Genomic DNA, 71554 nt, shown 5'->3' with positions numbered 1-71554 from the left:
ATGAGCCCTAGGGGTGTGACATCTGCTGCTGTCTGGCTAAATGTATATACTATGCTTATCAAACTTTCCAGTAAGCACTTCTGTTCATCTTCATGCCTTTATATTAATGCTACTCTTACTGTTGGTAGAGAATCTTCTCTTTTCATATGGCAGTGATCTTGGGATGACTCAGAAAGTATCATGGTGCTGGAAAGAAGTGACTGGAGTGGTCAGTACTGCAATATCTCTATCACACCTTCCAAGGCTCAGGTTCTATTGTGGAAGAGGTGGCAGAAAGAACGTAAGAGCCAAAGGAAGAGTAGGACTCCTTCAACAGCCCATCCCACAGACACAAAATGGCCTGGATATCCATGACTTCACATTACCTCCCACTACCTACACAAGACCATCATAATATGAGGAAAAGATCAAGGTAGGAGGATTGCCTTGAGTTTGAAGCCACCCTGAGACAACATAGTGAATTCCAGGTCAGCCTGGGGCTAGGGTGAGACCCTACCTCAAAAAACCAAAAAAAAAAAAAAAAAAAAAAAAAAGAGGGAGAGAGACTGATTGAGATGGAAAGAATGGAGTTTCAAAGGGGAAAGTGGGGGAAGGAAGGGTATTACCATGTGATTTTTTGATTTTTTTTTATATAATCATTGAAGTTGTTAATTAAAAAAAAAAAGAAATTTTGAAAGAAAAGAAAACAAAAGTACCTAAGAAAGTAGCAGGGTTGTTGAAATGTACTATACAATAGCTTAACATGTATGGAAAAAAAAATCACTTGAATTTCGTGAACTACTTAATAGCCTGAATTCTGTCTGGCTTCTGTACTCTTGTCATTCACTTATGAAAAAGAATATTTAATTAGCATAGTTCATGATCATGTATGTTACATACACAATTGTGAGCAGTATTTTCTTCCTGATAATAAACTCTGTCTGGGCTGGAGAGATGGCTTAGCGGTTAAGCGCTTGCCTGTGAAGCCTAAGGACCCCGGTTCGAGGCTCGCTTCCCCAGGTCCCACGTTAGCCAGATGCACAAGGGGGCGCACGCGTCTGGAGTTCGTTTGCAGAGGCTGGAAGCCCTGGTGCGCCCATTCTCTCTCTCTCTCCCTTCCTCTGTCTTTCTCTCTGTGTCTGTTGCTCTCAAGTAAATAAATAAATAATTAAAAAAATAAACTCTGTCTAACTCACTTTACACTTTCTAGAAATCTTCCTTGGCTGGGCTATCCCAAAGTCTGCTTTGGTTAGTTTGGCATCTTCAGATTTTCCATTCTGAAGGTATATATTTATGTTTCTCCCACACATTGTGTGTTAGCTTAACCAAGAAAGTGAGCAAACACACCTGTGTATAAAAGCCACCTGTGTTGCTGCTCGTTTTGTTTTTCCTTTTGTTGATATTTTTAGTTCAAAACTTTTAAAGAGGTATGCTGTCCTATTACTGAATGCTTTCTTTCGTTTTTCTTTTTAAATTATAATGGTGTATATTTATTGTAAATTGCACTGTTATATAAGGACATTTTCATACAATACATATATTGTACATATATTTTCATACAATACATATATTGAGTGCATGCCACTCTCTATACACTTCCCCACCAAAACTGTATACAGTTTTGTTATATGTCTACATAAAATCTAGGAACCACAAATGAAAGGAAAAATGGTATTTGTCTTTCTGAGATTGGTTAAATTCTCTCCAGTTGCAAACATTGTAATGCTAAAAACTATTCCATTGAATTTTCTTTATCCTTTTCTCTGTTATGGGTGATTCCATAATGTAACTATTGTGAATAAACATCTATGTCCAAGTTAAAAAAAAAAAAAAGAAAGAAAATCAGCTCCAATAGGCCAAAGCCATATAGTCAGGTGTCTAGCAGAAACCCTGCTCTTGGCACCACTTTACTGTTGCAGTCGGGTTTGCCTTGCTGGTAGAAATCACCCAACCAAGAGCAGCTTCTGGGAAAAAGAGATTTCTTTTGGGTTACAGGCTTGAGGGGAAGCACCACGATGCCATGAGAAAACGACAGCATGAGCAGAGGGTAGACATCACCCCCTGGCCAACACAAAGTGGACCATAGCAACAGGAGAGTGTGCCAAACACTGGCAAGGGGAAATTGGCTATAACACCCTTAAGCCTGCCCCCAACAATACACTGCCTCCTGGAGGTGTTAATTCCCAAATCTCCGTCCCTTGAGAACCTAGCGTTCAGAACACCTATGTTTATGGGGGACACCTGAATCAAACCACCACAGAAGGGTGTGACTCCTTAGAAGGCACACATCCAGACCCAAAATGGCCTGGATATCCATGACCTCACAGTGCCTGGCACTACCTACACAAGACCAGTACAGTAGGAGGAAAAAAATCAATGAGAAACTGCCTGGGGCAGGAGGGATGTTATGATGGACAGTGGATTGTGAAAGGGAAAGTGGGGGGAGGGAATTATCATGGTTTATTGCATAATTATGGAAGCTGTCAATAATTTAAAAAAATAATAAAAATAATTTTTAAAATCATGCTGTTACTGAGGAACCAGGACTCTCTTCTGTGGGTTCAAGGTCTAGTTGTTAAAAGAATTTAGAAATGGACTCAGAAGACAGGTGTGGTAGCTAACATCTTTAAACCCAGCACTTGGGAGGCTGAGTTCAGAGAATCTCCATAAATTTGAGGCTGGCCCAGGCTAGACCGAGATCCTTCCTCTAATGAAGAGAGAAAGACAAAGGAAGAGACACAGAAACTCAAGCACAGTTCTATTAGAGTTTGAGAGAAAACCAACAGGTTAAGTAAGCTATAAGGTAAATGGATATAAGAGCGAAGAGGTGGGTGTGGTGGCGCACACCTTTAATCCCAGTACTGGGAAGGCAGAGGTAGGAGATCACTGTGTGTTAGATGCCAACCTGAGCTATACAGTGAATTCTATGTCAGCCTGGACTAGAGTGAGACCCTGCCTTCAAAATAAATAAAGGAAAGGAGAAAGGGTGGGGAGGGGAGGGCAAGAAAGCAGACAAGCTCAGGGATGGAGGACTATACAGTTTCCTGGAGGGGTGCTGAGTGTGTCCAGAGAAAGAACAAACACACAGAGTCCAGGAAAGCAAGTTTAGGATTTTAGCAAGCCAAAGAAGACAGTAAACAGCAAAATAAAAATTAAGCTGGGGCTGAAGAAATCGTTCAGCGGTTAAGGCACTTACCTGTGAAGCCTAATGACGCAGGTTTGATTCTTCAAGTCCCATGTAAACCAAATGCACAAAGTGGCACATGCATCTTGAATTCGTTTACAATGGCCTCTAGGCTCTGGTGCAACCATTCTCTCTCTCTCTCTTTCCCTCCCTCCCTCTCTCTCTCTCTGTCTCAAAAATAAAAATAAATTTTAAGAAGAAAAGCTGTTTGAGGCTTAGCAGTGAAGATGTGTAAGGCACATCAAAGGAGAGGCTCCTGTGGGTATACATATATTATCTCATTAAGGAGATAATTATTTCTTCCATCTTGGCATGTCTTCAAGCGTTATCACCCTTACTGAGGGGATGATCTCCTGGCTAGGTGACTAGCAGATTCAGTTTGATTAATTCATTCTTTTTTAAAAAAATTATTCTATATTGGCATACAAAGAACTAGGTTCTTTATGGTGTTTTTCAAATAAATTTTAGTTTTAGTTTCCCTTCCCCACCTCTTCTCCCCCATCCCTCTTCCTCTTTGTGCCCTCCCCCCTTTCTCAATTGGATTAGTTCTTAAGGGAGTAACAATAGTAAATCTCTGTAATCTTATAAGCATAAGATTGTGTGTCTTAGAATGCCATGTCTCCATCCCAGGGACAGAACTAGAACTCAAGATTCTATTCTTTTTTTTTTTTTTTTTTTTTTTTTAAGGTAGGGTCTCACTCTAGCCCAGGCTGACCTGGAATTCACTATGGAGTCTCAGGATGGCCTCGAACTCATGGCAATCCTCCTACATCTGCCTCCTGAGTGCTGGGATTAAAGGCATGTGCCACCATGCCCAGCTAAGATTCTATGCTTTTGACTAGGAGGAAGTAGCTTTCTCTTAATGGGCCTCAATAAAGGTCAGGATTATTTTATCTCCACCCTGCTCCCTTCACAAGAGAAAGCAGAAGTGGTGTGCAAAGCCTGTGGTGGTTTAATTCAGGCATCCCCTATAAACCTAGTTGTTCTGAATGTTAGGTTCCTAGGTGATGGAGATTTGGGAATTAATGCCTCCTGGAGGCAGTGTGTTGTTGGGAGCTGGCTTATGGGTATTATAGCCAGTTTTCCATTGCCAGTGTTTGGCAAACTTTCTTGTTCTTGTTGTCCACCTGATGTTGGCCAGGAGGTAGTGTCCACCCACTGCTTATGCCATTGTTTTCCCCTGCCATCGTGGAGTTTCCCCCTCAAGGCTGTAAGTCAAAATAAACCAAGCTTGGTCAGGTGATTTCCACCAGCAATGTGAACCTGACTGCAACAGTAAAGTGGTACTGAGGAGTGACATTACTGCTAGACACCTGACTGTGTAGCTTTGGCCTCTTGGAACTGATTTTCAAGAGGAATGTGGAAGGATTTAAAACCTTGGCCTAAGAGATGTCTTGTGGTACTATAAGTACAGCTTGATGGACTATTCTGGTCAGAATTGAAAAACCTAAATGCATTAAGAACTATGGACTGTGAGGTTTGGCTTATGAGGGTAAAAAGAAGCTTTGCCTGGACTGGGCTAGAAGCAGTTTGTGTGAGAGGCTTGCTGTTATGTCCCTGTCCTGAGAAGCTGTGCATTGTTGCATTGCATAGAAATAAACTGGTGTGAGCAGAGGGACATAGCACAGAAAAAAACAAAACCTTTGGGTGAAACTGCTGTGGTTCATCTGTAATTGTATGAGAGATTACAACCTTTGAGATTGGGCCAGCTCACCTGCATTGGAACCATAGAAAGAATGCAGTCTTTTGAAGAGGCCTGAAGCTGAAGGTGTGTCCTGTTCTTCAAAGTCTATTTTATTCCCCCCTAGATTAACAAATTGGCACCCCACTCTTGGTAGGAACTTTACTGTTGCAGTCAGGTTCCACTTGCTGGCAGAAATCACCTGACCAAGAGAAGCTTTTTTTGGGGGGGGGGGGAGGTTTATTTTAGCTTACAGATTTGAGGGGATGTTCCTTGATGGCAGGGGAAAACAACAGCATGGACAGAGAGTAGACATCACCTCCTGGCCAACATAAGGTGGACAACTGGAATAGAAGTGTGTGCTAGGAGGTGATGTCCATTCTCTGTTCATGCTGTCATTTTCCCCTGCCATCATGGAGTATCCCTTCTAATAAACCTTCCCCCCCTCCCAAATCTGCTCTTGGTCATGTGATTTCCGTCAGCAATGTGAACCTGACTGCAATAAAGCTGATGATAAGGAACAGATCCACCCACAATGGACTAACACTCTGCTAGTAAACTCTATCTAGCTGGTTAAATATTGTAAATTCATTTTATGATTGAAAAGATGGAACTGCTGACTCAAGAAAAAAATAAATAAATAAAAGTAAAAGTTCAAATCTGTGCCAAACAAAACATGTTAAAGAGATCGTAGAAGAATAGGCAGGGGAGAGGGAGGGGCAGGGAGGAAGTAGAGCAGAGTGCCAAGAAGGGAATTTAGGAAGGAAATTAGTAAAAAGGAAAAATAAATACAATTGAGAAAAAAAAAAATTTAAAGGCAACAGACATTTAGGCACAGTAAATTTTAAAGAATTCCACCCTAGGGCTGGAGAGATAACTTAGCAGTTAACGTGCTTGCCTGCAAATCCAAAGGACCCAAGTTTGATTCCCCAGGACATATATAAGCCAGAAGCGCAAGGAGGCGCATGTGTCTGGAGTTCATTTGGAAGGCCCTTGAGTGCCCATTCTCATTTCCTCCCTCTGCTTCTTTCTCTCTTAAAAAAATAAATTTTTTATTTTTATTTATTTGAGAGCGACAGACAGGAAGAGGCAGAGAGAGAGAGTGGCCACAGAGAATGGTCCTGGCATGCCAGGGCCTCCAGCGACTGCAAATGAACTCCAGAGGCAAGTGTGGGTACTGGGGAATCGAGCCTCGGCAAGAGTTTACCCGCTAAACCATCTCTCCAGTCCTCAAATATAAATATTTCTAAAGACAAGAAATAAAAGCATTAAAAGAAAAATAATAATTCCGCCCCAGTCAGGGTAATGCTTGGGTCTACTTCATTTATTATGTAAAATCAAAGCTTTTGCGCCTTTTTCCAGCCACTGCAAAGAAACTCTAGACACATATGCCAACTTGCTTTTGCCCCCTTTTAATTTGAACTTTATTTCGAACATACCCTATTTCCATTTTGGTTTCCTTTGTGTGTGAAAGAGAGAGGGAGGTGGGGAAGGAGAGAGGAGGGGAGGGAGAAAGTGAGGGAAGAGAGAGAGAGAGAGGGAGGGAGGGAGAGGGGAGGAAGGGAGGGAGGGAGGAAGGGGCAGGCACTGACTTTTGTTGTTTGCTGTTTTTCGTTGTTGTTGTTTTTGTTGTTTTGAGACAGGGGCTCACGCTCGCCCAGGTTGGCCTGGAACTCATAGTGATCCTCCTACTTCAGTTTTTGTTGGGTGCTGGGACCAAATCTAGAGCAAGTGTTCTACCACTCAGCTAAATCCCTACCCATGGGCTTTCAATGGCTTACAAAACGAGTCCTGACAACTCCAGCTGCTTTACACGCCCAGCCTTTCAGGGTACTATTACTGGACGAACCAACTAAAAATTAAATTCAAATTGCATTAACCTCATCAAGGCAGGCCAGGTGTACATCCTAGCTCCATAAAAAGTTGTCACTCTACTTCGTCCCAGCTTTCTAAGACAGGCATAAAAGAATCCCAAGCTGCCATTCAAGGAAGCTGAGTAGTAACCTAACGACATGTCTTTGTACCTGAACCTACAGCTTGCAAGAGGGATTCGCACATCTTCTCACAATTGCTAAGAATCCATCACGGCTTTAACGTCTAATCTGAAGTTTCAGAAAACTACAGAAGTCCATTTACGCACCCGCGGGGGAGGGGGGAAGCACAAGAGGAGGCGAGATGGTGGAACCTAAAGCTGGCCCGCAACAGCTCCAGCGAGGGAGCAGGACGCCCGCTACGTTACGACTGCACATGCGCAGAAGGCGGGCGCGCAAGAGATCCGGCTCCTCCCGACGGCGGAGGGAGCCGCGCGGAGCGGTTTGGTACGCGGTACTTCCGGCGGTGAGACGCTCTTCCGGTCCGCCCCCGCAGCCCTGTTGGTCTACTTTCCTAGAAATGACGTCGTGGGTGAGCTCCTCCTTCCCAGCCCTGTGCCGGGATGCTACCAGGGGAAGGACCGGACTGCCTGCTGGTCTTTCACACCGGAAGCTGTCCAGGAAACTCCTTTATGAGGGTTTGTGGAGCGCGGTGCTATGGTAATGTTTAATCCAGTTCACGCACCGCAGACACGCATTTTCTGAGGTTGACCAGAGAGCATGAGAGCCTGCCGGGAGGCGCTGGCCGGGACAGGCACAGCTTTGCTTGCTCTCTGACCATCAAGCCCAGGGATAGGCCACTCAGTGAGAGGAGACGAAATCCCGTGGCTCACCAACACTGTAAAAGCATTGCACCTCTCTTAAATAAGCCCAGCCAGGCCCCCCACCCGGCACAATTGTTCATATAGTGAATGTAACGCCTTAGGTGATTTCCCCGTTCCTGTATTCTAAAAATTAGGTATCTGCATGATACAGCCCGGGTGTTGGTGGGGCACGCCTTTAATCCCATCACTTGGAGGCAGAGGTAGTGTTGTCATGTTCAAGGCCACTCTGAGACTGCGGAGTGAATTCCAGGTCAGCCTGCGAAAGAATGAGACCCTACCTCAAAAAAAAAAAAAAAAAAAAAGTGATTCCCTGCTCACTCTTAAACAGTAACTAGTTGATCTGAGGGGCCCACGATAAACATGAAAAATTCTGTAAACCATAAGATAATGTGTTGTTAACTGTTAATACATGAAAAGTGCAAGGTATAGATATCTGTAAGTGGTTTTCTGATTTGTGAGAATATTTGTTCTGTGATAGTTTTGTAGTGTGTCTGATGAACACATGCACTATGAAAAAACCCACTTCCCCTTCAAAAATAATTTTTTTTCCTCCATTGAGGTTACTGTTACAGTGTACATGATTTTAAATCCAAATAAAATTCCCCTTAAAGTACCTTGTGTGTTTGAAGCAAGTTTGTTCCTTTAGTTCCAGAAATAGCCCCCCCATTGTAAACTTTAAAAAAATACTGGCTCACTTCTATAAATTCATAGCAGAGAGACATCACCAACATGCCAGCAAATATGAACAGCCAGAACTCCAGGTGCCCCAAACACACCTTAGAGTTGGATTACAAAATCCGGTCCCCCAGTGATCCCTCCTTTAGCAGAGCTTTGCCTGCTTGATACTCAAGTTGCAAGCTTAACCAGAAATACCCCAGGCTATGCGGGACATACATTTACATTCAAACTATCACAGTAAGAGATATTTTTCTGTTCTGGAGGTAAGAAGTCTAAGTTTCCTTGAGCTGAAATCAAATGCTGGCAAGGCCAGACTTCCTCAAAGTCTATGTAGTGATCATACCCAAAAGTTGTCTCCCTACTTTTTATTTATTTTATTTGGAAGAGAGAGAAAAAGGCAGATATATGGACATTGGGTGTGCCAGGGTCTGTAGCCACTGAAAGCAAACTCCAGACATATATGTCACCTTGCGCATCTGGCTTTATGTGAGTACTGGGGAATCAGACCTGAGTCCTTAGGACATTAAAGACCATAAAGAATGGATGTAGCCAATGATCTCCTTGATTGAATTAGATTATATCTACCATCAGCCATTATTTTTTTATCAACTATCTGCAACTTTCTCTGTCTAAAATTTCCTGTCTAAAAGCAACCTGATGATGCTGAGGCAGGATGATCTAAAGCTCAAGGGCAGTCTGAGCAACATAGATACTCCTCCAATCTTAAAAAAAAAAAGAAAGAAGGGCTGGAGAGATGGCTTAGCAGCTAAACGCTTGCCTGTGAAGCCTAAGGACCCCAGTTCGAGGCTCGGTTCCCCAGGTCCCACATTAGCAAGATGCACAAGGGGGCGCACGCATCTGGAGTTCGTTTGCAGAGGCTGGAAGCCCTGGCGCACCCATTCTCTCTCTCTCCCTCTGTCTTTCTCTCTGTGTCTGACGCTCTCAAATAAATAAATAAATAAAAATTAAAAAAAAAAGAAAGAAAGAAATCTCAACAACCAGGAAAGAGTAACCTCAAATTGCCAAGGGAAAGACTGGAAAGCCAGAACAGATTTTATCGTGAATATCCATTTATCTCTCTCAAAAGTCATTTCCTCTTATGAAAGGGGCTACATCCACCATTAATGTTCTAAAAAGGTATAGAAGCTTCTAGATCTCACTGGGGTTCTGCAGTATTCAATTTTCTTTTCTGTGTTGTCCCTATACTCATAGTAATTGTACATACCTTTTCTGTTGTTAATTTAGCAGGTAGTTGCATATACTTACTTACTGAATCTTTGGAAGCACAGAAAGATTTTTCCCTCTGCAGGTCCAACCAAAAGGGAAATTAGTGACACTAGATCAGGTGGGAATGTCTCCTGGCAGGAAGTAGAACTTCCTCAAGGAAACTGTTAGGATTTTATTAGCAGAAAGGAGTGAGAAGTTTTCATACTTGAGAAGCAAAATGGGGGAAGGTTTGAAGTCAGGAAAGCAAAGAACATGTTTATTAGTAATGAGTCAAGACCAGCTGGTCTTGGCTTAGGGCAAAATATAGTGAGAAGAAGGATGAGGTGACAATGTGATAGATAAGAAAATGAATGACAAAATAAACGTTGGTTCTGATTTCTCAAAACTGATTTGCCAAGATGGATGAGGGATGGGAGGAAAATAGAAGTACATTAGTCAGCTCTCCATCACTGTAAGATACCTGAGATAATTAACTGAGGCAGAGGTTTATTTGGATTCACAGTTTGGGTGCAAAGTTGATCAGTGCCATTGCGTCTGGACCTGTATCATGGCATCATAGTGAGTGTGGTGATGCAAAATACCACTTAATGAAGAAGACGCTACCCAATGTTCCACAGCTCCCCCCAACCCTCCCATATATACTTTTTTTTTTTTTTTTTTTTTTTTTTGGTTTTTCGAGGTAGGGTCTCACTCTAGCCCAGGCTGACCTGGAATTCACTATGTAGTCTCAGGGTGGCCTCAAACTCACGGTGATCCTCCTACCTCTGCCTCCCAAGTGCTGGGATTAAAGGCGTGCGCCACCACGCCCGGCTCATATATACTTTTTTGAAATATAGTCTTTCTGGCCTAGTATTGGTTTATGTAGCCAAGGCAGGCCTCTGGCCTGTCTCCCAAATACTAGCATGTACCAGTACTCCCAAATTACAGTCATGCAATACTATGGCTTTCTGCAATCCTATGTTCTTCGTGATCAAAACATATCCCACGAGGCCCTGATTATTGAATTATTCATCTTCTTCAAATAATGCCAAGATGGAGACTAAGCTTTTAATACATGAGCCTTTGGGGGATACTCACGATTCAAGCCACAGAAGCAGACTACTGTAATAGTCCAAACATGAGTTAACACCAGATATAGCTGTGAGGATAGACAGACAAGCAAATTCAAGTACAGTAGAACAGTTGCCTTCTTTTTTTCTTTTTTGGTTTTTCGAGGTAGGGTTTCAGTCTAGCTCAGGTTCTCCTGGAATTCAGTATGTAGTCTCAGGGTGGCCTTGAACTCACAGTGATCCTCCTGCCTCTGCCTCCCGAGTGCTGGGATTAAAGGTGTGCGCCACCAAGCCTGGTTAAGAACAGTTGCCTTTGAAGGAAAGCCAATAGGACTTGGTGATTGAGACAAAATAAATAATACAGAGCTAGGGACACGTCTCAGTAATAAAAGATGTCCTTAGCATGCATGAGGCCCAGGGGAAGAAATAACAAGGATCTAGGCATGGTGGTGCACACATGGTGCTCAACACTAGAGGTGGAGGAAGGAAGATTGTGGGGAGGGGAGGATTGCAGTCAAGCCTGAGTTATGTGTGAAACCATGGCTCAAGAAACCAAAACAAGGAACTGGGAAGAAGGCTCAATGGTTAATGGTGCTTGCTTGTAAAATGCCAGCCCAGGTTCAACTCTCAAACCATCCATGTAAACCATACATAAAAAGTGGTACAAGCATCTGGCATTCATTTGCAATGGCAAGAGGCCTGGTGGGCTCACTCATGTACATACATAATGAAAATTTAAAACAAACCAACCCTCCCTCTCCTGCCAAAAAACAAACAAACAAACAAAAAGTCTAAGCTTTAAAGACATCTGGATGGCCAGCAAGAGGCCTAGGCACAATCCCTCACTTTAAACACTGGACAGGCAAGCATGGTGGCCCATGCCTGAAATTCCAGCAATCTAGAGGCCAAGTAAGAAGATCACCATGAGTTCTATGTTAGCCTAGGCTAAAGTAACAACCTGCCTCAAAAACCAAAAATAGGGCTGGAGAGATGGCTCAGTGGTTAAAGGTGCTTTCTTGAAAAGTCTGCCAGCCCAGATTTGACTCCCCATTACCCACATAAAGCCAGATGCACAAAGTGACACATGTACCTGGAGTTTGTATGCAGCAGCAAGAGGCCCTGGAACACACCATTCTCTCTCTTTCAAATAAATAAATTAAAAAATAACAAAATGAATAAATAATAAGGATAGGACAAGTATACAGGCATGGTGGTGTGTGCCTTTAATACCAGCACTAGGGAGACAGAGGTAGGATTTCCATGAGTTTGAGGCCACCTGGAAAATACATAGTGAATTCCAGGTCAGGTCAGCTTGGGCTAGAGTAAGACTGAACTTCAACACACACACACACACACAAAACATGGGACAAGTATGACTATGGTCATCCAGTCTTGAGACTAAGACTAATCTTTAGCAGAATCAGCAGCCAAACACCCAGGCTAATGCTGCTAGACTTACCAAGCAGTACATGCTTGAGTCCTTGCTTGAGGGTTGATTGCAAATTAATCATTTTCTAAGTGACTCAATTGTTTCATGAGAGCAAGCAGGCCAGAATGTGGGTGATCACGAAGTCATTTAATCACAAAAATAGTTCATGTGAAGGTCAGATATTCACGATTCTGTCAAATAAATTTTATTATTAAGTTTTAAGCCATCTTCCTTGTTAACTTTTGGCGTATAATGCATGCATGTTCATGTCAGTGTGGGTGCACCTGTGCCACAGTGCACCTGTGGAGGTCAGAAGGTAACTTCATGTGTTGGTCCTCGCCTTGAGACAAGGTCTCTCCTTTTCTTGTTCCTCCTTGTTATGTTCTCCAGTCTAGCCAGCTGGTAAGATTTCAAGAAATACTTTCTCTGCCTGCTTTTTTGCTGTATGTGCACTACGAGTACAGACAGGCTAGGACCTGGGAGCCCCCTCAGGACAAAGGCAAGCACTCTGTCCACTGAGCCATCTCCTCAGCCCCTGATTAGCAACTTCATTTTTGTTTTTTGGTTTTGTGAGGTAGGGTTTCGCTCTTGCCCAAGCTGACCTGGAATTTACTATGTAGTCTCAGGCTGGCCTTGAACTTACAGCAATCCTCCTACCTGTGCCTCCCACGTGCTAATTAAAGGCATGCACCACCACACCTGGGCTGATTAGCCACTTCTTAGAGCTCTAAATTCTCCCTATGGCCTCCATCATGATGATTTATCCAGTTTTGCTTGTTTTTTGCTTACTGGTCACCTTCCTATCTGTCTGTGAACCATTCCCTCTACTGAGATGGCAGCTGCTTTGTGGATACTTACACCTCATTTGCTCATAGGCTACATTTTTAGGATGTTATTAAATGTCTGTGGTCTATTGGTGAATAACTGATGGCTGGTGAAAACTTTTAGGATTTCAAACTGTTTATAAAGAATATTTAAATTTTAAAGAATGATGAAAAGCACACTTGTCAGAAAGGCTGTAGTCTAATGAAATGACAGCAGCAATATGGTACTCTGGTGGCCCCAGGGAAGCCATTTATCTCTGCAGTTGTCATCTCAAATCTCCCTTTCTAGAAACAGTAAAAATATAACTTACCACTGGATTTTCTTGTAGATGTGAACTCAAAGTCCACTAGCAGGATCATTGTTTTAAAAGTATAAGCAAGGTCATATGTGGTGGCAGTATCAGGACTCAGGAGGCAGAGGCAGGAGGATGATAATGAGTTCAGCTAAACAGTGACCTCCAAGCCAGCCTAAGCTCCAGAGGCTCTGTCTCAAAATATTAGTAACAAGGGCGGGAGAGATGGCTTAGTGTTTAAGGCATTTGCCTGCAAAGCCAAAGGATCCTGGTTCGATTCTCCAGGACCCACGTAAACCAGATGCACAAGGGAATGCATATGTGGCTGGAGGCCCTGGTGCTCCCATTCTCTCTCTCTGCCTCCTTTTAATCTCTCAAATAAATAAATAAATAATATATTTTTAAAACTTGGTAGTAAGAATGCCAGGCATGATGGTGCATGCCTTTAATCCCAGCACTTGGGAGGCAGAAGTAGGAGGATTGCTGTGAGTTTGAAGCCACCCTGAGACTACATAGTGAATTCCAGGTCAGCCTGGGCCAGAGTGAGACCCTACCTTGAAAAAACCAAAATAATAATAATAATAATAATAATAAAAAATAAGAAGAAGAAAAAGAAGAAGATGATTATATCCCAGTCTGTCTTCTCAATGACAAAGAACTCAGTCATTCACTTTCAATGGCTTCATTTGCCTGGATTCATTTCAAGATCAGATGAAATCAGGCACATTCAGGGTGGTAAGGCCCTGAGACCTGGATTCATTTCTACTAATCCTCTTCTAGAATTAGTGTGTACTTCTCTCTTCTTACTCTGCATAAGTCCTACTCATGTCACATGTCAATAGTGCTATTTTTAAAAATATTTTGGGCTGGGAAGATGGCTTAGCGGTTAAGCGCTTGCCTGTGAAGCCTCAGGACCCCAGTTCGAGGCTCGTTTCCCCAGGACCCATGTTAGCCAGATGCACAAGGGGGCACATGCGTCTGGAGTTCGTTTACAGTGGCTGGAGGCCCTGGCATGCCCATTCTCTCTTAGTCTCTCTCTGCCTCTTTCTCTATCTCTTTCAAATAAATAAATAAATAAATATTAAAAAAAACAAATAAAAATATTTTATTTGCAAGCAGAAAGACACAGGGCTGGGGGGAAAGGAAGAGAGAATGGGCACACCAGGGACTCTAGTCACTACAAATAAGCTCCAGATGCATGCTGCTTGGTGCATCTGGCTTACATGGTGTAGTAGTCTGAATGGATGTCTCCCAGTAGACTCAGATGTTTCATTAAACTTATAACTTGGATTTCCAGCCACCTGGGAAGAGGTGTCACTGTGGGTGGATCCTGGGGTCCAGCCCTAAGGTGTTACTGGGGGTGGATCTGCATTCCAGCCTAAGGTATGCAGAGTGCTTGAATTCTGCCTGGGGTTCCTCGTGAGTACTTGCTTCTGGTGGTGCTGGTGGTGGTTTTCTCTCTGTGTGGGTCTGTGAAAAGGGGGCAGCTTCTTCCACCATTATGGAACTTCCCTTGGACCTGTAAGCCTGAAATAAATCCCTCCCTCCCATAAATCGTATCTGGTCTGGCAGTTCACCCCAGCAACATGAAGCTGACTACAACGCATAGGTAGTGAGTAATTGAACCCAGGTCTTTAGGCTTTGCAGGCGAGCGCCTCAATCACTGAGCCATCTCTCAAGCCCAATACTGCTATTTCTGAAGTAGGCATTAACTTGGAGAAACAACTTTCTCCATAGTAACTTGTAAACAAAGTATCTTCCAAACTGTGACATCTCAATGTTGTCCCAGAATAGTACAATCGTACCATGTTTTTTTAACTTTGTGGAATAGGGTCACCAGCCCACTGCTTTCCATCCTCTGGACTAATTATGGAGTTTTTGTTTTGTTGTTCGAGGTAGGGTCTCACTCTGGTCCAGGCTGACCTGGAATGACTATGTAGTCTCGGGGTGGCCTTGAACTCATGGTGATCCTCCTACCTCTGCCTCCTGAGTGCTGGAATTAAAGGTGTGCGTTTTTGTTTTGTTTTTGTAGGCAGGGTCTCATGAGCCCAGGCTGATCTGGAACTAAGCCCCAAGCTGGCCTCAAACTCATAGTGATCCTCCTTCTTCCAACTTCCTGAGCACCACCATGCTTGGTCTCATTCTAGCCCAGGCTGACCTGGAATTAGTCTTAAACTGGCCTCAAATGCACAACTGTGAGTGTGGCCGGGTTTTTTTTTTTTTAAAAAAATGAAATTAAAATTAAAGACAGGCCTGGTGGTGCATGCCTTTAATCCCAGCACTTGGGAGGCAGAGGTAGAGGATCACTATGAGTCTGAGACCACCCTGACACTACACAGTGAATTCCAGGTCAGCCTGGGCTAGAGTGAGACCCCGCCTCAAAAAATAAAATAAAATTAATACCAATTCTTGATTTCATGACATGAGGACATATAAAGCATTGACTCACCTCTTCCACCTGTGTTGAGGCTACCAGGAAGAACAGAAGACAGACAGAAGGCTATGGAAATAGGCGCATGGTTGAAGAACTGTTCTGGGTGGTTCTGATCTATTGGAAATACATGGCTGGTACAGGAGGTAGTAGAGAGCAATTAACCAGGATAAAGCAAAAATGGTGAGGTCTATCAGGATAGCAATTTACTTCTACCTCTGACTTAGACTTATGTTTGTGCACTTCTCTGATTAATCATTATGGTTTGGATATGTAATGTCCCCCACAAACTCATGTACCAAAGACCTTGTCCCCAACTAGTGGGACTGGGAAGTCATTGAACCATGACAGCACAAACCACAAACCATTGAGTTCATAGCTGAATGAGTGGTGAGGAGGTAGAGGCCTAGTTGAAGGAAGCACGTCCCTGAATCTCACCCCACATGTTCTACCCCGGTCACCAGGTAAGCAGCGGTGCTTCACCATGTCTCACGTCCTCATTCATGGACTATGAGGTAAAAATGTAATAAAGTATAACAAAACATCACAAAGTCCGTTTACTGAAAGAGGCATGGTCACTCTAAATGCTGAATATTTCCACTAAGAAGTGACCTTAAGCCAGGTGTGGTGGCATGTACCTTTAATCCCAGCACTCAGGAGGCTGAGTTACGAGGATCAATGCAATTTCCAGGTTAGCCTGGGCCAAAGTGACAGCCTGCCAAGAAAGGAAGGGAGTCCAGCACTTGAGTGTCAGAGGTAGAGGGATCACCATGAGTTTGAGGCCAGACTAGGACTACAGAGTGAGTTCCAGATCAGCCTACGCTAGAGTAAGAAACCCTACCTTGAAAAAAAATCCAAAAACCTCTTATAAGACTCAAGAGATTGGAAAAGCATGTCATCTACTACTCACCCAACTTTTTCTAGCCAAGTCTTACACAACAAAGGTTGTCAAAATCAGAAAATTGGCATATATCATCAATTAGTGTTTATAGGAATTTAGAGTACTTGAAAAAATTTGTTAAAATATTAACATCTCTCCTGAAGAGATGAGATATAAGATTATAATGTATATAAAAATAAAAAAATAAACTCTCCTGAATATTAGAAAGGGAAGGTTTTCTGGAAGTGGATATGATATCCAGACAGGTTATATGCTTTAGCCACTAGAATGAGACTCTTGGCTGAACTTTCCTGTCATTACAGGACAGGTGAACTGAACTACTGGCATCAACTAGCTAGCATCAACCCCTGATGTAACTCAGACATCAGCATGTATCTAACACTCGTCAGGTGATGACAATGTGTACCCAAGGTTTAGAACAACTGATGGTGCAGTTTTAGTGATGGATATTAAAATGTATCCAGGCTGGTGCACAACTTTAACCCTAACACTCAGGAGGCCAGGTAGGAGGATCACCATGAGTTCGAGGCCAGTCTGAGACTACAGAGTGAATTCCAGGTCAGTCTGAGCTACAGACCGACCTACCTTAAAAAAAAAAGTACATGAAATCCAAAACAAAAATTCCCCTTGCCCTATTGGTCTAAATTTCAAGACACTTTTCATAATTGGCAAATTAGGCCTTAAAAAAATTAGGCCTTAAAACAACAATGCCTGGGCTGAAGAGATGGCTCTGCAGTTAAGATGCTTGCCTGCAAAGCCTAAAGACGCAAGTTTGGTTCCCCAAGATACATGTAAAGCCAGATGCACTAAGTGGTGCATGCATCTAGAGTGCCTTTGCAGTGGTAGGAAGCCCTGGTACACCCATCCTCACTCTTTGCCTTTCTCTCTCTTAAACAAACAAGCAAACAACAAGAACAACAAAACCCACAATAACCCCCAAACTGTGTAAAAAAAAAGGTAACCAGGGCCGGAGAGGTGGCTTAGCGGTTAAGCGCTTGCCTATGAAGCTTAAGGACCCTGGTTCGAGACTCGTTTCTCCAGGACCCACGTTAGCCAGATGCACAAGAGGGCGCACACATCTGGAGTTCGTTTGCTGTAGGCCCTGGCGTGCCCATTCTCTCTCTCTCTGCCTGCCTCTTTCTCTCTGTTGCTCTCAAATAAATAAATAAAAATAAACACAAAAAATTTTTTTAAAAGGTAATGAAGTTTTTCATCTATAGGGAATGTTTCCCAGGATCAAGTTAGGAGGCCAGACATGGTGGCACAGTGTGTAATTCAACAGTTCAAGGTCACTCTCAGCTACATAGGGAGTTCCAGGCCAACCTTGGGCTAGATGGGTACCTGTCACAAAAAGTCAAAACTAAAAAAGGCAGGTGGAGGACTGGGCATCTGGAGTTCATTTACAAGCAAGAGGTCCTTGTGTGTCCATTCTCTCCTCCTCAAATAAATTTAAAAAAAATTTTTTTTAAGGCAGTTGGAGTAAACCAACTTTCTAATTTTAGGTCTATTTCCTTTTTTTTAAAGATTTATTTTTATTTATTTATTTGAGACAGAGAAAGATAAGAGACAAGAGTGTGCCTCTAGCGACTGCAAAAAAGAGAAAAAAAAAACAAACCTCCAGAGGCATGTGCCAATGTGCATCTGGCTTATGTAGGACCTGGAGAATCAAACCTTGGTCCTTAGGCTTTGCAGGCATGTGCCTTAGCTGCTAAGCCATCTCTCCAGCCTCCTTTCCAATTTTAACAATTTGGACAAGTATATTTTTTTACTTCAAATTAAAATTTTTAAAGCTGGGCATGCCTATAATCCCTGTACGTGGAAGGCAGAGATAGGGGATGGTTGTTTGAGGCCAGCCTGAGACTACATAGTAAATTCTAGGTCAGCTAGGTCACTAGAGTGAGACCGTACCTCAAAAAAAATTTTTTTTTAATACTTTTGTTTATTCATGATAGAGAATGAATGGGTGCAACAAAGCTTCTTGCTACTGTAAATGAACTCCATATGCAAGCATTACTTTGTGCAGCTGGGGAATGAATCCTTAGTAGGCTGCCTTTGTCTTTGCAAGCAAGCTCCTATAACTGCTGGGCCATCTCTCCAGCTCCAAATTTGCAGAAAATTTGGGAATTGTTAGCTATTAAAAAGAAAAAAAAACTACTTGAGATTAGCTGGGCGTTGGTTTACACCTAACAGCCTAGCATTTGGGAGGCTGAGGCTGTTAGATCGCCAAGAGTTCGAGGCCAGTGTGGGCTACAGTGAGATTGACTTAAAAACGTGACATTAATTTCTTCTATTTTGCCTAGCTGCGTTAAGCACTTGGTATTATGGACTTCCGGGACGATGAAGTCTGTAAAATCTTCGCCCGGAGTCTATTTTTAGAGCTACGGATTTTCCAGATTACTGAAAGCAAGCAGCGGCACTTTCCGAGGCGGCCGCCGTCCCCGTCCCTGTCACTACGGGGCCTTTCCCCCGCACCGACAGGGTCCACAGCCCCGCCTTCCAAGCAGTCGAGCAGCCCGGTCCAGAGTCCTTTCGGGTCGGCGACGCTCCTTGCTCTCTGGCGGCCCCCGGGAGCCTCCGACTTCCCGGACCACCACGCGCCGGCGGGATCCGCCAGGAGGAACTAGTTGGCGCGCGGCCGCGGCCGCGGCGTGGTGACGTCACGGCGGAAGCTCACGCTGCGCGAAGCGGCCGCAGCCGGGCGGTCACGGGAATATCCGTGGCGCCGAGCACTCTGGTTAGTCTTTCTCCGGGTTCCGGCTGCGTCGGGCGTGCGTGCTGCTCGCTGGAACTATGGCGTCCGGGCCTCACCCGACCGCGGCCGCGGCTGCCGCCTCCGCGTCCACCGTCCCCAGCGCGGGCGGCTCCAGCTCAGGGACTACGACCACGACGACCACGACGACTGGAGGGATCCTGATCGGCGACCGCCTATACTCGGAGGTCTCGCTCACCATCGACCACTCGCTGATTCCGGAGGAGCGGCTGTCGCCCACTCCGTCCATGCAGGACGGCCTCGACCTGCCCAGCGAGACGGACCTCCGCATCCTGGGCTGCGAGCTTATCCAGGCCGCCGGCATCCTGCTCCGCTTGCCGCAGGTAAGTCCCGGCGCCCCTCGCTCCCCGGGCGCTTCTGCGCGACCCCGCGGGACTCGGGCATGTGGGAACCGGAACCGACCCCGAGCGGCGGGCGGGGGAGGTCGGCGGCGGCACAAAATGGCGGCGGCGCTGCTGCGGCCCGCCTGACCCTGCGCTTCCGTTCTCTTCTGTCTGTAGGTGGCGATGGCAACGGGACAGGTGTTGTTTCATCGTTTTTTCTACTCCAAGTCTTTCGTCAAACACAGTTTCGAGGTGAGTACTGCCGAGGCGGGAGAGGAGAGGTTGCCCCATCCGGAAACGGGAAGCAGGAGGGCCAGTGTCGGCAGCTAGCTTTTCCAGAAAGGGAGTGGTTCGCTTAGGCCTTTGTACCTACTTCTCTCCAGCCAGGAAACGGGACGCTTAGAAAGTGTTTCAGAATAGAAAATGGATCCTGAGCCCATGTGCCCTGTTAGCAATCTGTTGCATAATCTTGTGAGACCTGGCTTGACCCCAGGTCCAAAATTTAAGAGCAATTCAGCAGTAAAAAGAACAGTAGTAGCGTAGCTTGTAAGCTGACCTAGAAATGCCGGTCTGAATTTTATTTCTCCAAAGGTCCCGGTTGTATAGTTTTATTAGACTTAGAAATGCTTACCTTCAACTTCTCTTTTTCTCGTTATGGTTCATTTGCCCTAATTTTTGGCCCTGCATGGATTCTTTTAGATTGTTGCTATGGCCTGTATCAATCTTGCATCAAAAATCGAAGAAGCACCTCGAAGAATAAGAGATGTGATTAATGTGTTCCACCACCTCCGCCAGCTAAGAGGAAAAAGGTAAGAGTGGCGTTATTGAATATTTCATCTTCTGTTACTGTTGTACTGTGCACCGATCAAGTCAAAACATCTTTTTCTCAAGTTAGACTGGATATTAAAATTCATATAGGAACACTAATACTTAAATTAACTTTAAAAAAAAAAAAACCTCCATTAACCAGCTATCTAAAGTTCGTAGAGGCAGTTGCGTTTATGGACAATCCTAAATGCTGTGAAGCCAGTCCATTGGCTTAAGATTAAACAAGAAAGGGAATACGTTTGGCTCAATGTGAGTGTACTCTGTAAGTTATTTTCCTCCTTCCCCTCTTTGGAAGACTGAAGGCTGGACATTGAAACACTGTAGTTGAAGTTAATATTGTGGCAAAGTTCTGTGTAGGTTGTTTTCCTTCTTGGAGTACCACCAGTTTACTTCATCATTTAAGGGTGGCTTTTGTTAGAGTACTTCTCAACATTGAACTACGCTATATCGCATAAATACCGGATCTGAAAGGACCACAGGATGATAAAGTTTGAAGTCACAGGGATTAAACAGGTATTTTTGTTTCAGTCAGATACAGTCTCAGTGAGTGGACAAGTAAAAAAGACTCAGAAGATTGAAGTCAGCTAGGGCCTGTTTATTCCATCTTATAAGAAATGGGGTGAAACCATAACTTTTAGGTGTTGTGCTAACCTTGTAACTTTTGTGGGCCTTTGTGTTCATTTAAGGCAGTACCCAAAGTTGTTGCAGGGCTTCCTGTTTTTCCTGGTGGCTTCTAGTATACTGATGATACTCAGGTAGTTAGTTTCTGTGTTCACTTCTAAGGAATTGTGGTGGTGAGTTGAAAGGAAGTTAGCCAAAAGGACTGATTGTAAGTTGTTTCCCGGGATTGGGTGTTGATTAGTGCCTACTCAGTATTATACATGTCCTTATTAGTGAGTGTAATCTGTGTGTGGTAATGGAGCTGTCTATCCAGCCAAGGAAATAAAAAGTGACCTTAAAATGGTTGTCAAAAGTTGCTACCAAAAGTTTATAGCATTTTTCCGTGTTTTTTTTTTTTTAAATTTTCCAATACTTTTTTCTTGATCCTGTTTTCCCCCCAGTAAATCTATGTCTAGAAAGAAATTCAGTAATTTTTCAAGTAAAAAGAACTTTAGTTCCTTGGTGAAGAATCCTTGGGACATAAGGAGAATTGTGTATGTAGCTGATTTTGCCAGGAGGTTCTAAGGTGAAGTACTGATACAGCACAGCTCATTAGCCTTAGTCAAAGGACTGCTTAGAGGAGCTTTTCTGCTAGTGTGAATCATTGAGCCATCTTACAATCACATTCTCTTTGGATGTTTTCATTTGTCAGCATAGGATGGGTTTTAACTGTAAAATCTTGGAATTAAAATAATCCCACCTGACTTGAGTTGGATGTAACTACATTTTTTTGGTCATTATTACAGAGAGTGATTTTTGTTTCAATCTTAGAAGTTTGATTATAGCATGACATTTTTAAAAGAAGTTAATTGCATGGAACCTCTTTTTTTAAAGCAGGAAATAAGTTTCTATGCATATTACAAGTTTACTCAGACATGAACTTGTATATGTTATTAACTTCAACTCTTTTTTCCCTTGCAACCGACTATACAGCGACCAGCTACATTTACCAAAGCCTGGGTGATGTGGAGTGGTACATAGAGATGAAGCTGTCGTCATGGCAACAGTGAGTGAAGTATCGAAAATCCCCAAGGAGAAGCCAGTGCTCTGAGAATAGGTCACTGGAATCGGGGACTAACAGGTTGGCCACTGGTGAACCATTTAGAAAAACTCCTGTTTCTTGTTATAAGCTTTTGTCTTTGCTGTCCAAGTTATAATGGTAGTAATATTTTTTATTTATTTATTTATTTTTGCATAGGCTGCTGTTAAGTACTATCAATATTTGACTAGGTTTGCCTTAATCAGTTTGTCTTGATGTTATTTTAGTGCAATTTATGTATATGTAGGCTATTATGTGGCTGGGACAAATAAACAACTTTAGACATACTTGTGTATCCTTTAAGCCATTGTTTTGCAAAGTTGGCTGCACATACACATAAAGAGGACTTGATTTTTAAAGTGCCAATGTGTAGTCTTCTGCCTGTTGCCCTTTAGTTGTTTTTTTTTTTTTTTTCAGTTTAATATTGTCTTTGCAATTCAGGATGAATGAATTTAATGTTTTAAATGCTGCTTTTTATATCAGTAGTTTGTAGGTACATTATAGTGTATTGTTAAAAAAGACTTCCTTTGTGGGTTTATTTTTGCTTTTTTGTTTTGGTGTTTTGAGGTAGGGGCTCCCTCTAACCCAGGCTGACCTGGAATTCACTGTGTAGCCTCAGGGTGGCCTTGAACTCACAGTGAACCCCTCTCTGCCTCTGGGATTAAAGGCATGTGCCACCATGCCTAGCTATTTTGCTTTTTTAAACTAGGGTCTTGCTTTTGCCCAGACTGACCTGGAATTCACTTGTAGTCTCAGGCTGGCCTCCAAATCACAGTGATCCTCCTAGCTCTGTCTCCCGAATGCAGGGATTAAAGGCTTGCACCATCAACTTGGCTTGCTTTATTCATTTATTTGTTTACTTATTTGAGAGTGAGCAAGCACGGGAGTGCCAGGGTCTTTTTCCACTGTTATGCATGCACCACCTTGTGCCTCTGGTTTACGTGGGTACTGAGGAATCAAAGCTGGGTCCTTTTGCCTTGCCAGCAAGCACCTTAACCACTCAGTCATCTCTCCAGCCCTTTCTTTGTAGTTTTTTTAGAACTCTGTTCATACTTAAGATATTTAAAGATTGGTTTAACTAACCATCTTTTTCTTGGTGACTGTTGGTATTTTCAGCATCTAAATCATAAAGTAGTATTGTCATTCATTTAATAGTCATTTGGGATTTATTTCTGTGGCTCTGTGGCCTTCAGTTTGTTTAAACACATCTAAGGGAATGTTCCTGCTTCAAAAGTAAGCATTACACTTCTCAAGTTTCTGTGTATGGAGTAGCACTCTGCCTCCATGTATATTGTGCATTTGAGTTTAGTATAGTCCTTTGAATTAGTCTTCCTTGTTCTAATATCGAGTGAGATGAACAGTGTTCTTCCTAGTTATGTGCTCTTCATACCAAAGTAACTACTGGATAAGCTTTCTAGCCCTTCCCCCCCCCCCCCAAGGTAGGGTCTTACTGTAGTTGGAGCTGACTTGGAATTCTCAAGGTGATTCTCTTACCTCTGCCTGTGAGTGCTGGGATTAAAGGCGTGCACCCACCACACTTGGCTTTTGATAAACTAATAATAACCAAAAATGATTTCCTAAAATTTGGTAACAGTTTTGTTTTGCTGAATATCTTAAGACTTTTCCTCAAGATTTTGTAAAAGCCACATCTTCAGACTTGTGTTGGCAAGGAATCTTTACCTGATGGGGAGGAAATTCTAGCGAGTCTTAATGTGTTGCTACAAAAATTGCTAATTGGTGTCTTTGTTGATACAAAAAAAAAATCTTGCTTAAATTTTTATTATGAGAATTTTGCTTTTAATTAACCTAAAACAGACATATTTCTGTTCCATCATGATAGAAAGTATTTAAGATAGTGTAAATTTTATGTTATTTAAGTCTGCCTTGATCTCAATGTGAAGTACAATCAGTTCTGAACAAAATGAAATCATGAGATTATACATCTGCAGTACTAACTTGGAAAAAGAGGTAGTGTAGGAACTTAAATATTTAGTTTAAGTAATAGTAACATAATGGGCTGTCCTAGAGTAATTAAGAATTTTTGGTGGAGGGGGGGCTTGTTTGTTTGGCATTTTGAGGCAGGGTCTTCTGTGAACTCAGCTCCAGCTCTTGCTGAGATTAAAAAGGCATGAGGCACCATGCCCTGCTGAGAGTTAGTTCTTTGAAATAAGATCTCACTATTATAACCCAGGGGAGGGGCCTGGTCTTTAACTCATGATCTGCTTCAAGCCATCTGAGTGCTAGGATTACAGGCCTGTGCCCTCACACTTGGCTCTTTACACACAAATGAGTATGTTGAAGCAGAATTGAATGATGAAACCTTATTTGATACCAGATGTAATCACAGTGCAAACAAGTGTTTTAGGTGATTTCAAGAGCAGATGAATTTTATCACTGTTTGAAGATAATTCTTACAAGCAATTTTCTTAGTAAGGTGTGAACCTTTTAACATAAATGGAGGAAATTGAGAACTTTGCTTTAAAAAATATTTTTATTAGGGACTTCAGTGGTGCTATTTACTCTGTGGATTACAGAGAGTTAAGTACTAAGCAGTCTCTATGGATAGAACACTGAAGTGACTTAACCTCCTAATGCCTGTTGAAGGAGAATTATTTAGCCAGTCATTACTTAGAATATGTAGTGGAGTTCCCCCAGATTCCTTGTAGTCAAGGGTAAAACTGAAAATTAGCTTTAAGGTGTTTGAAATATGTTTTTATACATATGCTGGTCTCTATTTGAGGTAAATTTATTTTTTCCTCCCAGAGCAATTTGTAGACTACTGTCTGGTAGAATGGATCATATTACTGTTTCCTCATTTGGTGGCCTCATTCAGCTACTTTGTGGAGCTATAACAGGAACTGAACTTTGGAAGTCTGTTTTCAGCATAAGAGATACTTCGTTATTTTTCATGTTGTTGCATTTGCCAACTTTTTAATGTAGCTAAAGATTGAAAGATGTAGATGAAGTAACAGTAGCCTGGTAAGCATTCCAGTTTTCTGATCCAATTTTAAGTAAAAGTAAGTGTAGAGTATTACTAGGATGATAAAACATGCCATTCATTTCAGAGTGGTTTTCTTTTTGAGATGTTCTGATACATCCCACAAGATCTTGAAGTTCATGTGTAGCCAGGGATGACCTTGAGCTCTTGATCTACCTCTCAAGTGCTGAGATTAGAGGTATGAGCCACCATGGACGCAGCATTTTAGATCTTTTTTTTTTTTTTTTACAGTCAAGTGGATAAATTTAAATTTTGTTTTTAAAGTATGAGATTCTATTTTTCTGGGTCACGTATGAATTGGGACATCAGGTATTGTATTCTACCAAGATTATTAAGTTGAGCTGAAAACTGCAGGAAAATGTTTTAAATATTATATAACCATATATCTTTTTTAATAGTCTTTAATGAAAACATACTTTTTGCTGGTAGGAACTAAGAATATATCAAAGGATGGTAAATTTCATAGACTTAGAAAACAAGTCATATTACTTAACTTTTCCTGACTAAAATTCAGTTAAATTGTGATATAAGCAGGGAGTTGTTACACATACTCCTGACAACCTCAGCACTCCAGAGAGTGAGACAGGTGGACTGCCAGAGCTGACATGGAGCAAGACTGTCTTCCAAAATTTATGAGAATATAGGCATAAGATGGTCTTTGCCCTAAAGACCTGTATTTAAAACCAAACCACTTTGCTGACAGCACCATTTCTGTATAACATTGAACAATTGACATATAGTCTTCTATATCATAGAAAATTTAGAAGTTATAAAAACATAGAGACCTTGAAGGTACTCTTCAAAGTTTCCTCATCCTGGCTTTATATTATTTTACATTGCCTGTAAATTTAACTGACCGAATTAGGCCTAGATCATTTGAGTTTAAAAAATTGGTTTTTTTTTGTTTTTTTTTTTTAAGGTAGGGTTTCACTCTAGCCCAGGCTGAACTGGAATTTACTCCAGTCTCAGGGTGGTCTTCAACTCATGGTGATTTACCTCTGCCTTCCAAGGGATTAAAGACGTGTGCCACCATGCCTGGCTCTGGTTTTTATTTTATTTTATTTTTTAATTTATTTCCTCTGGCAGTTGAACTAAACTTGAATTTTCAGACATTTTTTTTTTTCAAATTGAGCAGAAGGAATGTTCTTTGAACCATTGGTTTAAATAAATTGCCCCCTTTTTCTTTCCTAAGTTTTTGTTTTTGCTCTAAACTAGTTATAGGCTGATTTAATTAAACAGATCTTTATTATTAGGCCTTTATAATGCTGTAATATAATGCAGGAAGACATTACATTTTATTGCGGGTAAGTTTCTGTGAAGGCTAATGAGGTGTGTGACAATAAGAAATGTTACCACTGAAGTAAATCTAAGATGAAAATATTCAATAACAAATCAAGAGCGTTTTTTTTTTTTTTTGCAGTTGAATTAGTTGCCTTAGGAGCGTAAGTATAGATAGATAGATCTACTTAATTAGCATAACTTGGACAGCACAAGATTAATGCTTATACTTGTTAGCAGGAGTTTAAAAAGCTGGTTTCTGTTGCCAATAGTTGGTTGGAAGGGAAAACGGAGATGCCACACATAAAATATTTTGGATGTGCAAAACAGTTTTGATTTTATTTCTTACAAACTATAGGACTCCAAGCCCCCTGATCCTTGATCAGAACTACATTAACACCAAAAATCAAGTTATCAAGGCAGAAAGGAGGGTGCTAAAGGAGTTGGGATTTTGTGTTCATGTCAAGCATCCCCATAAGGTGAGTTGTAGAGTACAGAAATTATATTTTGTAAGTATTAGGGCTTTTCCTAAAATATGACTTGAGTTTTATGAGCTAACATTAGTTTTAGAAAGCTTACTTCTGCATGTTGATACAGTAATCAAAACATGTTTAATCCTTTATTGTGTGATTACAAGTAACAAGTTCTTATGTTGGAATCAAAGGTGATTCTTGGTTTTTCACCTAGAAAATTCAGGTGGTGAAATACCTTATTCTGAGAAAAGAAGAATAAACACATAGCTGCAGCAATGCCTAAATGTCTGGCACAGCTTAGTAGCAGTGTTCAAAGTAGTGCTGCTCAGTATTAACTAGAAGTTCATAGGTTATGTCTCTTAGGTTTTATTATCAATGGAAGCACTAGCACATTGGTTGTCAGTCAGTCAGGACTATCTTGGATAGAAATTTAGTTCTGCTGCTAAATATTTTACTCACATTCTACCTTTCTAAAATGAAAATGATGGTGATATGGTATCAGAAAGTTGACATGAACTCAGGTATATATAAATCTGTTTATATGTAATGGGAAATGTTTTGTTTGGTGGTGGTGGGGAATTGAATGAACTCAGGGTCTTGTGTACAAAAGGCATGTACTGTACTACTGACCTATCTCTCTACCTTTTACATTGTAAGTTTTGTTTATATATACTGTAATGTGCTGCAGAAATTTGTATTACAGAAAATGTGTCAGCCACTGTAATTTTCAGAGCATAAAGTTTAACATTTTTGGACATACAGATGAATATATCTTGGGAAAGTAAATGATAAAGCCTAGTTAACTAGCATAGCACCCATCCCATAGTAAAATTTTCATGAAAAATACTGAGTTGATTAACCACCATTTTTTTTCCTCTACAATTTTGGAACATACTTTTAAACATAATTTTTGTAGAATCTAGTAATGTAATAATTGACTGAATCTGACACATTTTAAACTTGTCTTTGTATCTATGCAATTTGCAAAAGAATTAGAAGTATAGCCAGTATTCTCTGTTTTTTTATTCATTGACCTCTTCTCTAAAGCCACCATTCGCTAAATGGCTTTTTTTTCCCCTTGTTCTTTAGATCATTGTAATGTATTTACAAGTCTTAGAATGTGAACGTAACCAAACCCTGGTTCAAACTGCCTGGTAAGTTGCTTTTTTACATTTCTCTTTTAGTCAGGAAAACAGAAGCAGAAATAAAGTAAGTTTCATTTTCTCTTTACAAAATATAATGAAATAAGTTTGTTTTGGGTTTCTTTTTTTTGTTGTTGTTTGTTTGTTTTTTAACCAAAAGGTCAATGCTTATTTCTGCTTCCTGTTTTCTTGGCTTGACTAATTACTTTTAATGGAGAACTCAATTTAACTTTGTTCTTTTTTCTACTCTTTAATTAAAGGGTAGTCCATGATGGTAAGTCATAGAACTCTGCCCTCTGCACTTCAGCCCATGACCTCAGGATGGCCTGATTGGCTGCCCTGCTCTCCAGCCAATCCAGTGCAAGCTCTCATCCGAGATTCACTGAAGTGGTCCATATCCATCTGGCAGCATCTTCTAGTTCTGTCGGGGTGTCCAAAAAGGATTTGTATATTTGCTTCTAGAAGTAACTATGCATCATGCCTGTGTATTCAATGTATACCTGTAACTATCAAAATGAATAGCTCATTTTTGATAGACTATTGTCCAACCATTATGAATTAAATGTTTTTTTTTTTTTAAATTAGGGGTTTGATTACATTTTTACTTACAGAATGTATAGTGTCAGTTCTATCAACGGAGGCTACAGACCTGCAGGGGATTGTGGGTTTTCCACAGCTCTTTTTCATAGAAGTTAAGTCATTCTGGACTTTGAACAGGATTTTTTTTGTTGATGTTAATTCCATTTATTTTGGGCTCAGTAAATACTAGGGACATAAGAAAAGTCTCTTAAGTGGCTGGGCATGATGGCATATGCTTTTAATCCCAGCACTCAGGAGGATCACTTGTGAGTTTGGGGCCAGCTTGGGACTACAGAGTGAGTTCCAGGTCAGCCTGGGCTAGAGTGAGATCCTACCTTAAGGTGGAAAAAAAAAATCTGAGAAAATATACAGTATTTAGTTTAGGAATTCTGTGGGGGAGGCTTCACTTGAAATTTCAAATGCTTATTAATTGAAGTAAATCAGTGCTTTTATTTATACTTAATTGCAAACAAATGGTATGTACAGGAAGCCATTGTATATGTTTATTGTTCATATCCCTACCTAGGTTTTAATGTAAGTAAAATTGGTGGGCTTGTACTAAAAATGTCTTTTTACCCCTGTCATGGTATTTTGAGTTTTTGAAAGAACTTGGTTGACACTGCTTTTCATTGTGGATAAAGGAGAGATGGTCACTTAATGGCTTGAAGTATTGTTGGAGTGGTTTATCATATGAAACTTATGTCAGAATTAACTTTAAAGCATTGTTTTATATATACATATTTAAAAAAAAATAGGGGTAAGTTCTGTATGAATAATGGAATTATTTAAGGGCTTTGGTCCACACATTAGACCACTGAAGAAGAATACTGTTAAGTTCTTGCTGTTGGGGGAGGGCATTAAGAACTGTTAATGTGCTAGAATTTGAGCATGTGAATATAAGAGAAGAAAAAAGAATGAAGTAGATTGAGTCTCCAAATTTATTTAAGTGTCAGAAGGAAGGTGTTTGTATAGACTAAGCTTATAGTTGAAATGTTTTTCAGGAATTACATGAATGACAGTCTTCGAACCAATGTTTTTGTTCGCTTTCAACCAGAAACAATAGCATGTGCTTGTATCTACCTTGCAGCTAGAGCACTTCAGGTAAGTAATGCATCGGCTGGCTTTGATTCATAGATAAATCCCCAGAGCTTTCACTGTTTCTGGAGGGAACCAGCAAACAGTTGAAGCATTCTCTTTCTGTGATACAGATTCCGTTGCCAACTCGGCCCCATTGGTTTCTTCTTTTTGGTACTACAGAAGAGGAGATTCAGGAAATCTGCATAGAGACGCTTAGGCTTTATACCAGGAAGAAGGTAACTTGTTTCCTCCTGTTGGTATCTGTATTGTCAGTTCCAAGAATCCAGACAATTAAGAGAGTTACAACTTGTTTCTATCCAACAGCCTAACTATGAATTGCTAGAAAAGGAAGTAGAAAAAAGAAAAGTAGCCTTACAGGAAGCCAAATTGAAAGCAAAGGGATTGAATCCTGATGGAACTCCAGCCCTTTCAACCCTTGGTGGATTTTCTCCAGCCTCTAAACCATGTAAGACAGATTCAGAGTTAAAATGTTGGGGGCATTGAAAGTATGTCATTATTGGAAAAGTTTCAGCATTTAACAGTTGGCTAGAGGTGATGTTAAACTGTTTTTCTTGTGGCAAATCAGCTCAATATGATACATCTTTTGGGTTATGGCTAAAAACTTGGGCTCTCAGTTAAGTCCAGTATTCATGGATTGTTACTTTGCTTATTTAAGCATCACCAAGAGAAGTAAAAGCTGAAGAGAAGTCGCCAGTTTCCATTAGTGTGAAGACAGTCAAAAAAGAACCAGAGGATAGACAACAGGCTTCAAAAAGCCCTTATAATGGGTGAGTGTACTTCATTTACAAAAGTGGTTTCGTTATGTGTTCACTTTGTACCACCACTGACTTAAGTTTTTTTTTTTTTAAGGGTAAGAAAAGATAGCAAGAGAAGTAGAAATAGCAGAAGTGCGAGTCGATCAAGGTCAAGAACACGGTCACGTTCTAGATCACATTCCCCAAGAAGACAGTAAGTCAATGATATCTTGAGTAAAATATATTGGCATTATCAAATTTAAAAGATGACAGAATTGGCACACCGGGACCTCTGGCCACTGCAAATGAACTCCAGACCTATGGACCACTTTGTACATCTAGCTTTAAGTGGGTACTGGGGAATCAAACACAGGCCATCAAGCTTTGCAAGCAAGTGCCTTTAATCACTGAGTCACATCTCTCCATCCCTCAGTTTGTTTATAAATTGAACATACAGTGGTATCAAAGTTAGGATAGAATTAGGGTTAAGAGTGGAGTTGGAATTAGGGTTTTTTGTTTTAACACAAGTGTTCACTATAGGTCACACTGGTCCAGAATTCATCTCCTGTTTCTTGCTGTCCAGAGTGCTGTGATTACAGGCATGCATCTCCATGCCTGGACTTAGGATTAGATTTTTAGCATCAAGTAATATGTGAAATACTCATGGGGATAATGGTTTGAGTATGTGTGCTGTTTCTGTTTAGTAGTGTGGTAGCTTAGGGAGGTTGTTTTTTCCCCCTTGGTGCTTGTATATCAAACGCATGTATGTGTGTGCAGGTGCACTTTAACATGGTGGAGGTCTGTGTTGGGTGTGTCTTCCTCTATTACTGTCTACCTTAATTTGTTTTTTAAATAGTCTCACTGGGCCCAGAGCTCACTGATTGTGTGTGTTGCTGATTCATCACCCCAGCCCAAATAGTAGTGTGTGTGTGTTTGTGTGTGTGTGTGTTTTGTAGGCTGTTGCAGGAGCTATTGAGAATGTGGTAGTATATGTACAGGAAGCTCTGTTTGTAATGTGAAAATATTGTCTCTTTAGTGTTAGGAAAGCTTTTTACTTTTTAAATTTTTTTAAAAATTTTTATTTATTTATTTGAGAGCGACAGACACAGAGAGAAAGATAGAGGGAGAGAGAGAGAATGGGCGCGCCAGGGCTTCCAGCCTCTGCAAACGAACTCCAGACTCGTGCGCCCCCTTGTGCATCTGGCTAACGTGGGACCTGGGGAACCGAGCCTCGAACCGGGATCCTTAGGCTTCACAGGCAAGCGCTGAACCGCTAAGCCATCTCTCCAGCCCATACTTTTTAAGTTTTGAGAGAGAGCCCTGTAGACAAACTCCAGAAGCACATGCCACTTTGTGCATCTAGCTTATATGAGTCCTGGGGAATTGAACCTGGATCTTTAGGTTTCACAGCCAGGTGTCCTAACGACTAAGCCAGTTCTCCAGCACAAAAAATAGTTCTGTGCTGGGGAGATGGCTTAAGCGAAGCGTAAGGATTCATGGCCCACTCTCCAGATCCCAAGTAAGCCAGAGGTAAGGTAAGTGCAGGGTTACACATGCCCAACTAGGTGGTGCAGGGTTAGGAGTTTCATTGCAGTGGCTGAGGCCACTCTCCATCCCTCCTCCTTTCCCCTAAGAGAAAATAATTAAATAAAAAGAGGAAGAAAATGGTTCTGTTTTGTTTGTTTTCAAGGTAGAGTCTTACTCTAGCCCAGGGTTAAATGGAACTAGGTTGGTGTCAGATTCAGGGTGATACTCTTAACTCAGCGCATGGAGGAATGCTCATTCAAAGGTATATAGCTCTAGGATATTTTGTAACAATAGTTAGCTTTAGCCCTGAGTGGAGTATAGATACATGATGTTTCTATTTAATATGTTACAGGTTTGGATGGCAGAGATTTAGGAACATAACTTCTGTTTTGTCATTGATACAGCTGATAGTTTGGAATCTAGCAGCCAGTATAATCTGTTCCTTTGGAACTGAATCTAAATCTCAACTTTTTATTGTTTAAGTTACAATAATAGGCGGAGTCGATCTGGAACATACAGCTCAAGATCAAGAAGCAGGTCCCGCAGCCACAGTGAAAGTCCTCGGAGACATCATAATCATGGTTCACCTCACCTTAAGGCCAAGCATACCAGAGAAGAATTAAAAAGTTCCAATAGACATGGTCATAAAAGGAAAAAATCTCGTTCTCGATCTCAGAGCAAGTCTCGGGATCACTCAGATGCTACCAAGAAACACAGGCATGAAAGGGGACATCATAGAGACAGGCGTGAACGATCTCGCTCCTTTGAGAGGTCCCATAAAGGCAAACACCATGGTGGCAGTCGCTCAGGACATGGTAGGCATAGGCGCTGACTTTCTTCCTCTGAGCCTGCATCAGCTCCTGGTTTTATCTATCCTACAGTGTGATGTATGGACTCAATGAAAACATTAAAGCAAACTGATTAGGATTTGATTTCTTAATTCTCTAGGTCTCTAGAAACATGGAGGACATTTTTTTTTGAAAAAGAACTATGTTGAGTTTTTTGCACATTAAAATGCCCTAGCAGTATCTAATTGAAAACCATGGTCAGGTTCAATTATACTTTATTATAGTTGTGTATTGTTTATTGCTATGAGAACTGGAGTGTGAATTCTGTAAAAAATGTATCTTATTTTTATACAGATGAAAACTGCAGACACTGTTATATTTAAGTGGTTATTTGTTTAAATGATGGTGAATACTTTCTTAACACTGGTTTGTCTGCATGTGTAAAGATTTTTACAAGGAAATAAATACAAATCTTGTTTTTCTAAATGGCTTCAAATCTTTTTAAAAATAAATTATTAAATGGTAAGATTTTAATAGTAAAATGGCTCTATTGGTTGTCCAACAAGCTTATTTCCTTTATTTCAGTATACTTTGGAATTCCTGAGGTCTTGTCCTATTCCCATCCACCTAAAGTCTCTAACCAGCAATCTTTTCTGACTTTGCCTTCCAAGTACTGGGATTAAAGAAGTTCACTACCACACCCAGCCTAAAGTACTTCTTTTTTTTTTTTAAGATTAGTTTTATTTATTTATTAGAGATGGAGAGAGAGTGAGAATGGGCATGCAAGGACCTGTAGCCACTGCAGACGAACTCCAGAGGCATGCGCTACCATGTGCATCTGGCTTTTGTGGGACCTGGAGAATAGGACCTGGTTTCTTAGGCTTCACAGGCATGTGCTAAGCCATCTCTCCAGCCCCTAAGGTGGTACTTAACTGCATTTAATAGTTCGTTATATATATAGGAAGAGCAAAATAGGAATACCCCAACACTGTTGTAGCACTACAGCTGAAAACCTGGTTTATACTTAAGGTAATTTTATTCGAAAATGGGTCTCCCTACTGAACAAAGTTGACAGACCAGACTGCCAGTCTTAGTGCTTTTGTGTATTTTAGACAAAGTAAGACCTGACCACAATTGAATCAAGTTACATTGATTTAATACCAGGCTTTACATGGGTACTAAAGAATCACGCTCAGGATCTTAGGCTTTGCAGGCAGGTGTTTCAACCGCTGAGCCATCATCTCTCCAGCCCAAAAGGTTTTTGTTTTGATTTGTTTTTGAGGTAGAGTTTCACTCTCCCTGGATGACCTGGAATTCACTATATAGTGTCAGGGTGGTCCTCTTACCCCTGCCTCCCAAGTGCTGGGCTTAGGTGTACACAATGGCCAGCTAGTGGCTTTTTTTTGTTGTTTTGTTTTTAATGGAAAAGTGTGGCATGCTACTTAAATCAGTTACATTTCTAACTTAAAACATTAAATGACCTAGTGTAATGTGTTTCTGCTTTCCATGATTGCATTCTATATTGCTCAGCTATGGATTGATTCTTTGGGAAGAACTTAAAACTGCCTCTAAAAATGTGCAAGACAGGCTTTGAAAGGCAAGTATGGAACAGGTCTTAATCTGAGCTCTCAACAGTGAAAGAACAGTTGGCGGTGGTTACTGATGCAGAACATACTGCATTTAGAAGAGGTATGTGTGTTAAGAGGCGGCTTGGAGGCTGGAGAGATGGCTTAGCGGTTATGCGCTTGCCTGTGAAGCCTAAGGACCCCGGTTCGAGGCTCGGTTCTCCAGGTCCCACGTTAGCCACATGCACAAAGGGGCTCATGCATCTGGAGTTCGTTTGCAGAGGCTAGATGCCCTGGCGCACCCCTTCTCTCTCTCTCTGCCTCTTCTCTCTGTCGCTGTCAAATAAATAAATAAACAAAAAAATTAAAAAAAAAAAGAGGTGGTTTGGTGTGATGTTCTTTTATGTGAGTGTGGTGGACATGTAGGGAGGGGGTGAGAAGACAACTTTGGGTTGCTGTCCGTTTACACCTTGTGTGAAGCCAGGTCTCCCTGGCTGAGAAGCCTCCTGTCTGCTGGCATTATGTGCTATATGACAGTTGTGAGAATCAGGTGCACACCTACTCCAGGCAAATGCTTTATTCATGGAGCTCTAAAACTAACTTTTGAAAGCAGGATTTCACTCTTAACCAAAACTCACCTGGAACTCACTTCATAGCACAGACTGGCCTCAAAACTGATCCTCCTAGTTCGTTTGTTTCTTTTGAGGTAGGGTCTCACTCTAGCCCAGGCTGACCTGGAATTCATTATGTAGTCTCAGGGTGTCCTTGAATTTGGCAGCAATCCATCTGTCTCTGCCTCCTAAGTGCTGGGATTAAAGGTATGAGCCACCACACCTGGATTTGTTTTTGTTTTTAAATTTAGTTAATTATTTTTTTGCTTCTTCAAGGTAGGGTTGCACTCTGGCCCATGCTGACCTGGAATTCACTGTGTAGAGTCAGGGTGGCCTTGAACTCACAGCAATCTTACCTCTGCTGGGATTAAAGGTGTGTATCACTACATTCAACCTAAGACACTTTTAATAAACACATTAAAATATTTTATTATTTATTTGAGAGAAGCAGAAAGTGGGTGTACCAAGACCTCTAGCCACTGCAAATGATCTCCAGATGCATGTGCTACTTTGTGTATCTGGCTTTTTTTTTTTTTTTTTTTTCAAGGTAGGGTCTCACTCTGGTCCAGGCTGACCTGGAATTAACTGTAGTCTCAGGGTGGCCTTGAACTCATGGTGATCCTCCTACCTCTGCCTTCCGAGTGCTGGGATTAAAGACGTGCGCCACCACGCCTGGCTTGCATCCAGCTTTTATTGTGGGTCTTTTGGCTTTGCCAGCAAGTGCCTTAACCGCCAAGCAATCTCTCCAGCCTTAATATACACTTTCAAACTACTATGGGGCATTCTAATTTCAAAGGAGTACAGGACCTATTTCAGCTCCAAAACTACTATTCAGTTAGTAGCCAACTTTGTTCATACCCTATGAATTCTGTTCTGAAGTGTGAGAGAGAACACAGGTTCTGCACGATTGCTCATGTGGAAAGAGGTCACAGGTAAACTTTCAGGTCAGTCCTTGCCTTTCCACCTTATTTTTGAGGCAGGGTTTCCCTTACTGTATATAATCCTTTATATGTCTGGTTTGTTCAAAGAGGTGCTTACATATATGTTGGCTTGAATCTCTGGTGAAAACTTGTATAAAATCACTTCCAAACCATGTGCAAAGGCTGTGTATTAAATAGGAATTTAGTGTTTAGTCCCGTGTCCCAGTGTACATGCATGCATTCCAAAATTTGAAAGTAATGCCAAACACAGTCCCAAATTTTAGGAATAAATATCTCCTGACTGAACTTTAAAAGTTTGGCTTTAATAGAAAGCTTTTTTTCTGCTGAGTTATGGTTTCACTAAAAAGGCCAAGCTGGCTTGAAACTTGCAATTCTACCTACTTCAGCTTCCTGAGTGCTGAGATTTGACATGTACCATAACACTCTTGGTAGAAATTTAATTTTAGACTTACAGAAAGCTTGCAAAGATGCTGTATATCCTCCCATGTTTCCCAAACATTCACATTTTACTGCTCTTGCTTTACCCTCCTGTGTGTATGTGACGTCTTCTCTGATCCCATAGTCATGTCCCTTAATCTGCAAGGGTTCAGTGGATATCCCATAAAAACAAGGCTGTGCTTACACATAGATTTCACAGTAGGATGAAGTGTGACACTTAACATTGGCCAGTCCAATCTACTATTAGCCTTATTTAACCATAACCAATTTTCTATATTGCTCCATTTTCTAGCCCAGGATCCCATATAGAATCACATGTTCCTCAGACCTTGCTTTCATGATTTGATGAAGAGTTGTTTTTATTTGCTTGTATTTTGCTGCTGTTTGGCTGTTTTTTACTTATTTAGGGACAGGGGTTTGCAGTGCAGCCCAGGTTGGCCTCAAACTCATGATGCCCCATCTCTAAAATGCTGGTATTATAGGTGTGTGCCCCCATTCTCAGTTCTTTTCTTTCTTTCTTTTAATATTTTTACTGGGCTGGAGAGATGGCTTAGTGGTTAAGGCGTGTGCCTGTGAAGCTAAGGGACCCAGGTTTGGTTCCCCAGTACCTATGAAGCCGGATGCACAAGGTGGCAGGCACATGCATTTGGAGTTTGCAGTGGCTAAAGCTGGCACCCATTCACACCCAGCTACTGTTGCTTTTATAATAATGACACCTGAGCAGGTAATTTAAGCTCATATAAATATTGTTAGAAATTCTACCTGCCAATTAAAAAAAATTTACTTATTTATTTGCAGGGAGAAAGAATCTGAATGAATGAATATGGGTGTACCAGGGCCTTGAGGCACTGTAAACACACACCAGATGCATGTACCACTTTGTAGGTTCGTCTTTAGGTGCGTACTGGGGAATTGAATCCAGGTTATTAGGCTTTGCAAGCAAACGCCTTAACTGCTGAGCCTTCTTTCCAGCCCCTAACCTGCCAGTTTTCTCATCCATTGATGATCTTTTTCTTCCCTGAAACTACTGGAGTAAATGTTTTCTAGCTCAATTTGGTATGCACACCTGTAATCCCAGCAGTGGGAAGGCTGGGGCAAGAGAATTGAGTTTAAATTCATGCCAGTATTGAGTTATAATCCATTACTATTATAATTTTGTTATTCAAAGTATTCTAGATGTGCCCAGTAGGAGGCTCTTTAAAATTATTTCTGTGTTCTTGAAGGTGGTGATAGTTTCTCCTTCTTTCCCCTGCCCCACCCCTTTTTCTTGTTATATAACCCTAGTTGGCCTTAAACTTGCAGCAGTTCTTCTGCCTCCAAGTGCCAGGATTACAGGCGTGTGCCACCACACACCCATAAAATGAAAAGGTTAGATTTTTTTTTCCCTTGTGTGCAGTTTTAAAGATTCATACCACCTGGCCAGGAGAAGGGAAACTGTTTTCTTCAGTATGCCAACAAATAATCCCCCCATCCCTGCTCATGCAAGGAACTATAATTAAACTCTAGGTCACAAAGCAACCCCATCCCCATGAAAGTAGGAGAGGACTAATTGGGAACAAAGGAGGTTCAGCAGGAGTGGGAAGGGGATGCAAGAGGGTACTAGGGGAGTGAATACGATCAAAATGATTGCACAGCTGTATGAAATTGTCAAAAAATATTTTAAAAATATGTAATGCTTGCCTTGGTGTATAACTGAAAACTCTTGTGAACATCAACATTGGCCTTAGAGGGGACAAGGTGACTTTAAAGGCCAAACTATCTCCACAGCAGATGTATAGGGTTTCTCATGGCTGCCGCTTCCACAACTGTCTTATGGCTCAGGACAATCCTCCCCAAACAAGATCAGTTCTTATCCTGTTGCAATCTCACTGGGAGCCTTGCGTTTGCAACACGAGTCTGTAATAAGTACCTTTGCCACTAGGGGCCACTGTTAGGCTATGGGTGATGGGCAGTCTCCAAGTTTTCATGTGACCCACAGCATTCTGAACACAGTAAGGAACTGTTCCCAAAGAAACACTAGTCTGTCTGTCTGTCTGTCTGTCTGTCTCTCTCTCTCTCTCTCTCTCTCTCTCTTTCTCTCTTTCTCCTCTCCCTCCCCCCTTTCTCTCATTTCTCATTCTTAGTTATTTGAGGTAGGGTCTCACTGTAGCACAAGCTGATCTGGAATCCACTATGTAGTGTCAGGCTGGCCTCAAATTCACAGTGATCCTCCTACCTCTGCCTCCCAAGTGCTTGGATTAAAGATGCCTGCTACCACACCCGACAAACAAACTCCAGAGCCTGCACAACTTTGTGCATCTGACTTTACCTGGGTACTGGGGAATTGAACTTGTGTCCTTTGGCTTTGCAGCCAAGTCCATTGAGCCATTTCTCCACCCCTGGACTTAAACTCTTTTTTTTTTTTTTTTTAGTGAAAATAAGCTTTATTACATCAAGTAATAAACACAAAGATGCAAACAATTTTAGTCACTTTCTTCCAGATGTTTTGATCAACTTACAATAAACATAGAACTGAAATCTACACTCTTAGTATGAAAATCTTCAGGGTGCATGTTAGGTTTGGTACATTACTCTTCGTATTTATAACTTGTGCATCTTTAAGATTGACTTCAAGACGGGCGTGGTGGCGCATGCCTTTAATCCCAGCACTTGGGAGGTAGAGGTAGGGGGATCGCCATGAGTTCGAGGCCACCCTGAGACTCCATAGTGAATTACAGGTCAGCCTGGGCTAGAGTGAGACCTTACCTCGAAAAACCAAAAAAAAAAAAAAAAAAAAAAAGATTGACTTCAAAGCACTCAGTCATGCACATGCTTAAGCAAAGCTCAGTTGAGCAGGATCTACGGTGTGGCAGGTGAGCCAGCTAGGAGTGAAGCGTGCCAGTAGTGTGCACAACAAGTCCTCAGAGTCAGAAAAGCAAGGACAAGAAAAGGAGCAGACAAATTCAGGTAATGCAAATGTGTTCAAAAGAAGGTTAAAGGACGACTCTGGCTTTAGGACAGTTTGCTGTAAAGTAATGTCACATGCATCTTTTTTTTAAAAAAAATTTATTAACATTTTCCATGATTATAAAATATATCCCATGGTAATTCCCTCCCTACCCACCCCCACACTTTCCCATTTGAAATTCCATTCTCCATCATATTACCTCCCCATTACACTCATTGTAATTACATATATACAATATCAACCTATAAATATCCTCCTCCCTTCCTTTCTCTACCCTTTATGTCCCTTTTTACCTTACTGGCCTCTGCTACTAAATATTTTCATTCTCACGCAGAAGCCCAATCATATGTAGCTAAGATCCACATATGAGAGAGAACATGTGGCGCTTGGCTTTCTGGGCCTCGGTTACCTCACTTAGTATAATACTTTCCAGGTCCATCCATTTTTCTGCAAATTTCGTAACTTCATTTTTCTTTACCGCTGAGTAGAACTCCATTGTATAAATGTGCCACGTCTTCATTATCCACTCATCTGTTGAGGGACATCTAGGCTGGTTCCATTTCCCAGCTATTATAAATTGAGCAGCAATAAACATGGTTGAGCATGTACTTCTAAGGAAATGAGATGAGTCCTTTGGACATATGCCTAGGAGTGCTATAGCTGGGTCATATGGTAGATCAATCTTTAGCTGTTTTAGGAACCTCCACACTGTTTTCCACAATGGCTGGACCAGATTGCCTCCCACCAGCAGTGTAAAATGGTTCCTTTTTTTCCACATCCCTGCCAACATTTATGATCATTTGTTTTCATGATGGTGGCCAATCTGACAAGAGTGAGATGGAATCTCAATGTAGTTTTAATCTGCATTTCCCTGATGACTACTGACGTAGAACAGTTTTTTAGATGTTTATATGCCATTCGTATTTCTTCCTTTGAGAATTCTCTATTTAGCTCCATAGGCCATTTTTTGATTGGCTTGTATGATTCCTTATTATTTAACTTTTTGAGGTCTTTGTATATCCTAGATATTAATCCTCTATCAGATATATAGCTGGCGAATTCTGTAGGTTGCCTCTTTGCTTTTTTCACTGTGTCCTTTGCAGTGCAAAATCTTTGTAATTTCATGAGGTCCCAGGGATTAATCTGTGGTTTTATTATCTATGCAATTGGGGTTGTATTCAGAAAGTCTTTGCCAAGACCAATATGTTGAAGGGTTTCCCCTACTTTTTCCTCTATCAGTTTCAGAGTTTCAGGTCTGCTGTTAAGGTCTTTAATCCATTTGGACTTAATTCTTTTGCATGTCGAGAGAGAAGAATCTATTTTCATCCTTCTGCAGATATCCAGTTTTCAAAACACCATTTGATGAAGAGGATGTCTCTTCTCCAATGAGTATTTTTGGCATTTTTATCGAATATCAGGTGGGTATAGCTACTTGGGCTTACATCTGGGTCCTTTATTCTGTTCCACTGATCTACACGTCTGTTTTTGTGCCAGTACCATGCTGTTTTTGTTACTATGGCTCTGTAGTATAGGTAAAAATCAGGTATGGTGATACCACCAGCCTCATTTTTGTTGCTCAGTATTATTTTATTTTATTTTTTTATTCATTTTTTATTTTTTCATTCTAAAATATTTTTATTTGCAAGGGAAGATGAAAGAGATAGAGAGATACATAGATAGATAGAATAAAAAGAGAGGGAGAAAGGAGAATATGAATGGGTACAACAGGGCCTCTTGCCCCTTGCAAACAAACTCCAGATACATGTACCACTTTGTACATCTGGCTTTACATGGGTACTGGGAAATTGAATCCAGGCTGGCAGGCTTTGCAAAAGAAGCACCTTTAACTGATAAGCCATCTCCCCAGACCCCATGAATACACTTTAAATAGCTGCATCCAGTTATTCAGTATTATTTTAGATATTCAAGTTTTTTTGTGATTCCAAATGAATTTTTGGATCGTTTTTTCTATTTCCATGAAGAAAGCCTTTGGAATTTTGATAGGGATTACATTAAATGTGTAGATTGCTTTAGTTAAGATTGCCATTTTCACAATATTGATTCTTCCAATCCAGGAACAAGGGATGTTTCTCCACTTTCTAGTGTCTTCTACAATTTCTCGCTTGAGTGTTTTAAAGTTCTCATTGTAGAGATTCTTTACTTCCTTGGTTAGGATTATTCCAAGGTACTTTATTTTTTTTGATGCAACTGTGAATGGGAGTGACTCTCTGATTTCATCCTATGTGTGTTTGTTGTTAGCATATATGAAGGCTACTCATTTCTATGTATTCATTTTGTATCCTGCTACATTGCTATAGGTTTGATCAGCTCTAACAGTTTGCTAGTAGAGTCTTTAGGGTCGTTTATGTATAGAATCATGTCATCTACAAATAATGATAACTTGATCTCTTCCTTTCCAATTTGTATCCCTTTTATGTGTGTCTCATGCCTTATTGCTATGGCTAAGACTTCCAAAATTATATTAAATAAAAGTGGGGACAGTGGACAGCCTTGTCTTGTTCCTGATTTTAGTGGAAAAGCTTCCAGTTTTTCCCCATTTAGTAATATGTTGGCAGTAGGCTTATCATAAATAGCCTTTATTATATTGAGATATGTTCCTTCTATTCCCAGTATCTGTAGGACTTTTATCATGAAGGGATGTTGGATTTTGTCAAATGCTTTCTCTGCGTCTAATGAGATGATCATGCGATTTTTGTCCTTCAACCCGTTTATGTAATGTATTACATTTATAGATTTGCGTATGTTGAACCATCCCTGCATCTCTGGGATAAAGCCTACTTGGTCAGGATGAATGATCTTTTTGATATATTCTTGTATTCTGTTTGCCAATATTTTGTTGAGAATTTTTGCATCTATGTTCATGAGGGAGATTGGTCTGTAATTTTCTTTTTTTGTTCTATCTTTGCCTGGTTTTGGTATCAGGGTGATGCTGGCCTCATAGAAGGAGTTTGGTGAATTCCTTCTTTTTCTATTTCCTGGAAAAGCTTAAGAAGCAATGGTGTTACCTCTTCCTTAAAAGTCTGGTAAAATTCAGCCGTGAGTCCATCTGGGCCTGGGCTTTTTTTAGTTGGGAGATTATTGATAACTGTTCGGATCTCCATGTTTGTTATAGGTTTATTTAAGTGATTGATCTCATTTTGATTTAATTTAGGTAGGTCATATAGATCAAGGAAATCATCCATTTCTTTCAGATTTTCATACTTTGTGGAGTGTATGCTTTTATAGTATGTCCCTATGATTTTTTGAATTTCTCTGGAATCTGTTGTGATGTTACCTTGTTCATCTCTGATTTTATTAATTTGTGTCTCTTCTATCTTTCTTTGGGTCAGATTTGCTAAGGGTTTATCAATCTTGTTTATCCTTTCAAAGAACCAACTCTTTGTTTCATTAATTCTTTGGATTGTTCTTTTTGTTTCTATTTCATTAATTTCTGCCCTAATCTTTATTATTTCTTCCCATCTACTGATATTTGGTTTGCCTTGCCTTCTTTTTCAAGGCTTTAAGGCGAAGCATTAGGTCGTTTACTTGCGACCTTTCTAATTTCTTAATATAGGCACTCAAGGCTATAAATTTACCTCTTAGAACTGCCTTCATTGTGTCCCAGAGATTTTGGTATGTTGTGTTCTCATTATCATTTGACTCTATAAATTTTTTGATTTCCTTTTTGATTTCTTCATTGACCCACTCATCATTTAGTAGTGTATTGTTTAGTTTCCATGATTTTGTGTATGCTCTATAGCCCCTCTGCTACTGACTTGTAGTTTAATTCCATTGTGGTCAGATAGAATGCAAGGAATTATTTCTATTTTCCTGAATTTGTTCAGATTTGCTTTGTGTCCTAATATATGGTCTATTTTAGAGAATGTTCCATGTGCTGCTGAAAAGAATGTATATTCTGCAGCCTTTGGATGAAATGTCCTGTACATATCTGTTAAGTCCATTCCTTCTATGACCTCATTTAGTCCAGATGCCTCTCTGTTTATTTTTTCCTGGGATGACCTGTCAATTGATGAGAGTGGGGTGTTAAAGTCTCCCACCACCACTGTGTTTGGTGTTATCTGTGACCTTAGTTCTAATAGTGTTTGTTTGATGAACTTGGGAGCCCCCATGTTAGGTGCATATATGTTTAGGATTGTAATGTCCTCCTGTTGGAGTGTGCCCTTAATCAGTATAAAGTGACTTTCCTTATCTTTCTTGACTAATGTTGGACTATAGTCTTCCCTGTCCAATATTAGGATAGCAACCCCTGCTTGTTTTCTAGGCCCATTTGCTTGAATCACCATCTTCCAACCTTTCAACTTAAGGTGAAGTCTCTCCTTTGTAGAAAGGTGAGTTTCTTGGACACAACAAATTGTAGGATCCTGCTTTTTAACCCAGTCTGTGAATCTGTGTCTTTTCGTTGGGCATTGAGGCCGTTGATATTAAGAGATATTATTGAAAGGTGTGTATTTATGTTTGCCTTTTTTTTTTTTTTTTTTTTGATGGTTCTGGTTCTACCTGTGCTCTCTTGCGTTAACTAGTATTTGAGTATTGCTTGTTTTTTCTAGGTTCCTTATATGGGTGCTTTTCCTTTTCTTCAGCATGGAGAATTCTATCAAGTATTTTCTGTAGAGCTGGTTTTGTCTTCAAATACTCCTTTAACCTGCTTTTGTCATGGAATGTCCTTATTTCTCTGTCTAATTGAATGGATAACTTTGCAGGATAAAGTAACCTTGGTTGACAGTTGTTATCTTTCAAAACTTGGAATATATCACCCCAAGCCCTTCTGGCTTTAAAAGTTTGTGTTGAATAATCTGCTGTAATCCTGATGGGCTTACTTTTGTAGGTAACTTTATTTTTCTTTCTAACTGCTTTCAATATTTTTTCTTTGGTGTGTGTGTTTGGAAGTTTGATTAAAATATGGCGAGGAGAGGTTCTTTCCAGGTTTTGTCTGGCTGGGGTTCTAAAGGCTTCCTGTATCTGTATTGGCACCTCTTTCCCAATTTGGGGGAAATTTTCTTCTATGATTTTGTTGAAGACACCTATTATGCCTTTTGAGTGAAATTCTTCTCCTTCTACTATGCCCTGAATTCTAATATTTGATCTTTTCATAGTGTCCCGAATATCTTGAAATTCCCACTCATACTTTTCTATAAGTTTGTCTTTCTCTTTGTTGGACTGTCTTAGATCTGCCACCTGGTCTTCTAACTTAGATATTCTGTCCTCTCCTTCATCCATTCTACTGGTGAGATTTTCTACAGAGTTTTTTATTTCATTAACTGTGTTCTTCATTGCTAGTAATTCTGACTGTTTTTTCTTTATTATTTCTATTTCCTTATTTATGTCTTGCATTGCCTTCTTTATTTCATGAAATTAGTGTCCTGCATCTTCTTCGATTCCTTTGATTTCCTCTTTAAGTTCCTCTTTGACTCCTTTGATTTGTTTTCTGACCTCTTTGAACATATTTACAATCATTCTTTTGAAATCTTTTTCAGGCATTTCCTCTAACTCGTCCTCACTGGAGGTCATTTCTGATGCATTAATACTTTTAGGTGGATTTATATCGTCTTGCTTTTTAGTGTTTCTTGTGTTATAATGTATATATTTTTGCATCTTGGATTAAATTAATGCTTGGATTTTCTAGCTAGCTGGGTATTCTTAGCTGTATCAATTGATTTGATGTTATATACTTTCAGGGTAGGAGCTTAAGGTGTTAGATGTGGCTCTTAAGACTCCTAGAGTATCTACAAAGGTGTTCCTAGGGGTTGAGTTTCCCTGCTATGAGAGTATTCAAGTAGGCTGAGTTGAATAAAACACAGGTAGATTCTAAAAGTTAACTAAACACTGTCCCCATTCAGTCAAAAACAGCCCCAAGTATGTATACCAGAGTAGTTATTATAACAACCAGATCCTCTGTCAACATAAACGTTAAGATTTCTGGTCTGTTGAGGGATTCCAGTCAGCTTGTGACCACGTGAGACTCTTCTCTGGTGCAAACCCAGTTACCTTGGATAAGTTTGGTCTCAGTCAAATTGCTGCCTGGGTCGTCGGGCTTCTGTTCTGATTTCTTGAGCTGGGCACTGGCTTTTCCTGCGGGGCAAACCAAGCCTGGCAACTGTGGCCCTGCAGATCAGCACCCCCGCTGCTGGAACTGCTTCTGCTTCTGGGTCTGCTGTTGTTGCCGCTCCTGGGTCTGCTGCTGCTGGAGCCGTTGGTACTGGTTCCGGAGCTGCTGATGTTGCTGCCGAACTCTGCTCCTGCTTGGGTCCTGCTGTCGGCTCAAATTGGCATGACCGGGTCCCGGGATGCTGCTCTGTTCGCTGGAGCTGGGCTCAGGCGGTGGGGGAGGGGAGGGAGCCGCAGCTGCTCTGGTTCTCTCGCTGTTCCGCATGTTCTTCTACCTCGCGTTCTGCTCCTCCTCCGCTCTCCCTTCACGGTTCCTGAGCTGCGGAGAGCGCGGTGTGAGGGGAAGCTCCCGTTCCTGTCTTTTCCTGCAGCTGGAGCTGAACCTGGCGGCTCTCTTGTCCGCCCTGCCGCTTCTGCAGTTGGCGGAGTTGGTGGACCCGCTTTTGCCCCCCTGTGCGGGCTCTGGATGCTCTGGATCTCTCCTACTTCTCCACTGCCGCTTCAGTTTCCTATACACCTCACTTTTTAGTAAAAGTGTGTATTTTGCTGAGGTTTTTTTGGTCTTTTTTCCCTTCAGGCTGCTTTGGTGTGGTACCTACGCCGCCATCTTAACCGGAAGTCACCGTCACATGCATCTTTAAGTCAATGCTAAAAATAATAAAATGTTAAAAACCTTGGGTCATCCTAATGACTTAAAATGCAAATTTTACTGCAAGGTCTTTTCCCAATCTTTGAGGGTTTAGGTATAGAGCTTAGTGAACCATGGTTGAAAAAACTAAACTTACCATTTTGAAAACAAAGAGTTTTGTCTCAACAGGAGAGATGAACTGTAACCTCCCATCTTATAGAAAGACAGGACCTTGAGATCTAATGAGACTAGGATCTGGCATTGCATCCTGTCTCAGCCAAGCACTCCAGAACCTGCCCTTAGGCGTGGAGGATGCCTCGTTTGTGCCACTCCATGGCTCTCTTGCTCCCTGCAAATGTGGGTCTGATCTCCTTTCCCAGTTCTTCAATGATGGCGAGCAGCTCGGCATATTTGCTCTGAGGCACCTGGCTGTTCCAGGTCCCCTGGGTATAGCCTAGCGATGGTGGCCCATAGTCACTACAGCTGACGGTACTGTGAGGATGTCGCCATGCTAGTAGAAGGTGAGTGGACGCTTCCTGCGGCGTTGAGGGCAGTGGCGGGCATGTGTGCAGTCCAGTTTGGCTCGTAAGACATCCCCTGAGCGCAGGCCAAGTGCCCCAGCAGTTTTTGTTGTTGACAGCTCCGGCCACAAGGGCAAATATGGCAGTCTCTCACCCTGACACCCCCACAGTATATCACCCATACAGGCGGGCGCATGGCGCAGGGGCGGCCGCAAATTTTCTGTATCTAAAGGTACATGGCTTTGCTAAATTCTACTGGCCTAATAATGATAGCAACTCCGGTTTATATATAAGCACTATGTGCCCAGTGTCATTCTGCTTCACAAATAGTTAACTACATTTTCCCTGTGGAGGGTAAAGAAGGTGGCTGATCCAGGAATAAAACCCAGCTGTTGCAGTCCACTGTATTATCTAAGTCCCATTTTAATCTGCCTTTTCATATCTAAGCCTAGGCTCTTTAGACTCTTCATAAACTATCCAAATAATGAGATTTTGAATCATCAGAGGTCATTTAGAGCTCAGCAGTGGGTGCTGCTCAGCATTTGAGTGCCACAGGGAACTAGTACAGTGGAGCCATGTGGATGCTCACACAGGTCCGCCTGTGCTCTAGTTGCAAGGGAGTCAGGTCCTGAATGTTGTTGCCCTTTGATACCTGAGGATACCTGCTTTTTCCTGTTTGGCTGCTGCTTGCTAGAATCAGCCAAATGCCAGATGCCATTCTGCTTCCAATTAAGCCCCAAGGTCCAGAAGGCAGTGATGACTCTGGAATTAGACTGATCTGCATTAAAAGTAACTTTGTGGCTTTAGGCACAACTGCCTAACTGTTTTGAGCCCTAGTTTCCATCTATTGGGATGACTGTGCTGTTTCCCTTTTGTGATTATGGGAATTAGCAATGTGCATTGTGGTGCTGTAGAGTAGGACGTACACTTCCTTAAAGGCAGAACCAAATTCCCAGTGAGCCTGACATCGTGTTGTGGGGAAGCTTCGTGTTTCTTCACATGAGTGTCTCTTACAGCTGTTCTATTCCTTGAGCAATTATAACCCATTTCTCAGGGCTAGAGTGATGGTTCATTCACTGGTTAAAGGCACTTGCTTGCAAAGCTGCTGGCCCAGGTTCATTTTTCTAGTACCCACATAAAGCCAGATACACAATGTGGAGCATGCATCTGGAGTTTGTGGTGGCAAGAGGTCCTGGCATGTCTCACTCTCCCTCCCTCTCAAATGAAATATTTGCACACTAGGGCCCCCAGCTGCTGGCTGTTGAGGACAAAGATTCCCTGAAGACAGCTTCCAAGCACCAATGCAGTATTTGCTGTGTGTCAGGCCATGGGCCACTTCAGAGAACTATAAAGGAAATCCAGCCCTTCATTGAGCTCCTGCTGTGGCCAAAGATTTCTGGAAAAGCCTGGTAAGCATCTAACTCCCAAGGTAATGGCATTCTATGCTGAGGCATTCTATGTTGGTTCACTACACCCTAAACTGAAAGGTCAAAGCCAAATGTATAGCCAAGAACCCTTTCACACTGCCTAACATGGCATTTTGTTTATAGGCCCCTGGGGTCATATGGGAGCCCACAAACTTTCTACTACTTACTTAAAACAACCTGGTTTCCACCAAGTGGTTGGTTATGAGCTGCTGAGTATGACTGACAGCATGCTGCTCTTCTCACCACCAGGTGTCAGTACTAGACCAGGACCAACACAGCAAGCGATGTATTTCCCCTGTGATTTATGGTGCAATCCAGAATCTGCATGATTTGTTCTTGGGTGGAGTGGAGAAAAGATAAAATGGGTCAGAAAACCAACAACTAGAATAAAACCATTTGTTGAGTTCACAATTTCCCACAAGTCATGAGTTCTACCCATGTTTAACTGACTCAAATATTTTTAGTGCAAAGAAGAAATAAAGGTAACTAGAGCTTTTCAGAAAACAAGTGCTGTCTGGAAACCAAAAGAGGACTGAAGAAATACTATCCATTAGCAAAAGTTATATGCTTTCATTTGCAAAAACAAAATGAGATTTGTTTCCAAGAAAGGGAAGGTTTTAGAAGTAAAATGCAAAATGCAGTTTACTGACTAAATCCCCCCTTCCCCACCTCCCAACAGGATAAAGTCTTATCTGAGTTCAGAACTGGCAAGCATGTCTCTTGAGGAAACTTCATAAATTAACTGATGTGGAAAATGTGAACAAAGGAACCATTTTATCAATTCAAGAACCCCTTTGCAATGCCGGTGATTGAAGCAGGGTCTTCACTATCTTTTACAAGTCTCAAACAAGAAAGGCCTAGTCAGCTGGTCACATGGATGGAAACAGAGCAAGGACACTAGATTAATCTCCCCTAGAGTCTGGGGCTGGGACTGTATTTCCAACTGAAGCATTCATTCCCAACACTTCCAAGTAATTGAGGTTCAATAACTCCATTTTGTGGAGAAAAAAATAAAAACACCTCCTTTTACTTTATTCGATTCAGAGGCTGTTTAGAAACAGAGTTGGTTAAAATTGGAAAGGGGGGTGGTTCATTTCAGTCACTCTAAACTATCCCAGTCAAGATTTATCAACTGAGCTGAGGAACATCCAGAGAGAGCATGGTAAACCTAGTCTTTGGTATGTTGCCAGGTCAAGGTCTGCTTGCTTTGGCCTGGATCAGTGAAATCTTGATAAATAGAAGTGAATGCACCTCAGTCACTACTAATGCCTGGGTTACAATTAACATGGCTTAGAGACTTTCCATCAGCAGATCTGGGCTATCTACGTGTGGCCCTTCAAAGATCTTCCTTTTCTGAGTTCTGCTTTCTATGTGCCAGTGTTGACTCAGTCCAGCACACAGGTGGGACAGCCACTTGCTTGGGTGTGGCTCTAGGCCATCTTAGGCCTAGAACAGAACAACCTTATTTTCTTATCCTCTGATCCTCCACTCTACTTTCCACCCCTGTCCTAGGGTGGGCCATTTCCAATAAGGAGCCTTAATTCTTTTTCAGTACCAAAAGTGGTCTACTGGGTAGGGCCTGCCTCACTTCCCCAGGAGCCTCTCTGTGTGTGTATGTGTATTTTACTCTTACCCTCTGGGTCTGTTTCCAAAAACTTGGTGATGACATTACCAAGATAACCATGACTAGAAGTTTCTAAGAATTACAGTGAAATTTATCATGAAGAACAGACAGTCCCACACTGAGGTGGGACTTTCTACCTCTGCTCTCATCATCAAAACCATAAAGATCCACCACGAGACAGAAACACAAAAAAAATTAACTCAGGGGCTGGAGACATGGCTCAGTGGCTAAGGCAGTTGCCTGTAAAGCCTAATGACCTGGATTTGATTCCCCGAGTACCCACATAAAGCCAAATGCACAAGGTAGTGCATGCATCTGGAGTTTGTTTGTAGTGCCAGTTGGCCCTAGTGCACCCATTCTTTCTCTGCCTCTTTGTCAAATAAATTAATAATAAAATAAATAAAAAATATCACTTTTGATGAAATTCTCAACATTGCCAGACCTACCAGCCATTAGCCAGAGAACTCTCTCTGACTGTAAAAAGAGATCTGGACACAGCAGTCTGTAGGCTAGAATCAAGAGCTGCTACATGACATTATAAATGGCATCAACCTTGGTGCTGAAGAACAACCAGCAAGTTCTTAAGTATAGGGAAATAATTTCAATAAAGATCACTTGGCATCAAAAGAAGAAAGAGCAGGACACTTCTACCTGACTTCAAAATCCAGCCTGGCTATTCATTCTCTGTGAGCCTGGCCATGCCCACCACACTGGCAAAATGGGGACTGGGCTATTTCAAGCTTTGGATGAGTTATGTTATGTTATCTTATGAACACTACATTAACTACACAGAGTTACATTATCATCCTATCAGTGGCTATTATATGCTAGAGACAGAGGACAAAGCCTTAGCACCCCTGTGTACAGACTGGCTGCTTCTAGTTCTATACTACTCTCTAACAGTGTAAAGTAGAGGTTATTACATATTTCCCATGACCAGATCCTTCAAAGGAAGATTTAGAGCAGTGTGTATCAGAGGATTTAGGAAATTCTCTACGCCTTTTGGAGCATCTGAAATTGTGTCCTCAGAGGGTTCCCTTTTACCTACCAGAGTCCTGGCCTGCAGAAGGCTGCTAGCAGAGAGCTGTGGTTCTGGCATCTGGCCCTCAAACCTAGGCTGAGACCACATGTACTATTCTGATTGCTTCTCCACCTCCTCACATACCCATCCTCATCCAACAACCTTGCTCTTATATGGCAGAGCAGAATTTAAACTCAAATCTGCCTGGCCCCTCTATTCTTACCTTATTCAGTTACCATACAGCTGCCACACACCTGTGGCAGATAGACAAATATATCCACAAAGATGACAAAGTCATGACCTGGCTTTTGTTTGCAAGAGAAGGGGACAGGAAACTGGAACAAAGGACAGTTCTGGGTACAGTCACACTTATGCATTGCTAAGTTACCTGATCACTCAATTTGCACATCCAGTTCACAGAAACATCACATGCTCTTACCTAACACGTGTGTTGTCAGGGCCTTCCTTCATCCCAAAGCAGAAAAGTTGCCTAGAGATGTCCTTGATCAGACAAACTGTCATTTCAGGAGTGGGGCATTTTGTGATACAACATGTCATGCATGGACATTTTCCTCATTTGTCTTGTGATCCTGGGAAAAATCTCTTAACCTCTCTGAACTTGACTAAGTAATATGTAAAACAGCAAGTCATTCTTACCTGGCAAGGTTTTCCTGATGGTTACAAAACAGTGTATGCAAAAAGGTTGGAGCTTGACACACACATGTTTTTGAAATGTGAATTTTTGCATCAGATTGCATCAGAACCCAAGGATGATATTTCTAAGTACCACCCTGAGATGAAAGATCAGGAAAAAAGTTTTCTGCACACTCATTTGAATGCCTCACATTGGGAAAGAAGGAAGCCTGCCTATCACTTCATTAATACTATGGGTGTCAGAAACCCAATCTCAGAGCCATCAATGCCTGTGATGGACTGTCTGGATACCTTTCTGGACCCCTAAGTCTCTGTGCCAGTCCACCTGACCCTCTCCATCAGGCCTTGCCTCTCAAGCTATTCCATGCTACACTCACTGGTGTCTCCAAAACCAGACAATACTTGGCACCAAGTTGACAAAATTCTTCTCAGATATGTTATGGGTACTTAGAAGCCCACAGGGCTGCCTACTCAGGAAGAAAAAAGACACAAGGCTACAGGGAATACAAAAGACAGTGTTGGTTCCCAGTCCCAAGGCCAGAAGCAGAGTGTTGAAGAAAACCTCTTAGAAACCTGAAGGTCAACTGGCTGAAAGGGCAGTGAAGGGATGAATGCTCCAGGCATGGTGCTGCAGGCCTATAATCCTAGAACTCTGAGGTGGAAACAGGATATCACAAGTTCAAGGCTAGCTTCATAATGAGACCCTCTCTTCATGGAAAGAAGAAAGGAAAGAGAAAATGATAGAGAGACTTCCTGAAGTACTCTGTCATAGAAGGAGAGAGCCATCTAGGTCAGAGGGCATGAGTTTTCAGTCATTATTCATCATGACTAGAGGGTGACTGACAACCAGACTATTTATTTCCAGATATGAGGGAAAAGGACGTTAAGTTTTGACTTGTTTCCTCCTCATCTTGCTGTCTGCTCTCTTCATTCCAACATAGCCAAGAGTGAGGGGTGCAGGACTGAAATATATGGTTCAAGCTGGCTTTCCCCTTATCCCAGCATTTGGCCTCTTGGAACCCAAGATTCATAAGATGTCAACTGGCTCTGAAATGGATGTGACAAGAGTCAACCAGGAGAGGTCTATTCTTCAGAAGTAGCCCTAGAATTTCTGGAAATAAGGAGTCCTTGGTAAAGTGGAGCCAGGCCTCAGGGTAGGGAGAGAGAGGTGCCTCACCCAAGGCCTGGAAAAGTGAAATGGGTAGGCAGAGACAATTGGCTGCGCCCAATCACGCTCCAAGGTAGTCCCACCAGCTTCTCATCAAGGGAGTCCAGCAGTCATGGGTCACTCAGGTCTTATCTTCATGAATGTCAACTTCTCTCTAGCCCAACTAGTGTTGTCTCAATATCAGTGAAGGAAAGGATATATCTGCTTATTGCTTTTTTTTTTTTTTTGTATTACTGAAGGATTTGAAAAGATTAAGGTGAGGAAGAATAGCCTTGTGCTTTGATTTCTCTCTCTTCCTTCATCTTGTCCCCATTATCTTGGGAAAATATGTGTCTTTGGGGGGAAGTCTTGGCAAGTGGTCACTCTTACGTCCCAAACAGGCCTTCTCCCTTGGGCTTAAGAGAGACCCTGAAGCTGAGGAAGGATGTGCTCCCACATGCCTCCCACCTTAAATCCAAGTCTACCTGGTGTCCTTTGTGGGCCTTTTCCTCCATCAAAAGTATTGAACAAGTTTTATGTACTGGCATAAAGTGAATACAGTTCAGACTGGGTTCATTATTACTTGTTATTGTCATTTTCATAGTGATTTAAAAATTTCTTGGGCTGGAGAGATGGCTTAGTGGTTAAGTGCTTGCCTGGGAAGCCTAAGGACCCCGGTTCAAGGCTCGATTCCCCAGGACCCACATTAGCCAGATGTACAAGGGGGCGCATGCATCTGGAGTTCCTTTGTAGTGGCTGGAGGCCCTGGCACATCCATTCTTTCTCTCTCTCTATCTGCCTCTTTCTCCCTCTGTCACTTTCAAATAGATAAATAAAATAATTAAAAACATTTCTTTTGACTTTTTTAGAAATTTAACATAAATGAATAATAAGGTACAGTTTAGCCACTAGGAGACAGTGCAAGGTCACCAGATACTTAAGAGTACTTGAGTGGAGGGGGTGCTGGTAAACAGTAGGGAAAGGGCAACAATTTCACCTCTGACTCACAGAGAGCTTTTGCTTCTCACAGTGTTTCCTCAGAGAGTGTTGTGCTTGCTGCTCACAATCTCAGGCCCAGGAAACCAGCAAGTGGGGCTCAAGTTATTGCCCCACTCCTAGGGCCAGGAAAGGGACAATCACCCTGGAAAGTTCAGTGTCATATGGGAGTCACAAAGTGGCAGGGCAGAGCAGAGCCCACCAGGTTCCTGACACCTCCTGTGATATTCCCTCAAAGCTTCAGACAAGCCGGGTACTCTGAGTAGACAAGGGCTGGGACCAAAGAGAAACCAGAAGGCCTCTTTAATGTTGCCCAGTGCAGCTCTGCCATGTCCACTCCTGAGCAGTCACTGAAAAAACACAGCAGCCCTGAGAAAAGTGGTTTCACCTTCCACATCCTGACCCAAACACCTGCCTCTCAGGGCTAATCATGTTCCCCACTCTTCAGAGGTAGGGTCTCCTTCTAGCCCAAGCTGACCTGGAATTCACTATGCAGTCTCAGGGTGGCCTCAAACTCATGACAATCCATATACCTCTGCCTCCCAAGTGCTGGGATTAAAGGTATAAAGCACCATGCCTGGCCCAATCATATTTTTTCCCCACTCTGCACATGTGCCCACAGGTGAGAGATATTCTTATCCCCACCTCCCCCAAGCAATCACATCTAGGCTCATTTGCTGTGCTGAGAGGTATGGAGAAACAAGTGTCACACAGGTTCAGTGCTCAGGCAAGGAGGCATTGCCAAGAAAGAAAGGGCAGAAACAAAACCAAACAAAATACCAGGCATGAAATGATCTTGGGGAGGCCATTTCTACCTCCTACAAGGAACACTCAGTGTGTTGCCTGGCAGGCAGGGTGTAATGCACATCCTGGAAACAATAGGCTTCTCTCTCTTTCCAGCAGCTGAGTGCACATCCAGGAGAGAGGGGCACCCCAGAAGTTGAAGTCCTTCTGGGCCAGGACAGCATGAGAAGCTAGTTTGAAACACAGATAAATGTGTTCAGCCTACTGCTGAAGAGGTGAAGGGTCGTGTAAGCCCATGAAGAAAATAAAAGACAGATTTTCCTTCTGGGTGAAAAAGGTAATCTTTATTTAAAAAAATATTTTTTTTACAGGATTCATAAGATGTCAACTGACTCTGAAATGGATGTGACAAGAGTCAACCAGGAAAGGTCTATTCTTCAGAAGTAGCCCTAGAATTTCTGGAAATAAGGAGTCCTTGGTAAAGTGGAGCCAGGCCTCAGGGTAGGGAAAGAGAGGTGCCTTACCCAAGGCCTGGAAAAGTGAAATGGGTAGGCAGAGACATTTGGCTGCGCCCAATCACGCTCCAGGGGCAGAGGTGACAGCCACCCACAGTGCTGCTGATTCTCAGGGTCACTGAGTAGGCAGGAATCTCTCCCTACCCACAAAGCATGACCCCAGGGCTGGACTAGTCAGGCAGGCCCCACTAGGGGAGGAATGACAGGCCTGTCACCACAGAACAAGAGACTTAGTTCAGTTTCTAGCCTCCACAGTGCCACCCTTGCTCCCAGGGTATGGTGAGTGCAGGTGGCAGTTTGCCTTAGATTGGGATGTGAGGAACTGAGAAAGCTCTTTATGAGGAGGAAAGGAGTCCTTGGCAAGATGCCTGAGCATTCCTGAGGCTGTGGGCTCAACAAGTTCCTGGGAGAGCAGACATAGCCCAGCTCCCTCAGCTGAGTCAGCCACTATACCAGGACTCTGAAAGAATAGCAGCCTTCAAGAATTAATTTCAGGATGATCTTATCTGATCCCCTCATACTGACACTGGAAGGTGTTTTGGAGGAAATAAACTTTAGCAAGGTCAACTTGCTATACACCCTACAGCTGATTGGAGGACAGAAACGAGAAGCCCTGTTTTTCTGATTTATGGCCCAGAGCTCTTGCTGGTAAGTGACACTTCTTAAAACTGGAAGGTATAGTAGTTGAGGAACTCTAAGGGATTGAGTCATGTTTCTGAGGCCCAGGAGGTTTAAAGTGAAAGTAAACCTAAGTCAAACCAAACTTTGGTCAGATAAATAATAGAGCTGGGCCATCCAACAGTATGAAAAATTATCATTGAAGTTGGGAAAGAACAGCTAACCTGAGAGGTCACACTACTGGGAAGGTTGGTGGGCAGGACATCTCAGACATTATGTTTGAGGTTCCTTTTGTCTCTAGTGTTGTGAGACCTACTTTCCTGTGAGTGTGAAGCTCCAAGGAGGTCCAAGAGAGTAGTTGTGCTTTATGAGATTGCCAGGCTTGGGAAGGCCTGGTCCTGACTCATCCATGGGGGCTGCTCTGGCCCTCTCTGACACCTCTGGCTCAGCAGAAAGGGACAGCATAACTCATTGCCTGACCAGGTAAGGTCTCTCTCTGAGCCTCCCACCTGCACTTTCCTATCCCTTTTCTGTCCTTGAGAAAGCAGTGGGCTACCTGCCTTCCTCCGGGATATGTGTCAGAGGCCCTGCTGGCCTGGGGATGGCATGGGGGAGGCTAAAAAAGTGCATCAGAATAGGGTCAGTGTGGTTTCTTGAGTTTGACAGTCAGGTTTCTTCCAGTATTTTGCTAAAAGAAAAAAAGACTGGATTTAGTTTGGAAGACTTTGAGAACAATTAGTTTTGCAATTTCACAGATAAATAAACCAAGTATGGACATATTATGTACTTTCCTCCAAAACTTCTTTTTTTCCCTAGGTAGAGCCTCACTCTCTCCCAGGCTGACTTGCAATTCACTATGTAGTCTCAGGGTGAGCTTGAATTCTCAGTGATGCTCCTACATCTGCCTCTTGAGTGCTGGGATTAAAGGCTTGTGCCACCACGCCTGGCAAGAGCTCTTTTCTATGTCATCATTATTCCTTGCTGGCCATATGCAAGTTTGTGGGTGCCACCGGCCATGACAGGTCTGTCTTGTGTCGGGGAGAGCATTGCTCCACCTCCAAGTATCCACTCCTCAATCCCTGAAACCCATTAATATATCACTTTACATGGCAAGAGGGATTTTATAGCTATGACCAAGTTGAGAATCCTGAGATATAAATATTATTCAGGATTATCTGAGGTAGTCTGATAATTACAAGGGTCTTTTAAAAAATACATATTTTATTTATTTGAGAGAGAGAGAATGGGTTAGGGTTAGGGCCTCCAGCCACTGCAAATGAATTACAGACTCATGTGCCTCCTTATGCATCTGGCTTATGTGGGTTCTAGAGAATTGAACCCGGGATCCTTTGGCTTTGCAGGCTATTTGGCTTTTCTCCAGCCCTATAAGGGTCTTTACAAGGAAAAAGAGTAGGGGCAGGGCAGATGTGTCAGTTCCTTGCTGCTGGTCAAAACATCTGAGCAAGACTACTTAAGGGAAGAAAAATCTATTTTGACTAATGATTTCAGAGGTTTTAATCCCTCATACCAGGGATGATAGAGAACAGCAGCTCACTTCATGATGGTATGGTATGGAAGCAGAAAGAAAATGTGAGGTACTTTGAGTACAAAATGTCCCCATAGGTTCATGTGTTTGAATACTTAATCTCCAGTTGGTGGTGATAATTCTGGAAAGCTGTGGAACCTTTCGGAGGTGGAGGTTTTCTGGAGGAGTGTATCACTGGGAGGTGGGCACAGAGTTGTTATAGCCTGGCCTCATGTGCTGTTTGCTTTCTACTTCCTCCCTGTTGATGTGATGTCACACCAGCTTCCTGCTCCTGCCAGGCCTTCCCTGCCATGATGGACTTTATCCTCTGGAACTGTAAGCCAAATCAAATCTGTTTCCTTCCATAAACTGCTTCTGGAGGGGTGCTTTGTCCCAGCAATGAGAAAGTAACTGATACAGAATGCCTGTACAAGGTAGTTTCTTCTTTCATTCCCTTTTAATGCATTTAAACTCCAAGCCTATTGGATGGTACTGCCAATATTCAAGGTGGGGAAACCAATGTTAGCTAATCTCTAGAAATTCTCACAGATACATCAAGAAGTGTACTTTACTAATCTCCTAGGCATAACTCAATCCAATCAAATTGTCAAGCAAGATGAACCATTAGAGCAGTAAACCAGTTTCAAGGGAGATTGAACATGATACTCTGCTCCTAACTTTGAAAATGGAGCCATGGGCTATAATGGTAGCTTCTAGTAGCTGGTAAAGAAAGGAAACATTTCTCTTCAGAGCCCCCAGAAAGAATGCTGCTCTGATTATATGTCAATTTTAACCCACTGAGGTCCATTTTGTACTTCTGGTCTCCATAACTTCAAGATAATAAATTTGCAATATTAAAAATGCTTATTTGGGGGGCTGGAGAAATGGCTCAGCAGTGAAGGTGCTTCCCTGCAAAGCTTAACCACCTGGGTTTGATTCCCCAGTACCCATGTAAGCCATATGCACAAAGTCCATATGAGTCTGGAGTTTGTTTGCAGTGGCTGGAGGCTGTGGTACATCCATTCTCTCTCTCTGTCTCTCCCTCTCTTTGTGAGCATGTCTTTCTCTGATTGCAAATAAATATTAAAATATTTTTTAAATGCCTATTTTTATTTATTTGCTTGTGTGTATATATGTGTGTGCAGGGCCTCCTGCCTCTGTAAACAAATGTCAGATGCCTGTGCCACTTTTGTGTGTCTGACTTATGTAGGTGGCTTGGGAATTGAATCCAAGCTAGTAGGCTTTGCAAGCAAGTGCTTTTAACCACTGAGAAATTGTCCAAGCCCCCAGATTTGCACTTTTTATGTCACTAAATTGTTATAATTAGTTACAAACCAACAGGAAGTTTATATCTGTTCTTATACTTCCCCACCCCTTAGTTTATGGTTTTAAACAGTATGATATTCCATTACCCCTTAATTTCCACTTAACAAGATACAGGAATTAATTTTAAAAGTTATAGTAAAAATATCAAATCCCTTTCATTCAATAAATAAAATTATAAATAATTGATTAGTTACATATTTAAAAAAATAGTAAATTTGGACTGGAGAGATGGTTTAGCAGTTACCCTGCAAAGCCACAGGACCCAGGTTCAATTCCTCAGGACCCTTGTAAGCCAGATGCACAAGGTGGCCCATGTGCCTATAATTTCATTACAGTGGCTAGAGGCCCTGGTGTACTTGCTCTCTCTCCCACTTTCTCTCTCTTTAGCTCTTAAATAAGTAAAAAAAAAAAAAAAATCCCAAGAAATTTATTTCTTCTTATAGTTACCTGTGATGGCTTACATTTACTATCAACTTGAGAGAAACAGATTTACCTAGAAAGCAAAGTTCTGGCAATGCCTGTGAGAGGTTATCTTAGAGTAGGGTAATTAAAATAGGAAGATCCACCTTTATGTGGGTGGCACCCCATGGATTTGGGTCCTGGAGTGGATAAAAAGGACAGAGCAAGATGAGCACTAGTATTCATGCTGTGTACTTCCTTGCTCTAAATGGAATGTGGCTAGCTGCTCCATGCTTCTGCCATCATGCCTTCCCTGTCATGATAGACTATAATGGGGGTTACTCTCTGGTTGGCAATTTAACAGGACTGAGAATTACCATGGAAGCAAATCTCTAGTCATACCTGTGAGGGATTTTCTAGATTAGGTTAGTTGAGGTGCAACTACCAGAACATTCCATATTCACTACTCTGCTCTGTTTCCTCACTGTTAGACTGAGTATGGCCAGCTCCTGATGCCATGCCTTCCTTCCCTGCCACGGAACCTGGAACTCTAAGCTGAAATAAATGCTTTCTTTCCCTAAGTTGCTTGGGCAGTAAACATGGCCATATGGTTCTTTGTCTTTTGGAACTGCTTTGTGGAAAGAATATGAAAGGATTTGGAACGTTGGGCTAAACAAGCCTTACAATGACATAAGCAGGGCTGAATGGACCAAGCCCATTTGAGTTTGAAAGACCAGAAAGCCAAGATAACTACAGACAATCTCATGGCTCATGAGGTTTCAGAGGGGAATAAAAACCCTATTGGGAACTGGGTTAGATATAGTTCATGTGCTATCTTGGCAAAGAAACTGGGTGCATTTTGCCTGTTCCTGAGGACTTGAATGAAGGTGGATTTAAAAGTAATTGCCTAATGTGTTTGGCAGAGAAATTTTCAAGGCAGAATATTGAGTCTGTGGCATGTATTTTTCTTAGTTGCCCTAGTTAACACCTACAGTGCAAAAGAGTGAAATATAGAGTAGGAATGAAAAATGTGAACGTTGTCATGGAAAGAAAATTCAATAAGTCCAAAGTCCCAAGAGCAGAAACTGTAGCTGTCTCTGTTGTAATTGTTAAAGAGTTACCAACATTAAAGATAAGCCAACTGCTCTGTGCTGGTACAATAGGAAGGATGCCCTGAGGTCAAGACTCAACCCACTGAATTCTCAAGGTAGGAAGAATGTGAATTGTTTTGAAAGAAAAAGACCTGAAAGAAGAAAAATGCTGAGAAAGATCCCTGCTTCTCAAGGTTATCATACAGAGGCTGCTATAGCTATGGACCAGGTTTCACTCAAACTTCACTGTAGAATTGGCAGTACTGGCCTCAGAATACTGGTTTGGGAAGAGTGAAAGATACAAGATTGAGGAGGTCATAAAATATTTTACTTCAGTTTCAGAAAGCCGCTGAGGCAAAGCTGAGGCAGGGGCACAGTCTCTGCAAGGAAGCCCTGTGAGGCTACCGTGTGAAACTGTGAAGGTGAAGCCCCTTAGTTGCAGTGGAGACCTCAGGATGTTAGAGATGCCTGGACCATGGGACATCTGCCAAAATAAACTGGGGTATGTTGTGGATCCAGCCCAAAAGAGAGGCTGTAGGCAGCTGTGGTGGTTTGAATAGAATAGATGGCTCCCCAATATATTCAGTTGTTTGTTTGTAGTTTGCATCTACTTGCTACCTGGCTGGAGGCAATGTCACTGGGTGGATCATAAGTTGTGGTGATGGGTTTCAGATTTCAATCTAAAGATATGCAAAGTGTGCCTAGCTGGAGTTCCTGAAGTGTGCTGTGGCTTTTGACCTTTAGGCTTGTACTTTCTCTCTCTCTCTCTCTCTCTCTCTCTCTCTCTCTCTCTCTCTCTCTCTCTCTCTCTCTCTCTGCTTGGCCCTGTGAAGGCAGGCCAGCTTCTTCTGCCATTATGGAACTTCCCCTGGATCTGTAAGCTTCAATAAATCCCTTCCTCCATAACTGTGCCTGGTCTGAAAGTTAATCTCAGTGAAACTGAAACTGTCTGCTGCAGCAGCACAGCTGAAGAGGTGGAGCTACCCAGGCCTTTTAGAGCCCAGGTGATTTCATCATGAGTCCTAGATACTGGACATGGAGCTGCAAAATTGGGCACTTTGGTATTTGTATTAGTCAGGATTATCTAGAGGAACAGAGATTTTAAAATACATATGTATTATGGAAGAGACATTAGCTTAGCTTACAGAATAAGGGCTGGACAGTCCAACAATGGCTGGAGGGTCAGAGAACCTGGTCCATGGCTCAGTCCATGAGGCTGGATGCCTCACTGTTACAACCTGACACTGAAGGTCTAACGGATTCCTGGGGAGCCACTGGTCGTCAATTCACACTGGAAGGCTGATAAAGTTGGGTTCCAATGTCCATGAAAAACGGCAGCCATGGGGAAGATGCAGATAATGCGCCATGGGTAGCCAAGCAAAAGGCCCTGTGCTTTCCTTGAAATTCTTCACATATAATCCATGTGATGGTTAATTCCTGGTTTTTAACTTGAAAGAATTTAGAATCACCATGGAAACAAATCTTTGGTCTTGTTTGAGAGATTTTCTACATTAGATTAGTTGAGGTAGGAGGATCTACCCTAATGGTGGATGGTCCTATCCTATGGACTGGGTTCCTAGATTGTATAAAAAGGAAATGGCTAGTTGAGCATTTAGTGTTCATTGCGCTCTTTGCTTCTTCCCTGATGAATGTGATAAGCTGCCTCAAGCTCCTGCCTCTGTGTCATCTCAGCTTTGATTGACTGTAATCTGGAACTGGAGTCTGAAATAAGCCCTTTCTCCTATAAACTGATTTTTTTTGTCAGGTATTTTGTCCCAGCAATGAGAAGCTAGCTAGTGTAGTAACCTCAATGTGTAAGCCAAAGTAAACCTTTCTTCCTTTCAACTGAGTTTTTTGTTTTTTCTTTTTGAGGTAGGATTTTACTCTAGCCCAGACTGACTTGGAATTCACTATGAAGTCTCAGGGTGGCCTCGAACTGATGGTGATCCACCTACATCTGCCTCCTGAGTGCTGGGATTAAAGGTGTGTTCCACTACACCCTGCTCCTTTCAACTGATTTTTGTCAGATATTTTATTCTAGCAGCAAGAAAGTAACTACAGGGCTAGGGAGATGGCTCAGCAGGTAAAAGTGCTTGCATGTAAAGCCTGTTGACCTGGGTTCAATTTCCTAGTATCCACATAAAGCCAAATGCAAAAAAATGATACATGTGTCTGGAGTTCATTTGCAGAGGCAAGGGCCTGTGGCATGCCATGTTCTCTCTGTTTTCCATCTCTCAATTAAACAAGTAAAAATAGGGCTGGAGGGATAGCTGAGAAGTTGAGCGCTTGATTGTGAAGCCTAAGGACCCCAGGTTGAGGCTCAATTCCCCAGGACCCATGTTAGCCAGATGCACAAGGGGGAGCACACATCTGGAGTTCATTTGCAGTGTCTGGAGGCCCTGGAACACCCATTCTCTCTCTCTCTGCCTCTTTCTCTCTCTGTCTGTCACTCTCAAATAAATAAAGATAAACAATACTGAAGATTAGATAAAGGCAGAGGGGACCAGAAACATCAAAGGGTTTGGTGATTTGTGGAGGCTTCAGTTTTTTATCCCTTCCTTAATTCACAGATATGTGGATAGTGCTGTACTGCTGTGATGAGTAGGCCTGGAGGTTAATGATGCTTATCACTCATTATTTGGTTCTCCAAGTTCATGGCCTTAGGAAAGTCAATAAAGATGGTTTCCTGCAAAATAAATAAAATAAAATAAAATAAATAAAGATAAACAAGTAAAAATAATTTTAATAGAAAATAATTGATATACCACCCTTTAAAAATATTTAATTAATTTATTTGAGAGAAAGGGGCAGAGAGAGAAAGAGAAATAGAGAATGGGCATACCAGGGGTTCTAGCCACTGCAAACAAACTCAATATGCATGCATCTGACTTATGTGGGTACTGGGGAATCAATCCTGGGTACTTAGGCTTCCCAGGAAAATGCCTTAACCACTAAGCCATCTCTCCAGTTCTACACTATCCTTTTAAGCCTTCTTTGTTGAATTGTTCTTCCACTTCCCTGGGTGAAAGGTCAGGCATATCCCAAAGTTTTTCTGGCATGTTCAGGTTTTAGTCAACAATTCTATTTATGTATAGAAACTCTAGTCCAACCTCACATCAAAACTTTAACGTATCACCCACTGCAATGCATTTTCCAACCAAGTTTCCACCTAGTAAGGCCCTCTAGTTCACAGAAGTGAACAGGAGTGATGGGGAGAAATGTGGTCAATTATCTACCTTATTCTTTCTCTCCTGCCTCAATCTGCTGCCTCTGGCTCCATCAAGGTTGGTGTAGTAGACAGCTTCATGTTGCTGGGATGAGCATCCAAAATTGGTACAGTTTAGAGGGGGAAAGGGCTTATTTTAAACTTACAGACCCATGGGGAAGTTCCATCACTGGCAGAAACAACCAAAACAGCCAGCAACACCAAAAAGCAGCAAGCATTCATAGGCAGCGAGGATTTTGGCAGAGTTTAGATTGCTCTGCACTCTTTGGGCTAGCAATAAGATCTGTCCCAAACATATTTTATGGTTGGACCCCAGGATCCGCACCCAGTGACATCTCCTCCAGCCAGGTGGCTAGAGATTGAAGCTCTAATAAAACACCTGTGTCTATGAGGGACATACATTTAAACTACCATAGTGTTGGGGGGGGCATGAAAAGGTAGGAGGTTCTAGTAAGGGGAGAATTTATAACCTCAGAGTGTGGTAGATATTTAAATGGTGGTTCTTTAATGAGGGAGCTTTTAGAAGCATGCAACCACACACTTTTCTGTGGTCTGTATTAGTTGCTTTTCTCATTGCTGTGACAAAATACCTAACAAGAAGTGATTTAAAGAAAGAAAGAGGGCTGGAGAAATAGCTTAGTGGTTAAGTCACTTGCCTGCAAAGCCAAAGGATCCAGGTTCAACTCCCCAGGAACCATGTAAGCCAGATGCATAAGGTGGAACATGCATCTTGAGTTCACTTGCAATGGCTTGAAGATCTGACCTGACCATTCTCTCTGCCTCTTTCCCCCCCTGCCCCCAAATAAAATTATAAAATAAAGAAAGAGAGTGAGCAAGAGTGACCCTTAGCTATGGTGTCAGGAGAAAAAGCAGCTGGTCACATGGTACCTGCAGTCTGGAAGCTGAGAAAGATGAATGCGCTCTCTCTCTCTTTCTCTCTTTCTCTCTCTCTCTCTCTCTCTCTCTCTCTCTCTCTCTCTCTCTCTCTGTCTTTTTGTCCAGTTTGGGACTGTAGATCAGGGGATAGTGTTTCCCACATTTAGTACAAGTCTTCTCACCTCAGGTAAACCTTTCTGGAAATGTCCTCAAAGACAGACTCAGAGGTTTGTCAGCTAGATGACTCTCAATTTCATAAAGCTGACAAGATTAACCATCACAATGTAGAGTACCCTGGGAACTTTATGTTTTGTTAGTGGCACCTCATTCCAGCAGTTAGTCTCTTTGGCTAGTGTCTCTTTCCTTACAAAAACTGTTTTGGCCAACTTATACTTCAGCCTTGTTTAGCAGTGGACAGTTCACCCCCATCCCCACTTAGCCTTCCTTTTTCACTATTCTGACCCCAGCAGCTCCAGTGTTCACTTTGTTCAGGTGAGCCTAGGCCAGCTCAACCATGTCTGATGGTCTGTCATAGCTCATAGCAGCCAGCAACAAGTTGAGGAGGGTGAACTGAGGGCTGTCATACATTTCTTCACCCATGTTGGGTTCTTATGAAATATTTTTACCTTTTTTTGAAAGGTGATACTTTAGACCCAAATTAGCTGAATGAGGAAGCATATGTCTGAAACTCTAGCACTTGGGAGGCTGAGGTAGCATTGAGAGAGCTAAGGGCCAGCCTGCAACATGGCCAGACCACATTGTTCTTCCCATCCCCCCATAGAAATTAACTAGAGTATTAGCATTGAACTGATTCCTCCAAATCAGTTGCTGGCTACAGATGTACTTGGGATCAGACCTATGTCCCAAGCTGTATTCTATCTCAGTCCTGTGATGGCAGGAATCCAATTTCCAGCCAAGAAGTAAGATGCTAGTCTTCTTTGATTCTTTTCATTCAGTTCTCTAAATACTGATAACTCTGTGGAAAAAAAAAAAAATCCTACCAGTAAAATCCTTGTTAACCTCCTCCCATCCTCTAACACATGCTCAGGGTCACTGATGGACTCAGGGATACTGGGCTGGGTTCTATTGTCACTGACTAGCAAGGTGCATGTATGGGTGGTCTGGCTCTCCTATACAGAATGTGCAAGGAGCCAGGCATGGTGGTGTACGCCTTTAACCACAGCACTCAGGAGACAGATGTAGGAGGATTGCTGTGAATTTGACATCACCCTGAGACTACATAGTGAATTCCAGGTCAGCCTGGGCTACAGTGAGACCCTATCTCAAAAAAATATTGTGCAATGATCACATACATGGCACCTATTGTTCTCCACTGTGAGGGATCACATGAAATCCTGTAAGAAAAGTCCCTTAACATTTTGCTACAAATTGCCTTGTTTCCCTTGTGTCTTGATTGTCAAGGCTGACTTTATTCATTTATTTATTTTGGAATTTGATATGGGTTTTCCCTAGATAGCCCAGGGTGACTTTAAACTCATACCAAAGCTGAGTTTAATACTTGCCTACAGTAGCGTCTCCTGGCCCACACTTAGATCCCTCTAGGGCTACCCTTCCCACTGCCTTTTCCAATGCCCCGTTAGTTCACACTGGCTTTCCTCTGCTTTACCCCCTACTTTCACTCACTGATGTTGTCCTTTGGTCTTCATTCTGATGACTCTGGGACTTGTTCACTTGCTTAAAGCTGATACATAGTTATCTAGAGGTAAATAAATTATTAAAAAATGTTTGACAGTTTTAGTGTAGGTTTTCTAATAAATGATCTGTGTAGCCCAATGAAGACACCATGAATATTATTCCTGTGGGCAAACTAAAACAGCAAAACACACATACATATTCATTCCACTAGAAGCCACATTGGCATTTCTGTACAGTCAGACAAAAGACTGATAGTGTGACTTTGAAGAAACATCTTTTATCAAAAATTCCATATACTCTGAAACCACTGAAGGCAAAGCTTAATACAAATATTGTTTTCAAGAGATATTAGTGATGGACAAGAAAGAGCAGGAGCAAGTCCAGGTACTGAAGTTACTCCACAAGCCAAATGGAATAGATTCTTGGGCTGCTGAATGTCAGAATCACATCTTGGATCAAGGCACTTAAATGGGACAGAATGTCCCTATGGCCTACAAGATTCACCCCAAATCTCCTTCATTGTGCTAACAGAACAAAAGAAATGTAAAGATGGGGCCAATTTAAGGGAAGGGAACCAGGTGTAGTGGCTCACACCTTTAATCCCAACGTTTGGGAGGCTGAGGTAAGAGGATGGCTCATGAGTTCAAGGCCAGCATGGGCTAGAGCGAGACTCTGCCTCAAAACACCAAACCAAATAAACAAATAAAAGTGTTGATATATTTCAAACTAAGGAGATGGATCAGTGACTTAAGGCACCTGCTTGCAAAGCCTGATGGCCCAGGTTCAATTCACTAGTACTCACATAAGGCCTTTCACATGTGTCTGGAATTTGCAGTGGCAGGAAGCACTGGCATGCCCATGTCTCTCTGTCTCTAATCAGTAAATAAAAATATTTTTAAAAGGTAAGGGGTCAGGATGGCTTGAGAAAAAGAAAAGGAATGTGACCAAAATGAAGAAAAATTGAGAATTATTCATCTTCATGGGGCTGAGGAGAGAAGAAAGGAGGGAAGGGGAAAGGATGGGAGAAGAGAGAAAAGGAGATGTGCAGGGAGGAGAGGAGGCTTAATGTCTTGAGGCTGAAGGCAGTACTTCTGTGAATGAAGACCTGAAGTTGGAGGATATAGCACCTCTGAGAAACTTGGGTTCATAGGAATTCAATATTTTGTGATCATGATTTCATTATCCTCATCATGAAATACACAAATTGGGTGATCTAGGTGTGCTTTCCATCAACATTTAACAAAAAGACTTCTAGTGAGGACCTGGCTTCTTTGCAGCTATGTCAGGATGAACTGATGGAATCCCAGTAAATCATGGCTCTTGTGGAACCTGGCGTACCAGAGCTGCAGTGCTCATAGTAAGCAGATACATGTCCCTGTAGGGGCCTGTCTTCAGGCCTCATTTTTGATAGTCTCATGGCACAAGACCTTCCATTAGAGCAATGACTCACAGACTTTTGTGGATGTCAAGTACACAGTTATTCCTCAAGTATCTGGTTAAGTAGGCCAAGTTGAGCCCTGGGAATTTGTGCTTCCAGCAGGTAAGTGTCAGGTTATCGAGGCTGCTGCTTCAGGAATACTTTAGAGAACTACTAAGGGCATTTAATACTTTCCCCCATGCTGAGGCTACTCTCTGGACCACATGAATCCCTGGGGGGAGGGACACAGTGTCAGTATGCTTTAAAACTTTCTAAGTGATCCCAAAGATGCTCCTATATCAGCTCTACCACTCCCAGTGAGAAGGGAAACAAAAGTACCACTATTTAGGTAAGAAAGCAGACTTTCTCATCCTGCAATAAAATAATAATGAAAAACTGTATAATAATGGTAGCTAATACTTATTAAATGGTTATAATTCTGTGCCAAGATTAACCAATTTTCTCTTCCTAGCAGTTATCTGTTTTAAAGGTGATAAAACAGGTATCTCATGAAGTTAACTATTTTTGTCTAAAGTTAAGAATAGGTGACAGAGCTGGAATGAGACTAGCCACAGAGTCCCTACATGTGCCTACTCTGGAGGCTTCTGTGTATCGAGGAGTCATGAGCCTGCTTTTTCTAGGCAGGTTTTTCTTTCCACCCAGACAAAGTCCTAGGCTGGCTAGAACTCACTATGTAACCCAAGCTGGCCTCAAACTTAATGATCCTCCAACCTTAGCCTCCCAAGTGCTGATAGGCACCCAGCTTGTGGACAGTTTTCAGTAAACATTGTGGTGGGATGGGGTTCCATCATCCTTTAAACTTAACTAAAATTCAAGATTCCTCACTTAACCATTGGTATAGCTTGAATGTTTTTGTCCCCTCCAAAACTTATGTTGAAATTAAGTCCCCAGTGCAACAGAGTTGGGAGATGGAGTATAATGGAGATGTTTAGGTCATGAGGGTGGGATCATGGGCTAATACAGCTAGAAAGAGGTTATGGGAGTGGGCTTTCTTCCACACCCTGCCATGTGAGGAACAGCATTCTTCATCTATGGAAGGCACAGTATTCAAGGGGCCATCTTTGAAGCAGACACCTGACCCTTACCAGATACCCAGCATGTTGGTGCTTTGGTCTTACATTTTAGACACTTTAGAACCATTGGTAATAGCTGGGCATGGTGACTCATGCTTGTAATTCTCACTTAGCAGGCTGAGGCAGATGGATCACTATGAGTTCAAAGCCAGCAAGGGCTATACAATAAGTTCACGATAGTCTGAGTACTACAGCATGAGATCCTGTCCCAGAAACACAAAAAAGAGAAAAGAATCATAAGAAATTACTTTCTACTCTTTGTAAACTACTCAATTTATAGCAGCACAAAATGGTTAAGACAGTTGTCAAATAGCTTGAGCAAGTACTTTAGACTTTCTGGGCCTGTTTTCTCATCTGGAAAACCATAGGGATATCCATCCCTTTCCTATTCTCCTTTAGCTTTTCCTTTGAGGGTCTTCACTTCACAGCCCTGTAATATGCCTGTCCTCAAAACTGACAGATACCTTGCCTCATGATACAAATTCTAAGATATTGAAGTTTTCCTGTTGGATGGATGCAAGTATAGATGTTACGCTCCACTGAATAGTGAGTTCAACTCATAACACTTGAGGAAAAGGGAGCAATTATTCATGAGCTATGGTGTCCTAGCCCACCCCTCAGCAGCTGTATTTACATCGAGGGTCTGGGCCTGGATGGGACTTTCACAGCCACAGGTGTACTGTGTGAGTCAGCAGTTACTAATAAAAAAACTGACAGGACTTGTGAGGGACTCAGAAGAGCAATTCATTTGACTAAGGCATGCTTTCTTGAGGGGAGAAAAAGAGACAGAGGCTCTTTTGCAGGAACTCTATGTGTTCTGGGTTGGCCCTTGTAAGGCACCATGCAAGGAAATGAATGTTATTTGAACAAAATGCCAAAAATCACACTGCAGAGGCCATTTGTGATAGCTGATTGGAAAAATGTTTTCAGGATCTGGAATAACAATTTTTTTTTTTTTTTTTGAGGTAGGGTCTTGCTCTCGCCCAGACTGACCTAGAATTCACTATGTAGTATCAGGCTAGCCTCGAACTCACTACCTCTCCTCCTCTTGAATGCTGGGATTATTAAAGGCATATGCCACCATGCCCACTGTTGTAGTCCGGTTCGCATTGCTGTTAGAAATCACCCAACCAAGAGCAGCTTCTGGGAAAAAGAGATTTATTTTGGCTTACAGGCTTCAGGGGAAGCTCCACAATGGCAGGGGAAAACAATGGCATGAGCAGAGGGTGGACATCACCCCCTGGCCAACATAAGGTGGGACACAGCAACAGGAGGGTGTGCCAAACACTGGTAAGGGAAAACTGGCTATAAAGCCCATAAGCCCGCCCCCAACAATACACTCCCTCCAGGAGGCATTAATTCCCAAATATCCATCAGCTGGGGAGCTAGCATTCAGAACACCTAAGTTTATGGGGGACACCTGAATCAAACCACCACATTCTGCCCCTGGCCCCCATAAACTGATATCCATACATGATGTAAAATACAATGCATTCAGTCTGACTTTAAAAGTCCCCATAGTTTTTATCAATCACAATGATGTTCATACATTCCCATAGTCCAAGATCTTTTAACTGAGCCATAATACCAAAAAAAAAACCTCAAAAAACCCATAATGGCACAGAATAAATATTCACACTGCAAAAGATGGCACTGGGCATAGCAAAGAAACATTCAACCAATATAAGATTTAAAACAACCAGGGCAAACATCAAACTCTGTAGCTTCAAGTCCAGCAACTCTAACCAGTGACAAATCTCCAAGTCTGGTAATTCTAACCAGCAACAAGTCTCTGGCATTCCAATTCCGCCCCTCCAGCTAGGCTACTCACAGTCCTGGGAAACTTCATCGGGGCCGGCAGCTCCTCGGCAGCCATCTCATGGTCTTGGCATCTCCACTGGGTCTCCACTGCAAGCCACAGTTCATCCTCATGGCCCCATGGGGTCTCTATGCAGGCAACCAGCAAACCTGCTTCACACTGCCCATGGCCATTTCCAAAACACAAAACTGTGTTGCAAACTCAGTGGCCCTCTTTCCTGCATTTCTTATATACCACGATACCAGGTAGGGTGCCAATTTGTTAATCCAGGGGGGAATAAAGCCGACTTTGAAGAACAGGACACTCCTTGAGCACTCAGGCCCCTTCAAAAGAGTCAACATTCTTTTTGTTGCCCCAGTGCAGGTCAGCGAGCCCAGTCTCAAAGGTTGTAATCTCTCAGTTGCAGCTGAACGAGCAGCAGTTCACCCAAAGATTTTCCTTTCTGTGCCATATTCCTCTGCACACCCCAGTTCATTTCTATGCAAAGCAACCCTGCACAACTTCTCAGGACACAGGCATTACCGCAAGCTTTTCATACAAACTGCTAGCCTAGTCCAGGCAAAGCTCTTTCTCACCCTCATAAGCCAAACCTCACAGTCCATAGTTCTTACTGCATTCAGGTCTTTCAACTCTGACCAGAATAGTCCATCAAGCTGTACTTACAGCACTGCAAGGCATCTCTTAGGCCAAGGTTTAAACTCCTTCCACTTTCCTCTTGAAAATCAGCTCCAAAAAGGCTGAAGCCACATAGTCAGGTGTTTAGCAGCAACCCCACTCCCGGTACCACTTTACTGTTGCAGTCTGGTTCGCATTGCTGTTAGAAATCACCCAACGAAGAGCAGCTTCTGGGAAAAAGAGATTTATTTTGGCTTACAGGCTCGAGGGGAAGCTCCACGATGGCAGGGGAAAACAATGGCATGAGCAGAGGGTGAACATCACCCCCTGGCCAACATAAGGTGGGACACAGCAACAGGAGGGTGTGCCAAACACTGGCAAGGGAAAACTGGCTATAAATCCCATAAGCCCGCCCCCAACAATACACTCCCTCCAGGAGGCATTAATTCCCAAATATCCATCAGCTGGGGAGCTAGCATTCAAAACACCTAAGTTTATGGGGGACACCTGAATCAAACCACCACACCCACCTAGCATAACTAATTTTTATATCCCTTCAGTTCTTGAAAAAAATATTTTAAATGGGTTCTTAAAAAAATTTGAAGGCAGTCATAAAAGAAGATATATGTACCTTAAAAGAAAGTTGGATAAATAACTTAGAGAAATAAAAATCTGGTGGTGGCTTGGAGAAGGGGTAGTAGGATGGGAACCATGGCAGACAATGCATACTAAAGGGGATTCTTGAAACTGAGCAGAAAATTAAGCTCTGAAAATTCTAGCAGTGAAGACAGAAAGGATGATCCCAGCCATTCTGCATCAATCACTAAATGGCTGGGGGGAAAGAAAGCATTAACCAAACTTAATTTTTTTAATGCTAACCTCCAAGTGGAAATTATTTGCAGAGATTTTTATATGAAGATAATGAATGCCAAAGGCAGTTTTATAGAGGACTTCAAGTTGTTACTCACATGACTATATCTTTTTTTTTTTTTTTTTTTTTGAGGTAGGGTCTCACTCTAGCTCAGGCTGACCTGGAATTCACTATGTAGTCTCAGCGTTGAGCTTATGGTAATCCTCCTACCTCTGCCTCCCGAGTGCTGGGCTTAAAGGCATGCTTCAGCACACCCAGCTCTGACCATATATCTTAAAGTAACCATGACAATGAAGTTTTATTGGTAACATGACTGGATTTGGAATCTCTCAGTAGACACACCTCTGAGCTTGTCTGTCAGGGTATTTCCAGAGAGGTTTACTGAGGAGGGAAGACCCACCCTGAATGTAGGTGACACATCCCATGAGCTGGGCTCCTGGACTGAAAAAACAAAGGAGAAAGTGAGCTGAGCACCAGCACTTAGCAATCTGCTTCCTGTCTGAAGATG

The 71554-nt window shown here is 42.1% G+C and overlaps 1 protein-coding gene and 1 pseudogene across 4 annotated transcripts; one reads left to right on the top strand and one right to left on the bottom strand.

The window, feature by feature from the left end:
- The first annotated feature begins 19069 nt into the window (after positions 1–19069).
- Positions 19070–33094, top strand: Ccnl1 (cyclin L1). Of its 4 annotated transcripts, XM_004652401.3 has the most exons (11): positions 19087–19464; positions 19642–19716; positions 20164–20273; positions 26626–26746; positions 27830–27894; positions 29463–29562; positions 29670–29774; positions 29863–30004; positions 30215–30326; positions 30409–30507; positions 32304–33094. In XM_004652401.3, the coding sequence occupies exons 1-11, from the start codon at positions 19162–19164 to the stop codon at positions 32650–32652; spliced, it is 1581 nt and encodes a 526-aa protein (XP_004652458.2). In that variant the 5' UTR covers positions 19087–19161; the 3' UTR covers positions 32653–33094. The 4 variants fall into 4 exon arrangements, 2 of the variants coding, with proteins under 2 accessions (XP_004652458.2, XP_044986050.1); XM_045130115.1 differs by lacking the exons at positions 19087–19464; positions 19642–19716 and adding an exon at positions 21886–21958 and having other exon boundaries at positions 20167–20273; XR_006632721.1 differs by lacking the exons at positions 29863–30004; positions 30215–30326; positions 30409–30507; positions 32304–33094 and adding an exon at positions 28143–28156 and having other exon boundaries at positions 19070–19464; positions 29670–29718.
- A 13018-nt stretch (positions 33095–46112) lies between these two features.
- Positions 46113–46458, bottom strand: LOC101593371 (annotated as a pseudogene).
- Between the last annotated feature and the right edge of the window lie 25096 nt (positions 46459–71554).

Source organism: Jaculus jaculus, chromosome 11, assembly GCF_020740685.1.
Source record: "Jaculus jaculus isolate mJacJac1 chromosome 11, mJacJac1.mat.Y.cur, whole genome shotgun sequence".
NCBI classification, from domain to species: Eukaryota; Metazoa; Chordata; class Mammalia; order Rodentia; family Dipodidae; genus Jaculus; species Jaculus jaculus.
This window is presented reverse-complemented; position numbering and strand designations above follow the sequence as displayed.

Excerpts from the sequence above, each read along its gene's own strand:
- Ccnl1 (XM_004652401.3), top strand. The coding sequence starts at position 19,162 with ATGGCGTCCGGGCCTCACCCGACCGCGGCCGCGGCTGCCGCCTCCGCG. Across the intron at positions 20,274-26,625 it reads CGCCAGCTAAGAGGAAAAAG|GACTCCAAGCCCCCTGATCC; the intron begins GTAAGAGTGGCG and ends TACAAACTATAG. Across the intron at positions 30,005-30,214 it reads TTCTCCAGCCTCTAAACCAT|CATCACCAAGAGAAGTAAAA; the intron begins GTAAGACAGATT and ends TGCTTATTTAAG.